Source organism: Falco rusticolus, chromosome 13 (assembly GCF_015220075.1).
Source record: "Falco rusticolus isolate bFalRus1 chromosome 13, bFalRus1.pri, whole genome shotgun sequence".
Lineage (NCBI taxonomy): Eukaryota > Metazoa > Chordata > Aves > Falconiformes > Falconidae > Falco > Falco rusticolus.
This window is the reverse complement of record NC_051199.1, coordinates 2589251-2660025: the sequence shown is the minus strand read 5'-3', so window position 1 is coordinate 2660025 and position 70775 is coordinate 2589251. Positions and strand designations below refer to the sequence as shown.

At 48.8% G+C, this 70775-nt stretch overlaps 2 protein-coding genes across 2 annotated transcripts; both read left to right on the top strand.

Moving 5' to 3' along the window:
* Positions 1-31171: 31171 nt before the first annotated feature.
* On the top strand, positions 31172-47207 carry A4GNT (alpha-1,4-N-acetylglucosaminyltransferase). Its single transcript, XM_037407540.1, is given in 5 exon segments — positions 31172-31274; positions 44032-44252; positions 45004-45038; positions 45040-45451; positions 46412-47207. Coding segments are annotated over 5 exon segments (1383 nt in total). The 3' UTR covers positions 47024-47207.
* A 1817-nt stretch (positions 47208-49024) lies between these two features.
* DZIP1L (DAZ interacting zinc finger protein 1 like) lies at positions 49025-66233 on the top strand. The gene is made up of 12 exons (XM_037407539.1): positions 49025-49255; positions 53064-53597; positions 54466-54550; positions 55453-55577; positions 55956-56117; positions 56349-56486; positions 58222-58252; positions 59074-59118; positions 59582-59718; positions 60535-60727; positions 61106-61310; positions 64069-66233. Exons 2-11 carry the CDS (start codon positions 53103-53105, stop codon positions 61288-61290), a joined length of 1596 nt encoding a protein of 531 aa, XP_037263436.1. The 5' UTR covers positions 49025-49255; positions 53064-53102; the 3' UTR covers positions 61291-61310; positions 64069-66233.
* The last annotated feature ends 4542 nt before the right edge of the window (positions 66234-70775 follow it).

The following is a 70775-nucleotide window of genomic DNA, read 5'->3' as shown; positions in this document are numbered from 1 at the left end:
GTGCTCCCCAGCCCTTCCCAAGGTGTGTCTTGTATCACACCAGGGGCTGCAGTGGCAAAATTGTGCAGTCTTATTCTGAGCACTTTGGGAGAAGTCATCTTCCCTGCCTTTCATGTTACCGGTGTAGCCTCCATTCCCTGTTTAAAAGCATCATCTTCTTGTGCTAAAAAGCATGCCTTTTTGGGAAGGTGAACAGTGTGAGGAGGAGCAATAGCACGCCAAGTGTCAGCCTTGATGTTTAAACTCAGTGACATCCAGATCTCAGGCTACAGATCCCAGCTCTGACTGCAGAAGAGGTGTGAGAAATGGTCTTGCTCACTTCCAGGATTGGAGCCGTGACCAGAACCTTCCTTGCTAATTTCCCAGGAGCTCCTTCACAAAGTCTGTTTTGATCTCCAGCCTGTGCTGCTGGAGTCGGACCCCTTTGTTCCCTCTCTGGTCAATGAAGAGAAAAGGAGTATTCTAGGGAATGACTCAGAGCTGGAGTCAGTCTGTTGTCACCACCAGCTCCGAACAAATTCTGGAAAGATTCCCCTTTGAGTCCAGGCATGAAAGGTTAAATGCCAGTTCGTAAAGGCTGAGAAAGCGTGGACAATATATTATTTCATTTTAGAGGAAATGGAGGCACCATAATTAGAGCCCTCAGTCAAGATGAGATGCTAAGACTGGCAAAGCTGACAGATGAGGCTTCTTCTGACTCCTGGATGAGACGCCAAGTGCGGGAAGGGACTCTTTGGCCACGAATGCTGGGCTCCAATTCTCCCCACCCTGCCCCAAACAGGACAGAATAAGGCCATACGGTAGATACGGTGCTCCTACTGTTCACTAAGAAAATTAGAGAGTACTGGGCTTGGCAGCCAGAGTTTCCAGAGTCTTGAAATGTCTTTTCCTTCCTGATTGTACCTAAGTACGTCTCTTCCTTGTGACAGGGAAGTACCACTGCTGAGACCTGCCACCCTCCTGGGCTTGTACCCAGATTGCCTTGCAGGAAAGAACAAACTCTTGTATGGCTAAGACAAATCAGGGGTTTGTTTTTCCAGATGCTTTTCCCTTTGCTTGTAAAGCCCACTTACATTTGGCTGGCTGTATTGCTGAGTACTTGAGTATGAGAAAGCCCTTCTTGGAGAAAATGAACCATGAAACACAGCACAGAGCTGTGGGACAGAATAACAGAAAAGAAAAGGATTACTAAACAGACAGAAATTCAGTCCAGGTATGGCTCCAGGTATTAGCAGGTGGTAGGAATGAAAGATGCAGAGATAAATGTGGTGCCTCCTGATGCATTGAGATGAAAGCACGCAGTCTGCATAGTGAAGTCCAGCATTCATGTCTGTCTGTTCTCCAGGAACTTTTGGAAGGATAGTTTTGCTTGTGTTCTGTCGAAATAGAAGCCAGACTGCATAAAAATCATTAGAAGCTGCTTTTTTTTTTATTATCTGTGATTTTTTTTTCCTCATGCTAATGGATCCCAGACCATTCTAAACCAAACAATAATAGCTGTGGGGAGAGCTGGAGGGATCTCTGCCTTTGCCAATGCTGAGCTATTGAACATCTAATCATAACCAGGAGATGGGAACCAAGCCCAGAGCCCTTCAATGTCCAGTTCTCAAGAAGAAAGAAAGAAAGAAAGAAAGAAAGAAAGAAAGAAAGAAAGAAAGAAAGAAAGAAAGAAAGAAAGAAAGAAAGAAAGAAAGAAAGAAAGAAAGAAAGAAAGAAAGAGGGGCACCCTGAGTTCTCCAAAGGCAATTTGGATCCAGCCATTTCAAACAGGACTCAAAGGGGTACACACCTGTGAGACCCCCAGAGCCCGTCCTATTGCTTATCTGGAGTAAGAAGCAAGAAAGCTATGCTGCAGCGGAGCAAAGACTCTGCAAAGTTTTCCACAGCATCCTGAGCTTCAAATGCATTGGGACCCCTGGAAAATCCTCCCTTCCTACACAAGAATAAAAGGATCACAAAGGAAGCGAGCAGAAGCTGGTTCATTCAAACAGGAGGGCATGGGTTCCCCTGCAAGCTGCCTGTGCCTCAGGATATGGTGACTGCTGAGAGTTCACTTGGACTCAAGGGCAGCGTAGACAAGCTCATAAAGGAGAAACCCACAACGAGAGAAACTACACACAGACAATGAAACCCCTGCCACTGGAGTCCGAGGGAGTGTTTGTGGGGAGTGTTACCTGGCTCAGAACTTAATTCACATTGAAATAGATCCTTTGCCAAGACTGTAATCAGACAAGGTCTGATGAGATGGTTATGCTGGTGCAGGCTTTCTCCCTCTCCCTGGTTAGTCCAGGTCCTCACAAAAAACCACTAAAACTCCTGTGGAGGTGGGTTAGGTCCTTGTTTGCCAGCCATTACCTTCACAGCTGGGCAAGACCTGCTCTCCGATGCTCAATACACCTTATCCAGGTGAATGCAAGTGGATGTAGCCTCTTATTTTCAGTACCTGGAAGGAATATTTCCACCAAGTGGTATCCCTTACAACTCATGTAACGCTGCTCACCGTGAGTACAATTCAAGCGTTCATAGCTGCATGGGGTGGAGGTCAGAGCCAGGAAGGTCACCCGATGCAAGTAGTTCAAGAAGACAAAACAAGCCTTGTCTTATGAATATGGAGCAGGGAGAAACCTGGGTGGGAACCTGGGGAACATCAAGGATTCATTGAGCGCTACACAATGGTCTTCACTCTCTGCACAAAATACAAGTAAATACTGATGATCTCAGCAGGCTGAGATCTCTTTTGGGGAGAAAAGAGCACTTAGGAAAGCCAGATTAGGTCCTCTGATAGTGAGCACTGATGCCTGGTGTCTCTGAGCGCATTTGGAGCAGGGCACCAAGAGGAGGAGAATGCCTAGGGCACACATGAGTAGTTATCTAGCTGGAGTAAAGATGAAATCTCCCATTTACTACATCTCTGGCTTCTGGTGAGCCAACTGCCCAGCATCATCCGTGTCCCTGTTTATTGACATATATTAACCTCTGGGTGAAATGATAGGCCTCAGCAACTTCACAGTGGCCTTTACACTATTTGCAGTGTCTGCTAAATACCACAGCAGATAATGGTATTTATTCAGCATGTTGCTAATGTCGGATTACAACGGGACCCCCGTCTGGAAATGGAAAGAACCCCCTGCAAGAGGCTGGCATGAATTCATTATGAATCAGTGCTGCTTGAATAAAGCATCTATGGAGAATATCTAAGCAGTGACCTTCATACAAAATGTATCACATAACACTTTCTATTAAAATAATCATAAACACAGTAAGCAGTAAACAAAACAATCAAAATGTGTCTTGAAAATAAATGCAGAGAGGAGATGGTAGATGGAAGAGGGATTAAATTTCCATTTAGGTATTACAGGCAATGAAGGTTTTTTTCTTTTTTCTTTTCAAACAATGTTTCCAAAATCAATAATGGGGGGGAGGGAAGTGGTGTGATTAGTAACATGGTGAGTAATTGCACCAGTTTGTCACCACTCGTGTTCAGTGTTAGAGCATCTATTAAGAAAGGAAGCTGTTGGAACCGGCCCCAGTCAATATTTGTCCATACCACAGAAAAAATCCTGCAGTCTGGCTAAATTCTGTATGCTTTTTGATCCGACGCTTTGCCTCTGCCAGCATCTGTCCTTCTCATCATGATTAGACCAACAGGCTTCAAGATCAAATCACCATGGTGCCAGATGACACGCGTACATGCAGAGCAAGGTGATGCTGTTCTGTGATCTACATGATGGGAAAACAGAGCTGCCAAAGGGCAGCCAAACGAAATGGCAGAGCTGAGCGTTGCACTGGACCCCTGCACCCCTGCAGGGAGTTGTGGCGGAGTCGAAGTCAAAGGAAGGGACTCTTTCTGTCTTTCTGAGATGCTACAAATGAAGTCTCACTTTAATTTTCAGATGCAAGTCTTCCTGCGTTCAGACCTGTGCTGTTAGGAGAGGTGTTGCCCTGGAGGAGAAGGCAAGCTGCCTTGTGGTTCCTTCGTGCCTCATGTGGAACTAGGAAAGCATCTACTGAAAGTCCCAGGCCGGTGGCCGCGTGCTGCTAGTTACAGCACTGTCATCAAAAACGGAGAGCTCGAGAGCATGTCTTGTGCAGGAGCAGAGGATGATGATTGCTGCCGTATCATCTAACTTACGGGTCCTGTAGGGGTCTCCTTCCCCAGCAGTAATCACCATGTGGTTTTACCAGTGCCCAGCTTGCTTTGATCTACTTAGAAGGCATTGTAGCTTGAGCACACCCGTGTTCTGGTTTTCCCTGGTTTTCCACATTTCTTCAAAATCTCCAATTTTTCCCTCTAGACCTGTTCTAGTCTTGCACACGACTGCACTCAGAATATCTTGCCTGCAGTTGCTCCAGTCACTGCTTTTCTCTTTCATACACATGTGAGCTGCCTTTGCTCTTGAGTTTGATGATATCCCCACAAGCTGGTCATCCAGCCCTTGCCAGGAGACCTGCAAAACCGTGGAAAGGAACTCAGGATTCAGAATGGACACTGTTACTGCTGTCTCAGTCCCCTCTCCCATCCTCATCCCACCAGTCTGAGTGCACCAACGTTTTCATTCTGCATCCACCTCATTTCTGTTCCTGCAGCTCCACTCTGCCTTCATGTCAGCCTTCAGCATAAACCCCAGAAACAGACTCATTTTCAGTTTGGCCCTACCTAGATTAGCCACAATCTCTAGCTACACAAGGAAAGAACAAGGAAGAACTGAGGCTCTAGAGACAGCCTTGTGTTAGAGGCTTTAATATATTCTGAAAGTTCCAGTTAAGTTTGAATTTCTCAATTTTCATTTGTTCCCCACATTTCCTGACCTCTATGTCACATCTCTCTTTGATGATCAGTCTTTCTTCTATCCTTTCTGCAGGTTCTCAACTTACTGCTAATATATTTTTAGAGGCAGTTAGTCATCCTGTCATAGCTGGAATTTTTTGCAGACATATTTTCCCTGTTAGTTGTCAAACAACTTCCAGACTGCTTCCTAACTTTCAGGCCCCCAAGTTTTCCAGCAAGTTTCTAACGAGTTCCCTGGATTTCCCCAAGTTTACCCTTGTGAATTTGAGAGAGATCTACATTTATTTCCTTCCCCTCCAATTTCACATGACCTTCTCATGGTTAGTCACCACAGTTATTTTCTATGACCAATTCATCAGCTGTAACCAAGTCTAAAATTGCAATGAATTGGTTGAATTGGATCCTAGCCAAAGAAACCTTCTCATCACCTCCGCAGTCCTCTCTACAGATCTGGGTTTGTTCTCCTGACCTCCTCTTTCCTCTGTATGCCAGAAGGTCCCAGGCTGTGCTCCATCTCTGACTGCACCCCCAGCACCTGCATCTTTCCCCCTATGAGATGCACCAGGCAACGCTGTAGCTACAAAGCAGTGCCCATCACATACCCACTAGCAGAAATGTTCACCCAGACCTTCATCGTCTTCTCTGTTCCTTACACCATCTTATCTGCTGCCATTGTGTTATCTCCTTTGCCCTTATCTGTTATAAAAATGTTAATAGTATGATCTCATCTGAGGGTTTTTTCCCTTCCTTCCTTCCTTTAGTGACAATACTCAGTGAATGAGGCAGGTTTGACATTTGCTTTTAGAGTCTCTTTTCTGTGATCCCATATCACTGAAAATCATTCACCCTAAGAAACCACTTTTTTAACTGGGTATTATCAATGAGTAACCAAAGATGCTTTCCTTCTGATCAGCACTAATGAATCTAATAGCATGCTTTTATCAGTATTCCTTCACATTATATAGTTTATTGATGTACTTTGGTGCCTATTTTCTATAATGAAAACTATGAAATTGAATATCTATCATGACTAAGTAGTGATGTAACTCGGAGCCAGCTTTAATTGTTGATTCCCTCCGTGAGAAGGTGATCTTAGAAGCTGTAACTGCAAAAAGCCATAGAGTTATTTTTTCCTAATAAATAACCCTCTCTCCCATAAAGGCAGAAAATTCAAACTGATAAAGGAAAATAAATTTTCATATACAGCATAATTAGTTCATGGGACTTCTCACCTCAGAAAGTCATTCAGCCCAAGAACACTGCAAGATTAAAGAAGCTCAGGCATTAAATGGGCAGTCAGAAGCCCACAGTTATTACAGCTATGGCTGAGAAGGGTTTGGAAGTGATACGAAGCTGCGTCTCTCAAGTCTGTTACTCTCTTCCAGACACCAGCATGAGTCATAAAGTAGAGCAGGAAAATACCTAAAGACTGAGGGTCTTGTTCCACTTTCTAAAGTATCTGTTGAGGAGGAAGGTCAATAACTAGCTGAGCATCTGAATTAACAAAGCTCGGATTCCCTGTATCTGCTGTTTAATTCCAACCCGGTGAACGTATTTCCACAGGGGAAAAAAGTCTCAGTAATTTAAGATTCCACTTCTGTTTATAATGAAATAACTTCCTTTAGTTTCTAATACAGTAAAATGAGTTTTTTAGAATTTATGAGATGAACTCAGCTTACAGTTTTAGAATAAATGCAGTAAACCAACTAGCACGTTTCAGAAAATGATGCAGTTTCATCTAAATGCTGTATTTTACATTGCTTGTGCTCTAAAGAAAGCGTTGCGGTCTTTGTAACATCTGAACTTCTTCTGTCTTCTGCGAAATTGTAACTTTTTCCTCACATTTTTCCCCCCAAAGCAGCAGGTTTTGGTGCTGAGGTTTTTAAGCAAAGAGGATGATTTTAAGGGCTAAATGAAAATGGATCAAAACATGTTTCCAGCTGAGCAGTGGGACAGGCGGGCGGGGGGCTGAGGGGTTGCAGTTGTTCACAGTCACGGCCAATGCAAAGTTGAGGGATTCAGGTGGTGGCTTGACATGTGTCCAAGCAGTTAATCCAACCCCACCCTGGCTATAAATGCACATGCCTGGCTGGGAAACCACGAGCAACTAATTTTTAAGATACTCGTGACTCTGGGGACAGGCTTTTGACCATTTGGTGTGGCTGTTCCTGCAACATCAATGGTCAGAAGGTCACCAGACAAACCAAACCGTGGCTGTCATTGAAGAGGCAGATAGTGAATAGTCTGCTCACAATGCAAGCGAGGGGACAAAACCTTCATCCCACTTTCTTCTGGGTTTCCCCCTAGTTCCTGGTATGGCTTTCAGCTCCTGTGCCTTGCTTGGCCCCGGCCTGCACTGGGGGGGCACAGGGGACCTGCCTTCTCCGGGTCAAGCCAGCAGTGCCACATCTGGCAGGTGTCACAGCTGCGACGGAGTAACCCTGACATCTAGTGGCTTCCACAGCCCAAATCCTGCACATCCCCAAGCCCAGCGGAGCGGGGCTGAGCAAGAGGCACCACAGGGCTGTCTCTGAAGGCCACCTTCCACAGATGTAGCCAACAGCCTTTCCTCAGGGCAAAGAAGACATACCGGGAAGCACCGCAGCTCTGAGGGACGTTGTTACTAATGCCATTGCTAATAAATTATTTGGTCCCTGTTGCTTTTTCAACAGGCTGTTGGGTTTTGGCTCTCTGGCTCCGATAGTCCCTGTGCCAGGGCAGGCAAGTTTGCCCAGGGAGCCCATGCTTCCCCAGGGATGCTTTTCCACAGCCTCCCTGGGAAGACAGAATGTGAGTCAATGGTTTGCACTAGACAAAGATCTGTGCAGCCTCCCGTACCTGGAAACACTCCAGTGCTGTTACAGGAGCAAGCAGGAGATGCTGAGCAGTGGGGACGCGGAGTTTTCAGTGTGACCTCTCCCCATATTAATAGGGAAGGAGAAAGAGGAACTCCGTAAATGTGAACAGAGGCCTCTGCTTCCCACTCTTGCTGCCAAGGTGGCTTTCGTAGGAGGCATTTTACAACAAAGCCTTCTCCGAACAGAAACACCCGCTGCCCGCTCACAGCAGGGAGCGACGGAGATGCAGGGAGCGATGGAGATGTGTCTTTCGGAGATGCAGGTGATCTGGCTGCCCTCTCGCAGGCGGTCAGGCAAGATGGTATCTCAGCGCGCTCTGCTTTTGGCATCCCCAACCCCGGGCTGTGCAGCCAGCTGGGTTTCCAAACCCTGCTGCCTGCCTGCTGCCACATCCCCCAGGCCCTGCCTGGGTCCTCAGGCGCCACTGCCTGCGAGCACCTCCATCTACAACAGGCTGGAAATCCTCCCCAGGCACCCCTGGGCAACAAAATAATCACAAGGGTGGAAACCACCTAGAAACAGAGGCAGTGAAAGTGGCTGGGTAGTAGGGACAGGGTTTTTTCACACCACTTCCAATGAACACAGCAACCCTGCGTTCTCTGGTAAAAAGAAATGTAGGTCCCACAGTGTCCGCTGGGTGAAGAAATTCACACAAAAGCAGGTTGAGAAGCAGAAAAAAGCAGAGAATAGTAATCACAGAAAGATTCACGTGGGCTGGTGTTCTTGTCACCCGTCCCCTGGTACCTGCACGCACTGCAGCATTGCAGGCAGGGGCCAGGGGGGAGCTGAGGGATGGCATTCACACTTTTGCAACTGTTTTTCCCTGCTGACACCAGATTTCTCAGCAATGCGGGAAAGACACAACCCCCATGTTTCAAGGCACTTTCAGCAGCTCGTACATGAGGTCCTGCCACAGTGCTGCCCACCCTGTGAGCCCTGGGTTTGGCACTGACCCTGTACCATCGGCTGGGGGGGGGCTGTCATGGTGTCGTGGTCTTTCCAAAACCCAGGCTGTGTACCCATGTGGGCCGACATGGGGCTGGAGGCCACGAAAGCAGGTGAGGCAAGGCTGGGATGGGGTGAGGTGGAGCACAGCCCTATAAGCACACCGTTACACTCATTACTCCGTCCATAAGCCCCCATGGACATCTCAGTAATTCTGAATTGCTGCCTCTGTCTCCTTGCTGCAGCTGGTGGGAGACAAGGCACCAAGCATGGGATGGAGAGATGAACCCCCGCCGCTGCGGCTTTCACAAGCAGGTTTGGGACAGTCAGACCTTGTGGGTGCATGAAATCCTGCTTTCACAGGCACCCACAGCAGTATTTCCATGGTGTTGGTTGCTCCTGCTGTGCTGAGGGCAGTGGCACTGGCCACAGAGCATGAAATCTTGGTGCACGAGGGCTTTACCAGGGGAAAAACTCTCCAAGGGAACGCAGGGAGCACAAGCGAACTTGCAATTTGCCTGTTTTGAGGACATAAGGATTAAAATGAGGATTTACTCTGAGGGATGCTGTTCTAGGAGCTTGCGCTGCCCAGCTGTCTTGTTTGCATCTGACCCTCGGCCCTGGCACGTGCAGCTCCTCCTCGCATGGCGCAGCAAGGGGACGGTGCCGCGCTGGCAGGGAATTTCTGCACCTTGTTCCCTGCACACAGAGCAAGGCTGTGCATGTCCCGGGGAGAAGGGGCAAAAGGATGGATGTGACGTAGCCAGGGGTGTGAACATGGGCTTCTGGGCAGCCAGCGCTTTGCCCCATCCCTGCTGCCCTCTCTGACAAGGTACCCAAAGAATGTCCCTGCTTCTGCAGCTGACACGAGCCATCCTCCCTCTCCTCCTGCCGCTCCCTCTCCCCGTGTGGAGGATTCACCATGATTTTCTGCTTACTTCCAGCTGTGTTTACAGTCACAGGATTTCTTACTTCTCATGAAAGTCACTCCCAGGGTGAAATTTGAGTTTGTAAATTATTAAAATGTTATCAAGAGCTTGCAGACTTGCCCATTTTTTTTTTCCTGTTGGTGAATAAGCTGATGTATAATTCAATTTTCCCCCCACAGTTTCTTCAGTAATACTTAAAAATTATACACACACACACACAGAGACAGATCCAAACCTTATTTCCATTTATTTAGAAGTCTCTTTGGGCCAGAGGCTTTATCTGCCTCTCTTTGTGCATAGTGCTGAGCAAACTTAGGGTGTTGTCATTATATGAATAATATATAATAATAATAAATTCAGAACTCTTAGTTTCTGAGTGTATCTTCATAATAAATTATTTTAAATGCTTGTTTCTGAGAAAGAAACAGCAATGAGAGCCGATACGTGGTACACAATTATTAGTGTTTGTTATTACGCAGAGCAAGAACCAATACTTCTATTTACAGTTTCCTGACAGTGTCTCCCTTACGAAAAAAGCGCCTGCTTATAATTTTGCTGGATTTTAATTCCTTGGGCTGAAACTTCCTTGGCTGAGTGCCTAGCAGGGTTCAGCTTTCCTTGAGATGTGAAGTAAGCAAAATCTTGTTTTTTCCCTCTCACATTTAAACAGTTTTACAACCTTGAGGAGTTTCCATGCTCCCAGGCAAAGAAGCCCACGCTGTTTGGCAGAGCAGCTGAGGTCACTGGTGGCCTCTTAGAAATTCACCCAAACTTAGTCCAAGCCAATAGCTCCTGAAAAAGCCCATTTACACCATTCCTGTTGCTGTATGTTGGTGACTGGAAGCTGAAACCTCAGAGGCTGGGCTCTAACCAAAGGAGAAAAGCAGTGAAGAAATGGGAAGGAGGGGGAGAGGGCAGAAGGTTAGCGGTGGGACAGGGCTGAAAATAATGCAGAGGAGGAGGTGGCTTGAGGTGGGATAGGAGCTGAGGATGCCAAAGAGCATGACTTGAGACATAGGGATGAAGCTGGGAAGGGGTGAAGGAAGATGCAAGAACCACCTTTCTTTTCTCCTTCCCTCCAGAAACCGGTCTGCAGGGAAGAAAAAAATCAAATACTGATTTCTCCGAGAGCTCTGAGGGATGCACCAGAATGAGAGCATTGCTGCTCTGTGCATTGGAAGCTGCTCTTCCCAGCCCCTGCTCAAAGGTTTGCTTAGCACACTTATGCATGACCTAAAGCATGAGTGCTAGAATTAAATAATCAGAAATAAGCAGTTTTCTGGGCTCCTTCCCTAGCCAACACGGTGAAAGAGAATCTCTTCCAAGGGGACTCATCCTACCCATTCCAGGAAGCAGTCTTCATACTTTCTAGAGGTCAACAGGCTTTTCCCCACTGGAAGTGGCCTGGTTTGGGATATTCAGCTTTTAGAGGGCTACCGCTGGTTGTGCAGGGTGAGGAGCCCCATCCCTAGCTCTGCAGTTCCAAACAGGCTCTTCTGGAGCTGTGCTTTGAACCAATTGCACTAAGATTGCAGGGGCACGAGATGTGTCAGATGCCTGGGTGGTGGAGGAAGCCCCCTTGGTTGCTCAGTGCTTGTGAAAGTCTGGGCTTTGCTTTCTCTGGCCCGTCCTTCACCCTTTATTTAATTCACCCTTCCTGTTCAACAAGTTCATTACACACTGTGTAAACCCTAACCCGAGGTGCTTTAAACAGTTACATTCTCCCAGCTCCATGATGCAGACATGCTCAAGGTGCCCTCCTGTGTGCGAGAAACCCCTCCTCGCTGGTGGCATTTCCCAGTCAGAACAGGCACGATATTTCTACCCCAAAAATCCTGTTAGCTCACCAGCTTCATGCTAAAGTAGGACCTGCCACCAAGCTTGTGCTGGGACATTTAGTGATTATCTAATCTCGTGCTGCCCAGGAAGCTGCTCTAATCCACCCACTGTGGCGGTGTAAGCTTTCGGCAGGTCGCACAGCCGAGGAAGGGGCTTTTCTCAGCATCGTGAAGGTTTTCCTGTGCCCTGGGACCCAGATCTGTGCGTCTTCCAGACGAGCCACCAAGTGTCTTGGTGGCACACGTTCGCAGAGCTGACACATATGCTCAGCTGCCCCCCTCCTGAGGCCGAAACAGCATCCTGGAGGGAAGCTGAAGCATTAGCAGAAGATTTCCCCATTACACATCTGGCAAGACTGGCGCTTTGGGAACATCAATGACATGCTTATGTGTGAATGCTACCCAGGAACACGTTTTATAGTGAAATGTAGCTTGCTAAATGCTCTCATGTGTTTGGTTTAAGAGGCTCAAAGACTGCCAGAAAGCCCACCAGCTAACGCGGGCTGTCCGTCGACACATGGCAGTGTGATGCCTGCAATGGAAAAAAAATAAATTGGGAGAGGCTTCTGTGTGGGGCTGTAATGAATGTGAAGTAAGATGCACACAGCTTTCTGAGCAAAGACCACCTGAAGAACAGCCTGTGAGGAACAACTCTCAGGTCAGCCTGACATTTGCTGCCCTGTGGGCGAGCATTTCTAACAAAAATTGGACTCCACCTCTAGAAGAGAATTCATGATGAGGAGAGGAGAGTGCTGGCAGTCTCCATCAACAGCAATGTGGACGCCGCCATTAAAGACAGGAAGTAAAGGATTATTTTTTTTTTCTTTTTCTAATGGAAACCAATCTATCAAGATGTTTCTCATGTTGCTGAAATAACAAATAGGCTTTTATTGCATCTCCCATCCTGCTTCTTGCCTTTCCCATCTCTTGTTGATGAATCTTTCAGTATATGACAGGAACTGCAAATATAGATCTGCAGCAGGCTAGGACTTGAAATCCATATTCCTAAAAAGGCATCCTTTTGACCCAAACAGGTATCTCCTCCTTGTAATAGAATGTTCTCCTGTCAGGCAGGCTTGCAAGAAGAAGGAGACAAACAACATTGATACAAGCCATTAATTGCTTTCCCATTTATGGAAGGCAAACTTGGATGCAGACTCTATCTAAGCATTTAATTACAAGCAGAAATTATTTTTCTCTACTGAACCTAGAAAAGTTAAAGCACACTGGACGCCTTTCATGCAAAGAAAGTAAATATTTTTGCAACCATGTCAAATTTTCACAGGGTTTTTTTTTTTCTTTTTTCCTTCTTTTTTTCCACTCGCTTGCTCCCTTTCTGTTTGTTAGCTTTTTGGCAGTGAGAGAAAATAATTAACCAGAACAATGTGACGCAGAGAGGCATCACAAGCACTGAAGTCATTTAGCCTAGAGAGGACAATGAGAAGTGATTTGATTGTGAGGGATATCACGAGACGTAATAAGAATATAGTGTCGTTTTCTATAAGCAACGGGGATGCTCAGCTAGAGTACAGTCCTCTGCTAAAGCAAAGCAAAGATAATATTTTTAACTCAGTGCCTGGTGCTGGCATGGCAAATGAAGAAGAAACCTAACCAGAATTCAGCACGTGCTAGGTGCAAGGGCTGCTAGCATCCTGTCAGGCTTCAGAATTGACTAATTCCTACTTCAGGTGCAAAGCTGTTATGCCGAGGCCTGTCCTTCTACTTACTCTTCAGAAAAAAAACACTGATTTATTGCTGTGGACTTGCCTCTGAGTCGTTGTGTACCGTGATATCTGCTTTCCAGATAAATGGATAAATTGGATAAATGGGGATTGGTCTTTACATGAAGAAAGACTTGTCAGTGAACATGCGTTATTGCTGTGATTAGCTCCAGGAATCCTATACATTCTTCATGCTTTTCTGGTTATGCACTTCCTCTAATTCACTCCTAAAAGCCCATCTGTTTAAACGAGCTTGCGATGCCTGCTGATCAATAGTTCACACTCCTGGGCTGCTGGTAGCGATGCCAGGGGGACAACCGTGGCGTGCCGGGGGGGCACTGGGTCGGGGGCACGGAGGGGACCCCCCACCCCGGCTAGGCAGACCAGGGGCTGCCCGGGGAAAGCAGGAGAGAGCCTGAGACAGGGCTCCTGACTTAAATCGCTACTTAGCTGGGGCTTGACCCCAAAATCTCACAAGAAATCACTGCCTGCCCACTCTGGACCTCACCGGCTCCCCGCTGCGCTGTGTTCTTGCAGGGCAGGGGAGCTTCATTAGCTTTCTCACTGAAACCCCAGGGCAATAGCCTGTGCCCTTGAGGGCAGCCTCCGTGGGGTCTGGGACCCCCAAACCTCTGCAGCGAGCAGAAAGCCTGGCCCCTGCCAGCCAAGGAGACACCCTTGAGTGCCCATTGCTGAGCGCAGACCCCAAACCCAAGGCAGCCACCACCACCCTGCTCCTGCAAAGAGGCTCTCAGGGGTGGCAGCCCCAAAAACGAAGGTCTGGAGGCCTCAGGCTGCCCTGCCTGTGACCCGCGGAGCCCAAGGGGCACGAGGAGCTGCCTGTCTGTCCGTCTTTCTGGCAGGAGCACAGCCCATGCCTTCGGGCAGCCGTAGATGATGGGTTTGCAAACTGACAGAGGAGCTGCTGCGTCTTTTTTAGTCAGTTCTCACCTTCGGTTCAGCGTGAGCCCTGGTGGAGAATCTTCTGAGATGCATGTTCCTTAATTGCCAGAGCATCTGCCTCACACCAGGAGCAGGAGGGAGCGCGATTTATTTCACAGGCTTTGGGGCCACTGTCGCGAACGTTTTGCTGCAGACAGGGAAGCTGCAGCAGCTCCGAAGCAGCTCTGCGTCCTGCCGGCAGCAGCACAGATTTCTCTCTGCAGCTGCAACAGCTTCAGCTGGGTGAGATGCACTTGGTCCCTGCACCAGCAGCCCTCGTTTGCTCCAGCTGAACCTGCAGAGCCTATAAAAAGATCAATGTTTTGTTTACTTGAGGCTTTATAGGGGCTTTTAGCATTTCAACAGCAGTTATTTGTCACAAAAGGCTGATCGGAGAGGTGGTTACTGTGTGCTGGAGGGCACAGGGCTGCTGCTGAAATGTGCAACTTCGGCGGCAGGAGAATGGGAAAGTTGGTCTCAGCTTGCCAAAGAGGCAAAAACTAGTCTAATGTGACTGCAGATCTAATGAGAACCCATTTCTTTCTCCATCCCAATTTAGGATTGCTAATACTGTGCATGTTTGCATGGACTTAATTGAATGTTTGTGCCTCTGACACTCTTTGACAAGGAATGCAGTCTGCAGAAGTTTGTTGAAGGAACGGAGCAACTTTGGAGACCCAGACCCAAAATCCAAACTTTCCTTTGAATTACAGCCTGTGCAGAATGTTTGCCTCATTTGTTAAAAGCCTGATTTATTTGCCTACTTGAGCTCATCCGTGTAAATATTTGCCCTCTCTTGTCACACTCATTAAATCCTTTGCATTTGATCTGGAGATGAGAGAAGGTGGCTCGCCACGGTGCACATGCCCATGCCGCTGCGAGCCTTTGCTGGCGCGGGAGGAGCTGGCCCAGCCTTGGTTCCCGCCGTGTTTGCTGAGCTGCTCTGCAGGTTTGCAGCTCTCGGGGACCCGTTCCCTTGTTTGCTCGATCGATTGGGTTGGTTTGGTGAAAAATCCACATTTCTCATACTGACACGGGTGTAGGCTGGGAGCATGTGTGGCCTTGTGTGAGTTCCTTGGGTTTCCAACCAAACTGTGTTACATGAGAGACTCAGGAGCCTCTTGAAGGCTCTCCAGAAGGGAAAGGTGTCAAAACCCAAGTTTAATGAAACAGGACTGGAGCCATTTCCCTCCCTGCTTTTCTGCCTCTTATGCCAGAAAGCTAGAAAGTAAGCTCAAGTACACTCGAAGGCAGAATGCTGCAAATGAAATTCAGGCCGGTATAAAGCATTCACATTTCTCTGCTGGATGGGTTTCATGTTATTCTTGTTGGGAGAGAGGAGAATGAGAATTCCTTTGGTTTTAATGTTTTATGCTTTTCCTCCTCCACTTCACATCCCTGTTTCTTCACCGAGGAACACCAAAATCGCTGGCGGGGGTGGCAGGAGTAAGTACAACATCACATCCCCCTTCTCAGAAAGCTGATGAGGGCTCAGCACCAACAGGACCAGCACGAGGGACTCTTCCAATGCAACCACAAGAGTCCCACCACGAAGAGGAGACACATGTCCCTGGTGCAGCCTGGCCCCATGGCAGGATCTTTGCAAGATGCCATCAAAACCCCAGATACCTTCCATCCCAATCAGCAGAGGCTTTGTTCTTACACCCAAATGAATTCAGACTAGATTTTCTCTCCTGGGCCACTAACACGCTCTACAAGTTGTCTATAGCAGAGTGTTCCCGAAAGTGTCATTCCTCAACCCAGATCTTTTAAAGAACCAGTCACACTTTGAAGAGGGAGCAAGTCCATTTTCCCCAGCAAAGATCTGAGGGAATACAGGATATGAGGCACTTTCTGATACCTCTGAGCTGCTGCTTGAACACCAAGTCCAGATAAGCTTGAGGAAGGCAAATTGTGGAGCTCGTCAGTAGACATTAATTCTCTCTTTAGTTCTGAAATTCCATTAGAAAATATTTTAGAGGCATTTTTCCCCCCTTACATGCAAGCTGCAACCACGGATTCCTTTCTCTGATGTAAGGTTTCACTAAGAATAATTGGCGTGCAAGAAGTTCTGCTCAGAAGACACTTTGAAGCTGAATGGCTTTTTTTTAACTTCAGCAAAACTAAAGCACAATAACAAGCCGTAACATTTGTATGTCCCATATAAAGTTTTCCGTGCATATTCATTTAGTTCTTTTACAGCTTTCTTCTCATGCCTGCCTGCGACATCATTTTCCGACAGAAGCTGTTGCACAGCAGCCCCCCAGTGCCCCCATTCCCTGACTGTCACTGGGTGCATCCGCCCAAACCAGTGGGACAAATCAGTGTTTTCTACAGAAGAAATACAGCTAATAACATTTCAGATGATGCGCTTGGTGATAACAGTGCCATTTAAAAACTGGGGATGGAAGGCACAGAAGTGCTTGAGGAAGAGAGAAAAGCTTCTTAGGCGGGTTTGCTGCTATCCTGCAGGCTTTTCATGGCTGGAAGTTAAACTGGTGCCTCCTGTTCTCCTCCCCACGACATATCTGCCGGTGCACAGGCTCGTGGTGCTGGAGGGGGTGCCTTCCTTCTCCCCAGCAGAGTGAGGAGTCACCGCCTGACTGTGTCAGCATGCCGCTCACGTAGCACACTCACCATTTGACTTTCTCCAGAGCTCTTCCCGAGCCTTCCTTCCAGCTCCGCATCACTGGCATCCGTACCTACATCCCCACCAACCCCAACACCCCCTTTCCTTCCCCAGGACAGAGCAGAAGACACCCTCTCCCACTCAGTCAGGCTGGCGCACTAAGACCAGCAGAGACCTGTCATCCCTCTTCCCCTTATTTTCTCTCTCTTTTCAAAATATTTTAGGACCTCTGCTCCCTCTTATTTATCACTGTGTTATTTGCCATCAGTACTAACTCCCTTGGGGGAGTTTTGCTTTTGATGGTGGTATAGGAGCAATTGATTTCTCACAATGGAGCTGTCTCTCTACCCACTGCTTGCACTGCATCAGGTTGAGGTGTGCCTCCTGCTTAGAAAGATGCTTCCCCTCCAAGACAGGGGGGTCCTGGAGACCCCCTCAGTTTAGAGAAAGTTTTTTCCCATAAGCTGAAATCACTTTCAGAGCCCTCTGTCCCTTCCCAGCATCCCAGCACTGCTCACAAATTCCGGAACTGCTTCTCTCCTCACTGTACAGTTTTATTGCAGCTCTTCCCAAGTAGCTGCTCAGGCACACCTGGGTTGTTAATGATCCCCATCATTAACTGCCTCAGGGCTGCTGGTGACTGAGATCCAGCTCCTTCACTACAAGCCCCAGCAGGACCTTTTTCCCCCATTCTTTCCTCTTTGTTCACAGGTACCATTTACCTTCAAGGCAAAAGGAAGCACTTTCGGTACAGACATCCAGTAAAACCGATTCCACATCGATTACCAGGAGGTAATGCAGAGCATCTTTCCTTCATGGACATCAGCTGTGGCCCTTTGGCTACAGCCCTCACAGGTGTTTGCTAACTATGTACTCCCCTTGCAGCTGATGGCCACTGGTGCACAGGTGTTGCCTTAAACTTTTGTTCTTACTGTAACTGATCCTGGTGAAAAAAAGGGTTTCTTTTGTTAGACATGTTGCCAAAACACCTCTGCAGAGACAATTTGGAAACAGCATCTTCCATGAAGGCTGCACTTAACCTGATATAATATCCTCCATTCCCCAGAGAAGTTATTTCACAGAGATGTTGCAGAGCTGGCCAGTACTGTGAGTATATGATTATTCTTCCCCTGGGTGGATAATTGTTTGGTTGTCCTCCATGTCCTGAGATTTAAGGTTTGCTGCTGACTCCAGCCGGGTTTTTCTGCTGGCTTCAGGCCAGCTCTAAAGTGAAAGGTTAAAATTGGGTGCTCCCGGGGGTCTGCTTGTGTGCAGCAGGGAGGATCCATGCTGCACTCCATGAGGATGATCTTACTCTATAAAGCATCACTGTGTAACAATTGACAGCCTTAAGTGGGCTTCACCCATTGATTATGCTCAAAATTAGTGAAAACTCTTGAAGATAATCTCTCTGTACGAGTCCTGTTCTCCTGCACCCTGGGGACAGGCAGAAATGGGAGAAGGAATCAGCAAAGAGATTCTCCAGACATGCAGGGCTGGGTTTTGAGGCTGGTCCACAGAGTCTGGTTTCAGCCATGACCTCCTGGAGCTGCTCTGGCCAGAGACAACCAGACGTTTGTCCCTCAGTCCTGTAGATCCTGCTCCTGGTGGTAAGTGGACATGGGAGCCCTGGAGCAGTAATAATCCTCACGCACTGCAGCTGTGTTCACATTGCTCTGCCAAGTCAATGCCTGGACTTTTCTGTTCCTTTTTGGTGTCCTTCTGTCACTTTTCATAGGCTTGACTTGCATCACCTCCTCTGGAGGAGGTGTACAGAGCACATTTCCCATGTTTGCTGCTGCCCCTGCAGCCGCCATGTGATGGGAGGCCCATCCTGCTTGCATTCAGAGGTCCGGTGCCTTACCTTAGCCTTTCCTACCTGCCTTGGGGGATAATCTTTAAGTGACCATTTGGGGATTGCATCCAAAAAAACCCCCTCGTTGTTATGCAGGAGCACCAGAAGTGCTTCTAGAATTAGCAGCTACTCCAGGTTGCCTTGTTCATTTTGAAATCCGCCACTTCAAAGCCCTTCAAGGGCTTGATTTGGGAAGTAAATGGGATTCAGAGCAGGTGAAACATTAAGTAATTACAAATTATTGGAACACTTCATGTTATGAAAGCCCTTCAAATAATTTTAAATTACTTTGTACTAATTGTGATCAGTGCTCCATTCATTTCCAAAGCCCTCTTCAAACAACAAGCGTGATATATTTTGGGAGTTGGAACCCAGTGCTTGGTTTAAAAAAAAAAAAAAAAAAAAAAAAACCCAGAATTTCTTTTTTGAATAATACATTTCTGAAAAAGATCTGCAAAATGCACTTACCAGTTGCATTTCACAAGTTCTTCCATGTTGCCTGGAGCAGCGTACCAAAAGCAAGTCAAGGCCAATGTGTACAGCTGATACCCCTTGAGCAGAGGATATTCCCCAATTACACCACTTAGGAGTAATTAAAAAAATGAAAGGGAGGATTAGAGTAGAGAATAAGACCAGGCAACCGTGCTCCTGGCAAGAAACACCAGGCATTACTGGAGTGTAGGAGAGTGCAACGGGCACCCTTCCCGGGCATCCTTCATCCAGGACAGCCAGGAAAAGTTTTTTCATCATCTGAGCCAGCACCAGACCACAGGCACTGATTTATTTGTGCTGGCTGACGGCCGGCTGGGCGGGAGCCCCCCGTGTGCCCAGGTGGCCAAGGCGGCCAGCAGCGGCCTGGCTCGTGTCCCAGGCCGTGTGGCCAGCAGGGCCGGGGCAGTGCCCGTCCCCCTGCGCTCGGCACCGGTGCGGCCGCCCCTGACTCCTGGGCTCAGGGTTGGGCCCCTCACGGCCAGAGGGACATGGAGGGGCTGGAGCGTGTCCGGAGACGCGAACGGGGCTGGGGAAGGGTCCAGAGCACAAGTGCTGTGAGGGGCGGCTGAGGGAGCTGGGGGGGTTCGGCCTGGGGAGGGGGAGGCTCAGGGGGCCCGTATGGCTCCCTACGGCTGCCTGAAGGGAGGCTGTAGTGCGGTGGGGTCAGGCCCTTCTCACAAGTAACAGGCAACAGGACAAGAAGAAATGGCCTCAGGTTGTGCCAGTGGAAGGTTTAGATTGGATATTAGGAAAAAATTCTTCCCTGAAAGGGCTGTCCAGCACTGGAACAGGCTGCCCGGGGAGGCGGTGGAGCCACCATCCCTGGGGATGTTTAAAAAATGTGTAGATGTGGTGCTTAAGGACATGGTTAGTGGTGGGCTTGGCAATGCTGGGTTAACGGTTGGACTCAATAATTGTAAAGGTCTTTTCCAACCAAAATGATTCTATGATTCTATTTTCTATTCTTCCTTGTCAAAAACTCGCCTCTGGGAATGGCTCTGGGCTCCCCCCCCCAGGCCTCTGCAGGTGGGGATTTTGGTGAGACACATCCATAACCCTTGCTGCTGGTAAAGGATGCTTCACATTGGCTGCAGGTCTAGGCGCCTTGGAGTTGTAAGAGTTGTAATGAGTGATTTCTCACCTGCCTGGGGTCTCCCTGTCTTACGATAGGATGAATCTTCCTTTAGGGGATGATTTTCTCACACAAACCCATCAAAATCATCCCCAGTGATACATCCAGCCAGTGGAGTACAGAAAGCTTGAGCTACATGAATGCATAGGACCCACAGCCTATGTGAAGCTGGTGTAGAAGCTGACCAGAAAAGTCGTTTAACATCCCTTTAAACTAATAATGCTAATTATTTGCACTATCCTAACTGTACAAAAGTGTGTTATGGATCACTAACAATAAGATTAAACCATCATATTTGATGAATGCTTGAGGAAATTTGTCTTTAGGTAAGTAAGGATGCAAGACAGCTCATGCAAACTCATGCCCAAAACTTTAAAAATGGTCCTGTAAAGTCATTGTTGTTTCCTTCACTGCAGGTTCAGTCATATTGAGCTTTTTTTCAAATCCATAGTGACGGTGACTACATTGGGTGGTTTTGCCTCATTACCAAACCTCAGACGGTCCGTGACAGGCCCTTCATGGCATTCTGTCCCAAAGGGACAAGCCAGGAGGTCAGTGATGCTGTGGCTTGTGCATGGGAGGTTTGATGGTCAGAAAGCACAAGGCTGCTTCATGACATTAAGGTGAGCACATTTCTCTCCACCTCAAATAAAGGAAAATCACACAGATTTTTTTAGGGTTTTGTTAGTTTTTAAGAATGAGGAGAAAAGCCTGCAAAATCCCAGTTCTTCTGGCTCCTCACACTGCCTCTCCCATCCCAGTTTCTCCTTGATGATCTTTCCAGTTCCTAGTTCTCTGGGTCTGACCGTCCACCTACATCCAGCCCCACAGTGTCATGGGGATGTTGCTCTTCACTGGAAGGCTTCGCAGTAACGAGTGCTTGCTTTCCTGTTTAGCAGCAAAGGTCTGACTCAGGCAACAGGGGTATTTATCTTCTTTTTCATGTGTTTTTTGTGGCACTGCATCAAATGGGTTACTCATGTCCTGACTTGCTCGGAGGGCCTTTGCATGAGTGAGAAAGCATCTTTCTGTGTCCACTGAAAACATTAATGGAAATCACAGTGTTATGGATCTTCCCACCCCCCTGCACCTGGAGAAACCGCCTCTCCCTCCTGCTGCTGCTCAGCTTGGTGCTTCTGCAGCTCATTATCCTCTCCTTTCCCTATGAAAATGCTGAGGGCTTATGAAGTTGATGGTTTGAAGTACTAGACCATGTCAACAGGCTCCTTAATGTCTTCTTAGGGAGGCTCAGCTCCAGGTCTTGAGCCCTTCTGTCTGCTTGTGCCTTGGCTCAAGGAGTGGGTGGGAAACCAACCCATTTGCTCCTTTTTTGAGTGAGGTCTTCAAGGCTGGAAGAGGTTCATCTTGCTGAGCTTGTCCCTGTTGCACTCGTAATGCAGCTACCCCGCCAATTACTTTTTAAAAAAAGAAAAAAACATTTAGCTGGATGTTTGTCCCATAATCGGTACCCAGAACAAGCCATACAGTGATGGCACACTAAGCTTTGCAGTTGGCAAGCATTCCTGTGGCTTCCTCACCCGTAGCTCATTGGTCCCTGCCAGCTGTAGGCAGCAGGCTCTTGTGACTAGGTAACATCTCTGACTTTGCAGAGAACCTGAAACAATGACGCTGGGATGTGAACCATCTTCATCAACCACCTGGATATATCAACACCTGGATATATTTACATGCCCCCACAAACACTCTTTTGGCAGATTAAAAGAGGTGATGTAGAGAGAGACAGGAAGAAGTAGGATGAGAGGAAGGACTGCATGTTGCTGGGCTGAGTGAAGTGGAGAGGAAAAAAAAGAAAAAAAAAAAAAAAAGAAAGGAAGAAACAGAAAGAGAGGCCCCAAAAAGCAAAACGAATGTTTCAGAGGGGAGCATATGGGTGGGCAAAGAATGACTGCACCTAAAACATCTGATCATGTCTAACAGCTGTCTTCCCATACTCCAAAACACACTTCTCCCAGTTAACATTATTTGCAACTCTGCTATGAGTTGAAGGGAGAAGACTTCATATTTATTATCACCTAAATACCTTGGTCAGAAATCCAGCTGCAGGATGGTTTTGGCCGGCCAGTTCTTCCAGGCTGGTGTGGACAGCCAGCTGCTGCCAAACCCAGTTGCCAAATCCTGCCGCCCTTCCCCTTACTGGTGGCAGTGGTTGGAGTCTCTCCTCTCCTCTAATCAGTTAGCAATTTTCACAAGGAACTTAATTATCCTGGAGACATCATCTGCACACCCAAACGCTTGTTGAAATAAGCCACAGTCTAGAAAGGGTTACGGGAGAGCTTGCCAGCCAGCATGCCGTGCCAGCCTCGCTACCTTCAGAAACCAGATTGAAAATGTGGAGGAAAAACAGCACAAAATCAAAAAACGGCTAATTTACTAATTACAATAACAATAAAATTCGGTCATTAAAAAAAGCAGTTAAAGCTGCAAACGAACAACTGCTTCAACAGTTATCCATAACAGCATTTACAAGGCCCAAGTTCTCAAAACCCATGAAAATGAATAGCTCAGGATATCATAAATTTTATACTGCTCCCATAGCAAACCTGCACACAGTATACCAGAAAATGTATATTTCATTACCCCTCAACAGCCTGAGCTCCCATGCAGACTGCAAGCATTCTTTTCAGTGTAATTTTATAATACTCACACAACTCAAAGCCTCTTTGTAAAAGAAACATAAAAATGATGCATGCGCATATTAAAGGCTCATATTTATCAGTCTCAAATGTAAGTTCACGTACATGCTTAATGTTACCATAAATCAACAGCTCTCTCCATTAAACCATATATGTAACCTTATTATCGAGAAAAGCTATTTATGAACACTAGAGCAAGTAATCCTACCATCATTTGAAAAAATATTTGTTAAAAATATTTCCTATCTGAACGCATTACTCAAAGGATACATCGTGAGAGCAAAATAAAAACAAAACCCACCACTTAAAAACACGTAAGGACTTCTGGCTCAAGGAGACGGTATTAGGAGGAAGCATTTGTTTCACGTTTAATGAAAGCAGTGCCCTTAGCTAATTGCACTCCTCAGGTGAGTGTTTGAGTCTTTGAGGATCTTCCATAAAGTTTGGACAAAAGGAAAAAACTCGTTTTGATGGTGTTTCAACCAGAACAGTAACTCCCTTTGCTTCTGTTGAAAATCAGTATTTCTTATTAAAAAAAAAAAAAAAAAAAAAAAAAAAAGAAGCACGTGAAAAAGCATGAGCTGTTGCTTCTTCATGGGGTAAAGAGGAGGCAGAAGCAGCAGCCTGTCCACCATGGGCTACCCTTTGCCACCAGGGAGCCACCTCTGCTTCTCAGGCTGGGTAAGAAGGGCTCCAGCCGTGGTGAGAAGAAGAACCACGTCTCCCTTCATTACTCTCCAGCTCCAGGCAGAGGCTGATGTGATTTTGGGGCTTGCAGGGAGGGAAGAACAGCTCCCCGCAATCTCAGCTGCAGCCTCTTGCTAATATTCTGCGACTATGTGGCTAACAGCTCATTAGTATTGAAATTGGTTCATACATAGTTCACTTGCAATTTAGGTTCCAATAAGCTTCGTATTTAGACCCTGCAATGCTACGAACTTACGCCCAGCTAAAATCTGTTACAATGCTACTGCATAGACATGCAATTTCATAGAGAGATAAGATATAGATCTGCTGTACTCTGGTGATTCTCTTTCAGAAGTGCACCTTGTCAGGCCATAATTTGATATTCTTTTACCATTTCTATAGGGGGGGAAAAGCCCTTTAATTTAAAAAAAAAAAAATCACATTTTCACCCTTTTGTTCAGTAATGACACAAATAGTAAAATGTTCAGATTACATCAGGGAATGGAAAAGCCCCATGGAGAAAAGACACTGACAAAAGCTTCATTTTCAGGTAAAATTGCATGAAGCTTGGGGCACTGCATACTCTTAGCAATGTTGGGTTTTTTTTCCCCGCCCCTGCCTTTCAGCCCCATGCATCCCTCTGAATGTTAATAGATTTTACAATGGGACGTTTAAAAGGACTGCAGAGAAATAGGGTTTTATCCTCTCTAACGTCTTCCAGAAATCTCAAAGCAATTTACAGCTGTGAATAATATACAAGTAGTTTGGTGAGAGTGGGGGCCAGCAAATCGGATGCTGACTCCAGCTGGAGCTCGCATCCTGCTATAAAATCTGTTTTAATCAGGAAGCTTTTGGTAATATATATATATATATATGTGTGTGTGTGTGTTTTATTTTTCCTAAAGCTGCTTGGTATTTTCTACTCCTGCCTTGATAACCATCAGAGAAAAAGCGCAGGGGGCAGTCCAAAGGGTGATGTCCTTAGCAGGACACCGCCAGCGAATGGCGCAGGCTGGGATTTAAGAAGTGCCAGGTGAGGTGTTGAGTGTGGGGATGCCACAGTCTGAGGACAGGCTTGGCACATCTGTGGTGCCTTGGAAGCTGGGAACGGGCTGTATGGAAGGGGTATGTGACTCTGTTGGAGTGAAGAGACAGCCAGTGGCTGGTTATAACGTCGGAAGGTGGTTTTGAAATGGCACCTGTAGGAAACAGCCCTCATGGCCATAGGGACTGGCAGGGCAGCAGCTCAAGCGGAGCATTCCCAGGTTTGTTTGCACGGTAGATGAGTGTTTTGCAGTGACACTGTGCCCCACAGCCCGTGGCCAGCCTTCAGTGCTGAAGTTCCCACGCTCACGCCCCCGGTGTATTTGCTGGGGGGGGGGGGGGGGCGGCGCATTGCAAACAAACAGCGGGCAGATGCACAGCCAGCGCAATAAGAGCCTGGGGTAAAAGAAGGGGGGGTCGGTGTGAAATCCCGAGATCAAAACGCTGGGTGTGCAGAGGGGATGGTGAGAACATGTACCGTGTACAACCCAAACATCACTTTGGTTTCATCTCCCTGGGCAGCACGTGGCAACTTGTTGTCTTGCAACAGTGAAAATCATCGTGTAGGGCCCTTCTTCTGTTTGCATGTGGCTGTCAGGCAAACTATCGGATTTTGCTTCAGATCTGTACCTTTTCCAGGAGTTTTCATCTGCCACCAGATGGCATGGGGACCATGGAGCAGAGGAGTGTGGTCCTGCTCATGGAGGCAAAGTAGCCAGGAGCTATTTGATGCGTTTCCAAGGCCACTGCGCTGGTTTGGGTTTGGACTGCAGGGAATTTCGGTCCTGGCTTGTCAGGAGACTTCTGGCCCCTTGTGTCAGACTGCATCGGTTGGGATCACCCTGAGATGGGGATGTCTCGGACTCAAATAGAAGAACTATGCCAGGATGCCAAGAAATGAGTCTGCACTTGCAGGCAGTTCCTTGAGGGGCACCACTATTGCTCTCCCAACCCAATGGGACCTCTGGTAGCCCAAGCACAGCTCCTTTCAGGAAGGTGATGCCCACTACCACCACCCCACAAGCAGCACCCTATACCCAAGAAGGGCCCACAAGGGATATGGTCAGGGAGCAAGAGCCTCTTGACTGTTGTTAGCTCCAGCAACTTTGCATGCACAAACCCTCCTGAACCTGTTCACCCTATTCCAATGCAGGGCCTAGCTCTAATTAGGCTTTATGAGACCAAGAGGTCATTAGCCTGTCCCACCTGGACAGAAGAACAGCCCAGGTTATCTAAGCAGTATCCACCTGCACCGGAGATATTGCAGTGCTGGGAGCTCTGTGTTATAAACAGCTTCTTTTTCTTCCCCATCTAGAGCTCATGATTTAAACCTTATCAATGCTGCTAAACTTTTTAATGTATATCAATTGGGTAAAGTTCACAAACAAAGCAGGAATCGATTGGTGGAATAATAAAGTATTGATCACGTTGACTCTAACCGATGAACCTTCAAATCAATAATGAACACAGATCACATTCCCGTAGCACATTCAGTTACTGTTCACTTGGTGGCACACTCCGTGGGATAGCAGGTGGGAAAGGAAAAGCATTTCATAGCTCCACGTGTCTTGCAAAGCACTGCAGCAGGCACTGCTTAATGAATATGTTTCTCTAGGCACCAAGCACTTCTCAGATGGGCTCTCCATTTCTGTCATCACCCTCTTAGCCTTTTCTAAGCCTGCTTCTGGCTGGAGTTTCTCTCTGAAATGCTGACAGGGAGGAATACTCTGTTGCAGTTGCCTGTGCAGTGTATGAGTATTTGCCTACCTCTACCAGGAGTCCCTCAGCTGACATGTTTCAGGGCTGCGTGTATGGTTTCATGGCAGAGTCACCTGAAGGGTTTGCCACCTAGACTGAAAACCTGGTCTTTTGCTTGTCAGGTTCTGGGTTTAAAGCATAAAGTTTTCTGGGGCGTTCCCAAGACGAGAGGGGCATTGGTATCAGTACTACTTTTGATTGCAACAGTATTGATTGCACCAGTATTAACAGGCATGAGAACAACAGTGTATAAACTGGACTTGGACAGGTTTAAGATAGGAATGCGAAGAAGGTTCCTAATCATGAGGCTCCTGAGGCTTCACGTGAGCCCTTCTGGAGAGAGAAACCTCTTACTTTGGGTGTGGGTACAGCACAGCAGCGTCCTGCCCGTGCTGGGCTGCACTAAAGCCCACCAAAAGTCAGCTGTGCTTGGGAGGTACAGAGGAACCGTATTCCCTTCAGTCCTTGCCATGCCACAGCCCATACCGTCCAGCCAGTGCAGCAAGGCCAGACCGGCTCACAGCCAACCCCTAAAGTACGTCAAACTGCAGTTTCCACCACCCGTGGCTTGATGCTGGAGGTTTTACGCCTTATGCTCCCTGCAGTCTTTGACGTGCCAGTGCAGGGGTGCTGGGGGTGGGGAGTGGGGGGTCCACCCCAGCTGGCGTCTCACCCACCGCTGCGGGACTCTGCAGAGAAGGAGGGGCACGTTTCTCTCTGCCCTCCATTGCTCCCCACAAAAATCATGAGCTATTTCGTTTTCACACATCAGAGAAGAAAGCTGCCCACCCTGCCTGGTCCAGGCAGGGCTGTGATACCAAATCGTTCTTTTTAGAAGAGCATTTACTGTTTCCAAAGGTTTAAGAGAGCAGGAGGTAGCTCATTCGGTTATTCACTTGGACTCGGAGCTGTTACACACAGATCTTAATGGATAGTATTGATTGAAAGAAACAAAGCAGCAGTTTTCTTTCTTTCTATCAAGGGACTTCTAGGCTAAGATGAGGAGAGTTTGCTGGCTTACACTCTTAATGACAAAATACCGTATTACAAGGTCCCCAGAAGTCTCTCAGGATAGCACAGCAGTGAGAGAAAGAAATGTGCAAGGTGTTAATAGGATAACAAATTAATAGAGAATAGGATTAGCAAGGGACACAGGCTGGTACCAGGGCTCCCGAGGTCTCTGGTGTTAAGGTTTAATCCATTCTTGGCACGTCATCCTCACTGACAGATGAACACAATGGGAACCCACCTGATTCCTGGTGCCACTGGGATCCCCAGTGGCAGCTGGGACAGCGACGGCATTGTGAGCAGCCAAAAGACAATTTTAGGGGAAATCAGCGCCTGCAGTACCTGGAAAGCCAGTGTCATTCTGTCATGTAGCATCTGAAAACTGTGATGAAGCAGCAGGCTTGGAAACAGTTTTAAAATCATTACCTGACTCTCAGTTGTCCCATGCAATTTTCCCATCCATCTGCCAGTCATTTTGAAAGGTCGAGAGCAAGGACGTGCAAGTCTGGGGACCTGAGACTCAATGCTGCATCTAAATCTGGTTTGCTGCCATCCACAGGTGGGTGGCCCTGGCCACCAAGGCTCCCTGAGCAGACCCTCCCCACCTGGACAACTGCCTGGGCATGCCAGGGTTGGCCGTCAGCCATCAGCCACTGCAGAGGTGGCAGTTGAACCCAAACACGTTGCCATCGCCACCTTCCTCACCAAAAGACTCTGAGTCCCACCTCCAGCTTCAGGCTTCTGGACTTGGCAGAGGTTAGTTTTACCAACGGAACAGCCCGTGGCCTTTCTCGTTGCTGCTGAGGCCACCGGGAAGGCGATGCAAGCTGTGATGTCTGTGCTGCCTGTTGTAGTTCAGATTTCCAACCACTCCAGCCAGCCTCCCCTAGGCAGCTTTTCACACCTCAGCCCTCGGCTCCAGCCACCTTGGGTGCCTTTGGCAGTTCTCCTGCCTCTCATAAAATATCGATCTCGGGCTTTTAAATGAGTGAGAGACACCATCCACAAGCTGTTCTGTCCCTACAGGCTTGAAGACAAAAACAAAAGAGCTTTCACACCTACTCTGCTCTTGACAGTGAGGGATGGGTCACAGAATGGGACCTTTCATTGCCTTTAACGATGATGCTGATTTTGGATGGGCCCTGAAGGTCACTGAAGTTTTGGAGAGATAAGTGCCCCCCCAGCCCCCTTGGCAGTGCTGCTCGGTTGTGAGTACAATGCTCTGCAATACTTCATCCAGCGCTGCAACACCTCCTTGACAATATTCTGCCTCTCCATGACTTTGATGAGTCACTTATCATCTCTGCTTTTTTTTTTTTTTTTTAAGGGCCCCCTGTCTTTCCTAGATCATGTTAACAAGACAGCTATGGAGAACAGTGGCCCTAGGGGTCTTCATTAGTTCCTCCCAGATTTATGTTCCTTGCCAGTTTAATACAGTGTTTTGGGCATGGCTGCACAATGGTGGGGTCACAGTGAGTTTCCAGAGGTCAAGACCTTGATCCTTTTATTTATAGCTAAATGCGAAGGGAAGCTCTGCAACTGTTCGGCTGTTGCAGGGCTCCAGTAGGAAAATGCAGACAAGAGCGGGGGATACCTGCACAACCACATCTGGGATCTAGACACTGCTCTCAGGTGTCGTAGGATGGAGCTCCAAAAGATTTACAAAGCCAGCGTTTGCTTCTACAGGAAAATGTGTAGAAGGTGGAGGCCAAATAGACTCATATTGCTCAAGGGTGTGAGATCCATGTGGCTTTTCAGGTGGATCCCAGGAAGGGAGCCCCACTTCCTTGTACCCCTTAGAAACACAGATCCTGCAAAAGTTTTACCTCCACCATGCTTTGGAGGTGAACACACAAGGGAACTCGCACTCAGACTCACATTCAGTCCTCCCAGAAGACAGGTGAGCTGGAGACCTGAGCATGGTCTCCAGCCCAGCCATCCTACACCTTCAAGCATTGCCCTGCAAAGCAGGCTGCCACGATAACTTTGTTCTCTTCTCACTGTTTTATTTCCCAGCACAGGCAGCTTTGCACAGCTCATTTTATCCCCATCCCCATACACACTTGCAAGCGTCCCCTTGGTGCCTCACATCACCTCCCCTGGTACAGCTGACCCCATCTCCATGGGGGACCCTCCAGCATCATCCTTTTTTTTTTTTTCTTTTCCCCTCCAGATGCTTTCACTGCTGCTGACAGTAAATTGGCTCTTGGATAACAATGGAAATGCTACCACCTTCAGGCTTGCCCCACACCTTTCCTCTCCCATCACGGCCAGGGAAGCTCACACACCACGGGCACCCTCAGTACCAGGTCTACTGATGAGGCCAAAGGCTAATGAGCAGGTTACCAGAAAAAGCCCCTCCCCCTCATCAAACACGCAGCTAGGAAAAATAATCACGGCTGTATTCAGATAAATACGTTTTGATTTACACCACTGGGTCCACACTAATTCGGAGCAGCTAAGGCCAGGCTTGTGTAAGACTACTATAAAAAGAGATTCTGCCTACCAGCCCTTCCTCTCTTACAGCTCCAACCCATAATTTAGTAAGTGATAGGTGACCTAAAGGAATTCCTGGGTAGCTGTAAAACATGAGGGAGAAAGAAACAATCTTATTGTGTAGGCTACCACTGGTGAAGAAGTGATTGCACTGGTGCTGAAAAAAGGTAAGAAAGTAACAATAATAACGCATGAACATCAACATTCAGGAGGCACCATAATGGCTAATGGCTGAATGAAGGTTACAGTGGGCTGCTAATGTCGACATTTCTCCGAAACAGCATCCTTTGGCAAATTCAGTACTTAAACTCCCCCTGAACACTTATTAAAACTGACAAAATTGTTGCAGGTTTGAGGAATAATGAGCTCCTCCAAGCTTTTTTCAAAGAATTAAAGAAAATCATGAGTCCTGTCCTCGGATAAATCTGTGGCAGCACAGGTGAAACTCAGCATCAGCTGTTTTCCTATTAGATGTCTCCAGAAGCCTCTTGTTTGCTTGGTATCCTCTGCTTTACTTTAGATTAAAACATTTCCAGTACACAGAAAGGGCCGGAATGGGGTGTATACGTAGCTCAGCCCAGACGGAGCAACCCACTGCTGCCTTAACTAGTGAATTCATAAAGATTTAATGTACCTTCCATACCTTCCCATTTGAGAAAGGAGCTGGAGTGATCAGATGTGATGTGTGGGGAGAAGCAGCAGCCCAAAGCATTTCTGTGGCCCTCTCCAATTTCTTGTTTAATATTAATGGGAGCGTTTTATGCTTATGTAAGTTAGATACATGCCAAAGAAATTTGAATCAAGGTCTTAATACTTAACGCAAACATATTCCCTGCTGTTTTGCAAGGTTTAAAAAGGTGATCAAGACTTATTAGGATTAAGGGCTCATTTCAGCTGAATTGATCAGATGGCATTTGGGTGTAATTTAAGCTAAAAATACAGGGAAGGGATAAGCAGATTTTATTTCTATATAAAATTGTCTCCTCCTCTCCCTCTTTCTCTGCCATGCACACATGCGTACAAGTTTGCACTTACCCTGAGCAACATTGCCTGGGTTTGGGCTGTTTTTTTGGGTTTTTTTACACTGGGAAAGGTTATTTGGACTGGATCTGCAGTGAAGATAGCAATGCCTTGTTTCTCATCCTGACGTATTCAAACGTGTTCCCTTCCCCTGTCACCTGTGCCTTTTCAGTCTCACGACATGAGGGCTGATTGTCCGGAGCCACATTGCTTGAGCCACGCAGGGACTGATTTAGCTTCCACCATCATCGTCGTTTCACAGTTGCAATCACTGATATTTCTTGGAGTACATACCGAAATGTGTTCAGACAGTGAGAACTAGAGCCGGAACAGGAGGAGAGGGATGCTCTTTGGTGGAACAACATTGCCATCTCATGGTGCAGGTGCATCCCTACAAAGTCTGCAGTGATGCTCCCGTTCACAGCATCCAAGGTCGCAAGCTTCGAGCGCACGTGAGTCACGCTGCAGAAAATCCAGGTAAGTAAGCAAACTTCACAAGTCTGCTCCCAGCCTTAGAGGTGGAGGGACTTTACCAGGATCAGTCTCAAGACAGGCGTTTTGGATGCCCACCAGCAACCTCTCGCTGGTCCCCCTGTGACAGTCCTGCTGCTGTCTCTGTGCCAGCCCCTGCTCTCTCCACTTCAGAGTTCTTCTGTTAATTCTCATTTTCTCAGGCTTCACTAATAATTTCCCATGCGGCACCATATCAAATGCTTTATTGAACTCCAGATAGATTAGATCTACCAAATTTCCCTTGTCTGGAAAACCAATTATCTTATCAAAGGAAGATGTCAGCGCAGTCTGGCACAAACTGCCTTTGGTAAACCTGTGTTGCACTTTATCTCATTTTTCTCAGTGCCTTTAATTAATGTTTCCTTCAGAATTTGTCCTACAATCTCATGTATAACTAAAAGTGGGTTAACACATCCATAGCTGGCTAGCTCATGCTTTTCATTTTCCTTATCTTCCCTTACTTTCCTCATAATCCACTTGCTTGTAGGGGTTGTCAGTGCCATTTGACCTGCAAAAGTCATTAGAAATCTCTGCTCTCCCCTCTGCACATCATGTGCCACTTTTCCCCAAATGGGATGAAGAATTCCCCAAGCCCTCGGGCTTCATCTGGGTCCCCTCCAGGGTCCTGCTTTCAATGCAGATGTGGCAGCTTTCACTCCCCACCTCTTTCTCCAGGTAACTGTCTGCCTTCACTTTCCCATCCACATCACCTTTACCATCAAAACCTAATTATCTGTTTAATTTGGAAGGAATGTTTTGATTACTTTTTAGCTTGGTCTTGCTTTTGCTGGCTAGCTGCCCCCCTTTCTGCCTACATTGATGTATTTCACTAAGGAAACTTTCAATGATCTTCTTTTCCCATTGCATGTGCATGGTCATGCTCAGTCTCTAGCGTTCCCCTGACTTTGAAGGTGTACCTTTCTGTTGTCCTGATGTCTTTGTCCATCCCTGCCATCTCTCCATCCACTCTCTCTAATTTGGAGCTCATAGACTGGTTTGAGTTGGAAGAGACCTTTACAGGTCATCTAGTCCAACACCCCTGCGATAAGCAGGGACATCTTCAACTGGACCAGGTTGCTCAGAGCCCCATCCAACCTGATTTTGAATGTTTCCAAGTATGGGGCATCTACCATCCCTCTGGGCAACCTCTTCCAGTGTTTCACCAGCACCATTGTAAAAAAAATCTTTTCCTTATATCTAGCCTGATTCTGCCCTCTTTCAGTTTAAAACCATTACCCTTTGTCCTATCACTATAGGCCCAATTAAAAAGTCTGTCCCCATCTTTCTTATAAACTCCCTTTAAGATCTGGAGCCTATGTCGGTCTCCCATATGAGCACAAATTTCCAAAGAGTGGGAGCAGAAGACAAGGGATGGCCGCAAATTGTCCATGCAGGATAGATCTTCGTGCTCAGAGACACCTCTGCAACTTCCAAGTAATTGCAAAAATTGTTCTTACCTTTGGGAGAGAAGAGGTCCTCCTCTAAACGCGCCAGTGCAGTGTTGCTCATGGGAAGGTCTCATACCATCTCTGATGTCATGGACACACAAGTGGTCAGCAGAGCTGAAAGCAAGTTCCTTGTGTATTTTAGCCACCAAAATGTAATTCTGATTTTTCTTATCAGATCATGACATGCCATGACTGAAATGAAGGTAACATGGAAGTGAATGGCTTCTCCACACTGTTGCAACAGACCAAGTGTCTGTAACTTGCAGAATTATTCCATATTATTGCAGAGGGAAATCCTGAATTCTGCACAGAGATATGCTGAGTTTATTACAGTGTGGCAGTGGAGTGAGCTGTTGTCACACTGGGGCTGTAAGTTTAAATTTTGCTTAATATTTTTAATAGATGTCCCCTCCAGCTATCAATGGGTTCTTGCTCAGGTAGGCTGGGGAACTGAAGATGCTCACAGTGATCATCTTTGCCATTGTGCATGCCTAAAAAGCCCTGCAAAGTGCAGCCTTCCCAGCAGTCTGCTAGTTTTGTTTTGGCAGATGCTCAACCAAATGTTGCCTTTTGGCACGGTGGGATCCCAACTTTTTTAAATCCATCCTGTTGGACTCATGTCAAAATATGCTGACAGATAGATTGGGACTCTTGGAAATTCTTGTGTTTTTCTAGTTTTCTATATCAGAGTGCTGTGGCAGCTCTCTGGATGAGAGCACCATGATCACATGAGAAGGGAGGTCAGGACGGCGCTGGGGCTTGCTGATCACAATGGGGGAGAAATAACTGGGGTGAAGAAGGACTCATTACTTCCACCACAAACCTTCCTGTGATGGCAGGGGAGACTGGGCCATGCCAGCACAGTCACTGGAGTGCCTCCCAGACAGCTCTGCAGCCCCTTCTGCCTTTTTTCCATTCCCCAGGCTGTCAACTCGCTGGAGGAAAGCCATCTATCACAGCTCATCCAGTCAATCCACTCGTTACCTAGATGTAGCTTACAAGTGCACAATTTATGGTCAGTTGGTCCCTCTCTCCTGCTCTTTGTCAACACACGGCATTTTGTGGACAAGCTGGTGAGAATAAAGGCTGCGCTAGGGAACGTGCCCAGGCGCAGGGAAAGACCAGCCTCCAAAGTACACAAGCCAAGGAGGCACACGGGGGCCATGGGAACAAACGGGCTCGCAGGTGCGGATAAGGGCTTGGAAGCAAGCAGCCTTGCCGTCCCCCTTCGCAATCTTCAGATCAGGAAGTCATTGTGCTGAGATTTGTTTTCCTTTCCTTCCTCTGTACATAGGATAAAGCAGGCAGAAAGCGTGAAGCTGTTATTAGAGGCAGCACTCCAAGAAATCAAGAAAAATTTCACAGAAGCATGAGTCATGCCCCAAACTAAATATACCTGAAAAAAACTGGTAGTGTTATACACAACCTTATAATGACTTTATTCCTGTGGTGATCGTTGCTGCTGTTCTGGTTAATACCTTTCTCACTTCAAAAAACCTAACACAACCCTGTAGCAACATCTACAGAAATATTATTTGCTTGTATTATTCTTTAGGTGGTTCCTGTGCTGGAGGCAGTAAGTAGTTACAATCACTCAGTACATAATAGAGAAATTCATTCCAATAACAACAACAACAACAACATTTATTATTTTTGAAATATGAATCTGATGAATTCATGAATATAGAAAGCTCTTGTTGCTGGCTTTTCACAAAACGGTAATAAAATCAAGCATGATTCTTTGATAGACTTTTTTCTGTAGGTTTCTAATGCACTTACTCCAGACGTGCACCCATCACTGCTTAGCGCCGAACTGCTTGCCCTGCTCTGTGTCTGGATCCACATTCTCGCAATGACAACATGGGACCAGGCGTGCCTGCTCGCCCCGGGGTGCAGGCAGCGTTTTCCCTCTGGTGTTACCCAGGGGATGGCATCAGCTGCTCCGTCCCCATTGAGCAGGGCACAGGGAGGGCAGGGATCAAGGTGGGGCAGACCAGCCCGCTCAGGGCACTGTGCTAACAGAGCATTTACAAATGTTTGTCGTGTTACAAAAATGCTTTTTCTTAGAGGCGAAGCAACCACTTGTCTGGAGTTTTACCATTTTTCAGTGTTTCTCTTCTTGAGGGGCTGGGAGCTGTGTGGGGTCCAGCAAAGCCAGGCTTGCAGCAGTGGGTCAGACCTGGGTGGATTTGCTCTGGATCACCCTGCTCACGTGTGAACAGCCCGCAGACCGGTGATGGGCTCTCCTTTGAGGCGCGGGTTTGCCTTGCAGGGACTGAATCCTGGTGGCTGAAATATAATCTGTGGCATGTAAACTGGTAGCTTACACTGGCTCTGGTCAGAGGAAACAGAGCTGTTCCTAGGAGGAGGAGACTTTTAGAAAATGGTTTTGGCAAGTGAGGCTGCCGAGGTCTAATGGTATTTGCACTCTGATATACCAGCACAAAAAGCCTTCATGAGCTAAAGGCAGATTTAGCAGCACTCCCAGTTAGCCATCTCCCTCTGTACTATACTGACAACAGCAACTCTTCAGTTAACAACCCCTTGTAAAAAAATGAAGGCTGTCCAATGCAGAAACACTTAAAATCAGTTAGTTCCCCGAAGTCCTGATATGACGATGTGTAAATTAATATCACAAAAGCTCACTAAATTAAACCAGAGGAAGGCTATAATACTGCATGTGTGTTTGCAGGGAGTGATGGTATCACAGGCTGAGAAGCTGCAAAAAGCTTCAAGTAAAATTAGGCATATAAAAGTAAACTCTTCTCATATTGCAGATATGGTGGCTGCCTTTTCAGTCCTTAAACATGCTTTATCTCTAAAGCTGTTACGGACGTTGCAAGTGTTAGAAACACAAACATGGAAGCCTGTTGTGGTTTAACCTCAGCTGGCAACTCAGCCCCACAGAGATGCTTGTTCACACACCCCCGCTTGGATGGGGGAGAGAATTGAAGGAGTAAAAATGAGAAAACCCGTGGGCTCAGATAAAGATAGTTTAATAGGTAAAGCAAAAGCCACACACGCAAGCAAAGCAAAACAAGGAATTCGTTGCCCACTTCCCATGGGCAGGCAGGTGCTCAGCCATCGCCAGCAGGGCTCCGTCACGCGTCATGGTTTCGTGGGAAGACAAACGCCATCACTCTGAACGTCCCCCCTTCCTTCTTCTTCTCCCAGCTTTATATGCTGAGCATGGCATCGTATGGTATGGGGTACCCCTCGGGTCAGCGGGGCTCAGCTGTCCCAGCTGTGTCCTCTCCCAGCTGCCCCAGCCTGCTCGCTGTGGGGTGGTGTGAGGGGCAGAAGCCTTGGCTCTGTGCAAGCACTGCTTATCAAGAATAAGAACATCCCTGGCTGATAAACACTGTTTTCAGCACAAATCCAAACCGTAGCCCCATACCAGCTACTATGAAGAAATTTAACTGTATCCCAGCACAAACCAGCACAAAACCTTTAAGCACAAGTATATTGTTTTGCAATTGCTTGTAATTTGGCACAATTCAGCTCCTTGCTCTCCTTCCTCTGACATTTTTTCCTCCATCCATTAGTGCCTATGGCCCTGCCTTCCTCTGAATTGACTGACAAGCTTGCCTTTGAGAGATGTGGCTCTGGGTCCCCATACCACAAAGTGATATGAGCTTCACTTCTTTTCTGTCAGTATGCATGTAAGATGTAAGCGGTTTGCTGTTTCCCAAGCAACAACTATTGATTTTTTGTAAATAATTAAGAAAGCATTGTTTTATAACTTCCCCGTTGCTCAAAAGGATCAGACGAGTTTTCTACCATATCAACTTAATTCTAAAACAGACATAAGCTATCAGTAAATACCAAAAGCTATACATGCTGGCAGTTAACAAGAGCAAGTAGGATGCCTAAAGGGATTAGTCTATGAAGGGAGCAAGTCCAGGCACGTTTCTTGCCATATTTGTAAACGTTCAGGCTGCTCTTCCAGAGCTCTTATTCAAAACTGAGCACCATGGGTACAGGAACGGTTTGCTCACCTTGTCTTGGTTCTTACAAGGCCATAGCTGGCTACTGCATCCAGCTTTGGGCCCCCAGGATAAGAAAGACAATGGAAAACTAGGAAAGGTATAGTGGTGGGCCACCAGGATGGTTATGGAAGGCCACCAAGAAGGTTACAGAGGATGTACAAGGAGAGGCCAAGGGAGCTACATGTGCTCAACCCAGAACAGAGGTCAAGGGGGTCTAGCTGCTGTCTCTCCCTATTTAAGAGTTTCTAGGGAAGGCTGAGCCAAACCGTTCTTGGAAGTGCACAGCAAAACCGTGAAAGGTGATGGTGAAAGGCAGGGCTGAGCACAGGGCAATGACCACAGCTCCTGAACGACGGGCACCTGGGTTTAATTGCTGTAACTTCTTGAGATGGTTGTCCGATGGGCTGAAACTTCCTAGAAAGAGGTCTTTGGAGTTCCTTTGGCAAACAACATCAGTTGGGTCATTTGGGACAAATGTCTGTTTTTCAGAAGGGAGATAAGGGAAGTGAGAGCAGGTGATAAGCCCCAAGGAACTTATCTAACCCCTGTGCTTGGCGGTGGTCACAGGCACAGACCTGAGCCGACCTTTGGTAAGGTTTAGAAAATGAGATGGTTTTTGATACTATTTAATAACCTGGTTTAGGTGATGCTGAGAGTATGTACAGAAATATAATAATGTGTTCTCCTTCTAGGTGAACACCAGTGCCTTCACGGCGTGCTTGCCTTCATGGCTTCTCTTCTGAATCGGTGAGAAATCATCCTTTTGAATGTTACTGGGGCCAAATCCAGACCAGCAACTGCTTGGGCTCATGGAGAGCAGTGCTCCACCTTTGCTGGAGTATCCTCAAGCAGCCACGTCAATGCACTTCCATTTCTGGAGGAGATCTCCAGAGCAGGTATGTTCATCCTTTCACGGAGCAAAACTGAAGCAGATTCCCAAGCTCAGGAATAAAATGAACCTCATCTCTGAGTGGAGCAAGGGTGATTTTGTAGGATTACTGTCTCTCAGGTTATTCAGGATAAAGAGAAATCTCCACAGGGTCTCTGCTATGGAGAAGATGAAGGCTTGGGTGGGCTCTAGAGCAGAAAGCCAGGCTGTCCCAGTAAGCACTGTTCCTGCTCCAGAGTGTCAGGCAAAACAGTTGGACATTTGCAGCCCAAACCACTGGATGTGCCACTGGAAGTGGCTGACATTGCATGTGAACCAAACCTGAGCAGGCAGACCATAGGCCAGAGCTGGTGCAACATTTTCCCTGCAGCCGTGATGAGTCTTCTGTGGTATACAAGGCTGAAATGTCCCTCTGCACTTGTTCGATGTGCAGCAGTGTGGACAGGTGATGGGAAAACATGACTTTGTCACTAGTCACCTTGCTAGGAACTGGGGCCTCACTCTGCTGCAAATTGCTTACGTGACACAGGGGTGTGATTTTTGCCTCCCTTGGCCATGCCACCAAGCCCTTGGGGATGCAGAGGCACCTGGCACAGGCTCTGCCTGCAGACTCCCATTTTTCTGGCTTCCCATGCAGCAAAGCAGAAGATGGCAATGCAGAACAGCACCAGGATTTTGGCTCCTTCCTGTATTTATTTTTTTTTGGGGGGGTGGTGGTGGTGTGTGAAGCACACAGCCATCTCTGTCCAAGTAACCTGAAGTGCCCCATTCACCAGCACAGCCCCCAGTTCCACACAGACCAAGCTCACCAGTGCGTGTGAGCCTGCTTGTCATCCCCCCGCTGCCTTTTTCAGCAGGTGTTTGGGGACCCAGACTCGCTGGGTTGGCAGGGCACTGGCGAGGCCATGGCAGTGGCATCTGCGCATCGTGCCATAGAGCAGGAGCATGAGGCAGAGTCCTGGTGAGATGCTGGCAGCCCACAGCATCCGGGTCGGGGGCTGGGAGGGTATAAAGAGGTTTGCCTCAGTTCATCTGACATATTAAGCGAAAGGATGAGTCCAGCCCTCAAAAGCATGTTTCTGAGGCAAAGATGCTCATTTGGGAGATCAGAGCCCAGCCAAACCCTGGAGCTCTTCCTGTAGAGGTGCAGGGGTAGACAGAAGAATCCCCTAAGATAAATAACCCCATTTCTGCCTTCAAGTGAATGCTCCCCACAGCAGCCAGGGCTGCGGGCAGCCTGTATTCATGCACAGCCCTCTCACTTTCTGCCGCACATTGAGCCTGTGCATTTTGGCTCACAGTTTCATCTCCCCTGTATGCTGGTGGTAAGGCTGCTCCAGGCTGTAACTTTACACAGCCCCTTCTGCAAGAATGAGTTGCATTGAAAATTCTCCTGACTCCAGGACAGGGGCGTCAATAGCACATCAAGGCAATGGGGGGAGCTGGGGCAGGAGAGGGATGTGCGAGACAAAAGCTAGGCTGAAACTTTTAATAACATCTGCCAGCTGCTCCTGTATGATCCCCTGTATCAATGAATCCTCTAGGCTTAGCAGACACTATGTACGTGCACTAGGAAGGCATGGATGGATGGACGGATGGACAGATGGACAGATGGATGGATGGATGGATGGATGGATGGATGGATGAATGGACGGATGGATGGATGGATGGATGGATGGATGGATGGACGGACGGATAGATGGACGGATGGATGGATGGAAAGACGTGTTCATTCCTGGAGGAGGTCCCAGCTTTGGAGCTGGACACTGGCCATCCTATTTCCTTGCAGGTCAGACTGCAAACAATGGACTTGAGCGAGTGTTTGCCACAGGAGAGCGTTTCTCAGAGAGGTGTGTCAGGGCATGGGGGCTCCTCACTTACATCATTGCCCAAGGGACGTGTTTGGAATTGCAGCCCTCCTGGTGCGTTCACCCAGGGCGCTATCTGCTGATTAAGCTGACTATCTCGATAGCTTTCCGTGGGGACTGTTTGCTCTGCCTGGCTGTGGCAACTTTAGCTGCTCTTGCATCCTCCGCCAGCTCTATGCAGCAGGAAACACGTCCACAGGAGTGCAAACAGCCAGGGGCAAGTCCTTTGCACCCTGCCACAGGGCACAGCAGGAGCCCGAGCTGGCAAGGAGCAAACGGGCACTGCCATATTCAGTGGCTAAGAGCAAGCAGGCTGGCTTTTTGGTGCCATCACAAGCTGCGGGGAGGATGAGCTGAGCGCTTTTTGGTGGCTTTTAAGTACTAAGTGGCTGCTGTTAGTGGAGAGAAGTGTTTTTCTGAGGGGCAAATGAGTGTTTTTGCCATGCTTGCATGTGCACAACATGTGGGGCTGCCAGCACTCGTCGGTTGGATGGTAAATCTGGATATATAGCCTTGCCAAAAATCAGGAGAAGGGAAAAAGAGCAGGAGGGAAGCTGCAAAGAGCCTGATTGCTATGGGTGACTGGGAGCCAAGGGCTGCATCTGGTCTTCTCCTCGCAGAGGCTGAGCAGCACTCATCCAGCACAGGTCAGGGTTGCAGGAGGGATATGCTGGGGAGTTCTCTGCAGCACTATAGCTCCACCTCTCCCTTACAAATCCTGCTATCCCAGCACAGGATGGGCACAGAAGTTCATACCCCTTAGACCCCAGGGCCAGGAAAGCTCTGGGGGATCCTTCCAACCTTAGGTGGGTCATCCCAATCCTGGGGGCACCTGATGGTGCTCCTGTACCCCTCAAGGCATCCGCCTGTGGACAGGTTGTAGGGACAAGCAGAGCCTCTGACGGATCAGCAAACCTCCCCACCTGCCTGATCTCTAATGAGGAGCTGGGCAGGCATCTGAGCTTGTCAGGCAGCCAGTTCAGGATGTGTTGTGTTATTTGGGATGTGTTTGTGTAGGAGGCCCTGTTGTTGCCTTCCTTGAAAGTATTCAGAGCATCAGTGCCACCCCAGCAAAGTCGTTTGTTGCTGTAAGGCAGAGAACGGTAGTTTCCATAAGCACAGTTCTAGATACAAAGAGAAAAGGCTTAATATGCTGCAAACCACCCCAAAAAGGTGATATCAGTCTGCCTTTTGGCACCCACTTTGCTCAGTTCTACCTGTCTCTTGTGACCCTGGCAGAGCGGTGCAGCTCACATTTGGCTGCCCAAAGGACCTCGCACTGCGTGCTCCTGTGTGCCTGCACCTTTGGAAACGCAGCCCTAGCTCCTTGCTCAGCCTTATCTCAGCGCAACAAGAATGCAAACACCAGAGCTGGTGGAGAGTGAGCCATGAGGCTGCTCCAAGCCCCAGCAGAAGATAGTGGAGAGGCAGCGCAGCTCCGCTGGCACAGGCAAGGGGCTCTCCACCGGCTGTGGATACCTTCCAGCGTGGTTCGGCTTGGCTTTGCTTCCCAACAGATTGCACGCTTTCCCTGCTTTTTACAGCCAAGAGGTCAGTTTTGCTTTATCTTTAAAAATGTCAGGTTGTAGAATCAGAAAGTGGATGAGAAGCCATGTGGTAAGAAGCCACTTCTTTGTATGTGTTGCTGGAGGTCGGAATGGCTGCATTAATTACAGTCTGCAATGAATACTATATATTCTTCTACAGGCTTTCCATTTGAAAGAGGTTTCCAAATGTGCCTGGTGTTAAATCTGTAAGGAAGTTGGCTTTGAAGTGCACGCACGTGCGCTAACTTGATTGGAGTTGTAATTTACTCGACCAGATTCTGTAAAGACGTCAAAATAAATCAGCGTAGGTTCAAGCGATGCTGCATGTGTTACAAACAGGGACTGCCTTGGGGTTATTCCCTGCCAGTCATCCAGTTGGATGGGTGCAGACCCAAAGGCAAACCCCACCAGTTCTTGGAGGAAAGCCGCAGTGCTGGGGATTGGCAAGAGGATGGGAGTCTCTCTTATGAATCCCAAGGGATGCCCAGGAGCCATGGGAATGAGGTTTCAGTGACAGTGGAGTTTGGTGTTGCCATAGGACTCTGATCTGTGCATTATTTACCAGTGGTGCGTAAACTGTAGTTCTTGTTGCAGGTGACTGGCTTCAGGTAGTCTAAAACTCAAATCAAATTTAAACTGAAGGGCTGTGCAAACTAAAAGCTGCAGGTGCTGTTATTTTTTTATTTAAAAAAAAATCCTTTGGGCAAATGAGGAGGAGACTTAGTCTCCGTGCAAGGTGAAGCCATGTCCCGAGTCCCTGTGAGTCGAAGACCCCGGGGGGGCATCCCTTTGGCTGGGCTGCTGCAGGGACCCCAGCATCTGCGGGGCCAGGCTGTGAGGTGCTGGGGGTGCGTGTGGCTGGAAGCGCCCCGGCGGGCTGATTTACTCCTTTCAGTGGCATTTACTGAAAAATCCTGCTGTACCTTCCTGCTGCACGTGTCTCACAGACACCTCGGAGGAATTATCACACAGCAGTAACAGCACTGTAGTGTGCTGACATTCGTAGTAATCTCTCTTGTAGTCTCCCACCCGTTTTCATCCTGCACTTGAAATACTGAAATTGCCCCGAGAAAAGAAATATCTTTACAAGATGGGCCATCAAGCCAGCATGCCGTCTGCTGCATCCAGAAAAGCAACCCACTCAGCAGGGTAATCTATTCAATGGCTGGGATTTATTTTTAACATTCAGTTCTGCAGTCCTTTTAACTTGAGCAGGGAAGTGAACATTTTGATAACAGCAGCCTCCAGGTCAAATGTGATGAGAATTCATAACTCGCCACATAGGGGTTTTGGAAAACCAACCAAGCAAAACAATTTCCCAGAATGAGACGATGAAGATTCGTGTTCCTCTTCACAATGTCGTACACAGAGCCAGTATCTGTTGGAGTGTCTACTTATTCTCTCCCCACAATTTGCAAATAAAATGCCTCCCAGACTATTTTAAATTTGAACAACTATTGAGAGCACGGCTTTGCTAGGCTGCTCATAAAGACCTGAGACGTCGGATCTTTAGGCCATCAAAGAAGAAATATTAATCCGGTAATGGGAATGTCCTGATGGTCCCATTTCTAATCAAAGCAAAGCCTGGGTTTTCTGCTTCAAGCAAACATTGCCAAGAGAGTGGCATCAAGATTTAAGAATTGCAAAGAAGGGAGAGAGGGAGCTCCCATCCCTGGACTGCACCGGAGCAGCAGCACAGAATCAGCAGCAATTTAGGTCAGAGCTGGGACTGGGGGGGGGAAAAATAAGTCTGATAATCTGGCCAAGGACTGGCGAGGGAGCTGCTGGGGGGCAAGTTTTCCTTTCTGTTTTATTTTCAAATGGCTGGAGTAAGTCGGAAGCATGTGTCTGAGAAAGAGGCAGCAGGGGAACATGGAAGGAAATTTTGTAGTTCAGGTAATGGAGTTTATTTTAATCTCTCTGCTGCTGGTGTTTCCTGAGGCTTGTCATGCTGGGCTCAGCAGAAGGCATTCATGCTGCACCTGAACGTCGCGGGGGCTGCGGCACTCTGCAGCATCGGCTGCCTTGTCGGCAGGCTGGGGGACAGGTCATTTCCAAACTCCTTCTATTTGCTCTTTGTTCCCCATCTTCTGTCCAAATCCGATATCCGCAGGGAGGGCCCTGCACAGGGTGCTGCCTCTCACAGCGGGGGCTCCTCTGCAGAGTGCTGGGGCAAGGAGAGAAAGTGGGAAAATGACAGGAAAAACAGTAATACTAACACAGCAGCATCCCCTCCTCTGTAGGCTGCTTTGTCCAGCAGATCGTACCCACAGCCACACTGGTGCCCGGTGGCTGTAGCACTGTCACCTGATTCACCCTGGCATCTTCTCCCATGCTGTTGTGGGGACCCAGGGGGCAATGAGAAACTGTGCAGTAGCAACGGCAAAGAAGAAAATCTGCTATGCAGCATGGAAAGCTGTGCTGATGGGAACAGTCATTGCTTTAATATTTAATTTGATGAGATCTAGCTCCAAGAAATGGTTCAGGAGCTGCCACAGCTTCAAGCACGTGCTCAGCGCTTGCAGGGGAATTTCCACGGGGTTTGCTGTGCTGCAGACTTATCTATATTCTGGCTGGGTGACATGGTAATGCATCTCATTAATTATCTGAGCACACAGAGCTGTGTTTCCTCCCATTCCCTTTAATTAAACAAGCTTTAAACACTTCCAGGGGTCACCTGGACATTTGGTTGTCATTCAGAGTGTCTCCCCTCTGTTGGACCCTAGCTCATGATCTCTGCAGAGCAAATGTGGGCTGCTCAGAGGCAGCCGGGTGGCGTTTCAGGAGGGAATTTCCTTGCGTCAGGAGTCTGTCAAACAGTGCAATGCTGATAAGATTCAATCCTGCCTCTCACTGGCAGGAACTCTCCAGTGCTGTACAGGCTTGTGTTGAGGTGAGACCAGGAACGAGGAGCTAGGCCAGGCTGATGTAGGCATGAGATGGGTCTCACCTAAAACCTCTCCCTTTTTTGTCCTTTTAGGTGGATCCCATTGGCCCAAAACTGTTTCTGAGACTGAGATTCAGCTTGCAGCAGAGCCAGTTTTCCTCCGTGTACCAGTCTCCTGCCTTCAGAAATCCCTTTGCATGCTCTAGACATTTTGGGTGTCTTCACTGGGGAGCTGGGCTTTAAGGGAGCATGATTGCCACCATGACGGCAAACAAGCAAGATAGAAATGTGGATTTGTCAGAACTATAATCCAGGTACGTCCTAGTTCCTTGCTTGTACAAAACCATCTGCTTTCTATCCTTGCATCTGCCTCTCTCTGGGTCTTCTGCAGCCCCATCCCTTTAGGGAGTCCCTCATGGCCTTCAGGGTTGAAGTGTGAGCAGAAGGGTCAGACTGGGAAAAAGACTTTGGTGCCTATGTGCCAATGTTTTAGCTTTGGCCAACACATCCCAAACTGTAATCATGATGTTCCCTTCACTGACACTTACAGTCCCCTTGGTCACCTAATTCCACTGCACATTTTGCTCCTCTGATCCCCTGGACTTCTCCTGCAAGTAGACGAGCAGTTGGCATGATGCTGCAGGGATTGGGAAGTCTGCTACACCAGCCTGCCCCAGGGATGGGCTTGAGGGTCCTTGCCTTGGCATGGGGTGAGGTGATCCTTCTCACCTTGCTCTCCCTGCTCTCTTCCTTCGTCCTTCCCTCTCTGCCAACCCAATGACTGCATAGCTGTGCCATGAGACATAGCTGCATGTCCCTCCTCCAAGACTTCTCCTGGCCCTCCCTGCCTGGCTGGGGGTGAGGAGGTGGGACCCCAGCACTTCACCCCACAGGGCAGAGCCCTCTGTACTGTGAGGCATCTCACCACACTTGTCCTTGGGAAAAGGCATGAGCTTCACCAAACTGCCTTCATGCTACGCTGTCCAAAGCCATGTCCTACCATTTCCCGGTCCTGCTAAGTAATAACACTGGCATGTATTTTTGCTGTTCCTTGTCTCTCCTTAGCATCCATGTCTGAGGCATGACCCCAAAGGCCAGGGAAGCAAGAATGTTGAAGAAAATGCAGATATGCCTCTGCTTCTTCTTTATCTCGGGCATTTTGTACGAGATCTCACTGCTGTCCAGCTGGTCCTTCTCCCCTATGCCTATGTCCAAGCACTTCTTGACACCTGAGCAGGTCTTGAACCTCGGCAAAAGCATCATTTTTCTGGAGACGACAGAGCGCCTGGAGCCACCCCCACTGGTGTCCTGCTCCGTGGAGTCTGCCGCCAGGATTTATGAGGACCGGCCCATCATCCTTTTCATGAAGGGACTTGCAAACGACACAGCACTGGACTTCAATTCCAGCTATGCAGCCTTCTCGCTTTTGTCTTCTATGAAGAATGTCTTCATTTTTCCTCTCCAGATGGAAGCTGTCTTTCAGGAGACCCCTCTGTTCCAGTGGTACAACGAGGTAATCATTATAATAGGGCGAAAAATCGGGAAATGGGAAAATAGTTATAAATAGAGGGGGGAAGAGTCTGAAGTAAGCTTAGAATGAAAGGAGGAATGCAGGACTGACTATGCAAAATCAGTCACTTTTATTTTTTAGTTCAGAATAGATGAATTTTGGCCATATTTTGCAGTGTGGTCGTCTATCTGTTTGTTGAACACATTTATCAGCATTTTTCCTCCTATCTGGAGAATCAGATTTTTTGGCAAACAAAACGTTGGTAAAAATAGATTGCATACGTGTTTTGATAAAACATCACTTAATAATCTTTCTCAACAGAAGCTGGCTGAACAAAATGTGCTGCCTGAGTGCTTGTCAATGCTGCCATGCACTGACAGAGCCCCTAGTAGATATGAAGTGGGAGAGATTTCAGTTTTTGTAATAGCAATGTGCAAAACTAAGGTGGGACCTTGTGAGCTCCACCCTGGAAAGAAGTTCCTGGCAAACAGCTTGTGAAGTAGCTTTTGTCAAATTAATTTGGCTCCATCTCTGTGCAGGGCAGGCATTTTTCTTCCAAATTCTTGCTTCTCCCTGCAAAAACTTACTCCAAATACCAACAGTTCAAATGAAAACTCTCCAGCCTGTTTCAGAGAGCTCGGAGTGATCAAGGAGTGTGTTAAGTTGGTTGTGTCCGACAGAAATAGCAGGCAATGATTCATGGTATCATTGATTTAACATTGTAGGTTCCATCAAAACACCTGTGAAATGTTCCTGCACTCATTTGTATTAACGAAGCATTGCTCTGCACTGCTCCCTTATCTTGCTCCAATAAAATTCAATAGCTGGAGGGAGGAAGAAAAGGCGGTCAGTGACATTTGCAGGTGTGCAGGTGCAGTTTTATGGTGCCATTTGCAGCCCAATGGATGGATGTGGTCCGTTCTCTGCCGGTGGCATCACTGTCTCACCTTTCTGACTCTGCAGGTGGTCCCGGAGCAGGAGAAGAACTGGGTCCATGTCAGCTCTGACGCAAGCAGACTGGCGCTCATTTGGAAGTATGGAGGTATCTACATGGACACCGATGTCATCTCCATCAGGCCCATCCCTGAGGAAAGCTTCCTAGCAGCACAGAAGTCACGGTTCTCCAGCAACGGGATCTTTGGCTTCCCAGCCCACCACAAATTTATTTGGGACTGCATGGAGAACTTTGTTCTCAAGTACAATGGGTACATCTGGGGGAACCAGGGGCCCTTTTTAATGACAAGGATGCTCAAAACCATCTGCAATCTCACAGATTTCAAAGGCAGCGAGGACCACAGCTGCCAGAATATTTCCTTCCTCAATCCCCAGCGTTTCTACCCCATACCATACCCAGCCTGGGGCCGGTACTATGAGGTGTGGGACAAAAGCCCCAATTTCAACCACTCCTATGCGCTGCACTTGTGGAACTTCATGAACCGCAACCGGAAAACTGTGGTCGCGGGCAGCAACACGCTGGCTGAAAAACTGTACAAAACCTACTGCCCCACCACCTACAAGGACCTGATCCAAAATGCAAAGCTGAAAGATTTCACATACTCTGAGGACGCTGCATGACATGGTGTAAGGAGGAGGGGGGTGATCTTTCCAGCCCTCCCCGTCCTGGGGCCAAAACACAATCACCACTCGTGTCAGCAGCTGGCTTTGTAGGAGAAAGACAGACCTTTTGATAACCACCATCCCTACTCCTTTGGGAGGATAAGAGGCTTGTGCAACACTGTGGTGGCTGTCCATCGGGTGTAGCCTCCCACGACGCTAAGGACACCTTTGCCTCAGTTCTGTTTCCTTATAGCTGCTCCTGAACCAAACCTTCCTGCATCAAATGGACTTACAGGCTTTACTAGGGAGCTTTTCCAAGGGAAAAGTTCCTAAAGAGATGTGGGGCCTCCTGGGGGGAATTTTGTCTCTGCACCTCTTGGCGCTATTGGCAGCTACCCGTGCCAGAAGAGTTGCAAACAAAATGGGCTTTGGACAGTGTTGAAGCCTCTGAGGCAAGTGTAATGCGAATGTACAGCAAAGGATGGATGACAGTAATTGCTAATGAAAAGAAGCCCAAACTGTCTCTTTATTAATCTGTGTTTTTCTCACACAAACTTTACACCCTACGTTTTTGAGAGGGACCTTACCTGTGCAAGGGAAAATAAAACGCTTAATAAACCACCACTCCTCTGAGCTTGCTTGCTTTCCCCTGTGCGCCTCTGGAAAATGAGTTACATTTTTCAAATGTTTGTGCTCACGCACCTTTACATTGGCTTCTCCTCGGAAGGGACCGCACTGTGCCACCCCCTGCGGTCGGCTCTGGCTGCAGAGTCACATCTGCCCCTGGGAAGGAGATGCTGAGGCACCGAGAAAGGATAAGGATGGCTCTGCTGGGCTCCCAAATCCCTTCGAAATAGATGGAGTTCAGCTGCTGATATGGAGAAATACTGTGAAATGGGGACAATGGACATCGATTGTGATTGTATATGTCTGCTCAAGGAATGTGGGTATGGTGACTGGTCATGGGTGTGGTGTATGGTCACATAGTCACACAGCTTTGAGGAGACACCTACCCTTCTTCCTCTAACAACGGGGCTATTTATAAAAGGATGAGAAAAGGATGAGAGACATTCCAATGTTATCTAGAGGAAGGGAGTGCTAAGTCTTCTTGCTGGAGAAGATCAGATGGTCACAAGGACATTTATCACCTACAAACCTGCAAGACCACCACATTCCAGGCAAAGGACTGACAAGCTAATTAACATAGGAAGCGAGAGTAAGCGGGTTTAGGTAACGAATATGTATAGGCGTTAATTGAATATTCATTTGTTTTATTGTATAAATGTGAGATGGTTCGTCACTTCGGTCATGCACGCTTGTGGAGGAGCGATCCCCCGTGCATCTGCGCGCAATAAACATACCTACTTTATAACTTTCGAGTTATAGAGTCTAATTCCGTATGCCACTGCCCTGGAAATGAGGTGCCGCAGCTCTGTCCAGCCGTGTGAAAATCCCTGTTTAACCCCAACAGGTTTTTCTCCGGAAAGCAACACATCCCCTTGCATTTACCTTTTTCCCAGGGTAATGCCAATCCACCCAACCCCCCTGAAAAGAAGCCCAGCTTGCAAATCTTAATTTTAAGTCTGTCCAAACAGCTGTTTTTAACTTGGGAGCAGAAAGGCAGGGGTGGATCAGTGGCCCGTAATCGAATGTTTGCCCTCTGCCCACGCTATCTTCTGTAAACACAGCAGCTAATGAGCATGCTGTAATCAGCAGCCCCGTTTCTGCGGCTAGAAATAGCAGCAGGATTAATCGGGAGAAGAAAGCCCACTGCACGCAGGCTTTACGTGGGCTTTGTGCTGTGTTCAGACGTGGGGGTCGTGTCTCCTTCCGCCCCCCCCCCTCCCCCCCCCCCCGTAACTGGGCACTGCGGCTTCTCAGAGGAGCAACGTGGGGTGGGGGAGTGTTTTGCTGTTCCCTTCCCTCGCGTGAGGCTCTCACAGCTCAGCCCAGGGCCGTCAGGTTCACGCCCCAGTGCCATCCACACTGGTTTAGGTTGGCTGGTTGGCTCCCTGCTGCGTTCCAGCGCGTTTCGCCTGCCTGTGGTTTTTCCTCCATGACTTTGACTTTCCTGGGCTGAGGGGATGCAGGGAGGAGCGTAGGGTTACAGCCCAGAAAGTCCTCCCCGCTTCCCCCACGGCTTCAGGCAGCCCCCAGCTGTTCCCAGCTGCCTCCCACCGCCCACGTTCACCGATCAGCTCCCATCCTCATCCTGTCCCACCTCTTCAGTTTATCTGTCTCTGCCAACAAGTGAGTATTTGCCTTTTTCTCTGGCTCGGCTCTCCCGGCTCCCCTCTCCGGGCAGTGGCTGTGTCCGTGGAAGGGAGGGACGGGGCAGGGGGACGGGCAGAGACTTGACCCGCTCCAGCTGCCTTTGCAGATGAGCTCAGGCAAGAAACATTTCCGAGGCTTTGCCGTGTTATGTAGCAGCAGTGCTGCAGATGGAGTCCAACCCTGCCTCACTTCTCTCTCCTGCCTGCCTGCACCATCAGGACTTCTAGCAAAGTAGGGCTGATAGCAGCAAGCACAGCCAGCCTCGCCAAAGGTCTCACGCGGGGAGGGGGGTTCTCCTGTGCCCACCCCATGTGAGTGAGTCCCAGAACCTTATGTATGGGCAAGAGGAGAGAAGCTGAGAAAGCGAGGGAGGTGATGGCTGCTTTTGGGAAGGGTCCGGAGGAGGTGGGGAAGCTGCTCGAGCAGTTGGTGAGCAGAGTTCCTGACACCTCTCAGCTTCATGATAAGGCATCTCCCACAGCTTGCAGGCTCCCAGGTTGGCAGGGAGCAGAGGGACGCTGGCACCTGAGGCAGCCTTAGACTTTGCAGGGAGCAAAGAAGCCCTTGAAGAGTTCAGGAAAGTGAGGAGGGCCCCAGAGTGACAGTGGGAAAGGGTGAAAGAGAAGGAAAGGAGGAGAAATTTCCCTGCCAAAGGCTCAGGGTTGCAGAGAAGAGGACTGTGCAACAGCCTGGCCCAGCAGCCATGCCCTGGGACAGCAAAGACACTGTCTTCCAGACTGGAAAATGAAAGCCCATCACACTTCCCGGGACCCAGCTCTACTAATACTTTGGTGGAAATGGGTTTTGCACAGTGGAGTGGAAATGCTGCAGGTGACCACCTTCAGCAATAAGCTCTGCTGAGTGATGCTAGCTGCTACCTCTGTAATGGACCCGCACCCATCGAGGCCGATGTCTTCATTGCCCAGCGGTCCATATCTCAGCCCTAGTGCAGGAATACCAACATTTCCCTTGTGGGTGATGAAGACAGCTTTTGCCAGCAGCTCCATCACACCGGCTGACATTGCATTACATTACGGCATGGAAGCCAAAATACTTTTACTGCTTTACACCAACTGAGGACCTGTCCTGGGCAAATACAAGTAGGAAGTAAAGAGAAGAAATAAACCCTCAGAGCTGGACTCCCAGAGTTTTGCCATGCCAGCATCCCACTGAAGCCATGCTTGCACTGTCTGAGACCTTATACATAGCATTTTGTGAGAAACAGAGAGGACAACCCAGCAGGCTGCAGCACCCACAGGCACTCCTGAAGCAGGCGATGGCGCAATCGCAGCCGTGCTGCTAAGCAGCAGGTCGGCACCGACGGCCGGATGAAGCACAGCTGGCTTTGGTGCATGAAGACTTTGTTAATATTAACGAGGTTATGCAACACAGCCTACCCCTGGGGTATGTAGTAGATTGTTAAGGGATTTTTAATTCGTGGTCCTGCAAACCCTTCCTCTTTAGGAATGATTAATGTATGCAACAAAACCTCACAGGCAGGGACCATGCACCATTACCCAACAGGTCTATATAATATGCAGCTATGAGTCAGGGCTGTAGCTACACCTGTATATACACAGGCATGTATAGATATATATATATCCATATCCATATATATGTACACCACATTTTGCCTGATGCAGTGAATTGGATTATTTGACACTGCAGCGCTGCTAACAGTATAAATATCACAGCAGTAACAACAATAATGATCTTTGTTGGCCATACAAGCCTGCAAGGGAAGGGGCTTGCTGACCCAATTATCTTTAGGTAGGCACCAAAAATGAAAAGAATGAGCAAACCCCAGAGGGAAACAAGGGTTAACTACAGCACGCTGATCCACAGCTGTTCCCGAGGCTTTGGTGCCTTGTCTGCAGCAGCGTGCGACGGCTTCCCAGGTTAGCTACAGCCCTGAATCAAGGCTTTACTGTCTCCTGCCATACTGAGGAAGGGAAGTAAGCAAGAGAAGGGTGAGAAAGAAGAGAGGGTCAGGTAAAATTGGTGTAGAGCTAAAAAGTGCTTAAAAGAGCCACCCAGCTTGATCCAAAGTGGTTCAGAGCAGTCATTGACCCCTAGTATTTACTTGCAACAGGGAAAGACCCCGGTGGGAGATGTGACTACAGGCAAAAAGCTATTTAGGTGCCTAATGAGCTGACTGAGCAGACTAGAGCAAGACAGAGATGTGAAGGGGCTTACTCAGGGCAGGAGGAGACCCTCTGTCTCTGAGCGCAAGAGAGGATTTTGCAGAGTTTGCAATAGGTTTGAATGCTGCTGAGCTGGACCAAGTGCAAACCAGCCTTGCGAGGGCACGGGAAGCACTGTGCAGACGAAGCAATCCTGGCAGTGAAAGTAGTGGGAACCCAGGGTAGGGGTAGAAAACCAGTCCCGTGAGATGGAAAATGTTCGTGGGCTTGCAGACGTCACCGGCTGCAGTATCAGCGTTAACGGACTCCACCCTGTGCAACCCCACGTAACACCTGGGAAACCCTGTGGTTGCTCCAGCAACAGAAAAAACAAGAGAACAGGATCGTTTCATCCCAGCACACATGCAGGCACCATGAAAAGCGTCCCTGCTAGGCACTTGGTTGGAAAACCCTGCGTGCAGGGCTGGCTCAGCCTGGCAGCCCCTTGCCCTTGCTCTGCCCTGCCCGTACCACTGTCACCCCGTGTGCCAGGTAGGGCTGAGCCTTGGAGAAACACAAGTGGGAGCCTTGGAGGCTCCAGGGCACCCACTTGTGAACAACATTTTGAAGACTGAAATTAGGGCCACAAACCTGATTTGGGCACTGTTTCTGCTGCAGACAGGCAGTGATAATCACTGCCCCCTCTTCCTCTGAGTTAGCAGAGGAAAGCGTAGGAAAGCTTGGCTTTCTTGCACCATGCAGGCAGTTATTCAGCGGTTCCCTGGGTTGCCTGACCGTGTTTGTCCTCGTCTTGGGAGCACAGAAGTAGGTGCAGGCTGTGCAGGAGGCACAGGTGTGTGCCAGGCACCGGGCTGGCTCGGACTCACGTTACACAGCACACCCAGCAACACACCAACACACCAAAAACACACCAACATCTCTCCGCCTGCTCTGCTCCGTATCCCGGGGCCCTCAGCCTGTGGGGGGGCCCGATCTGCATCCAGAAAAATGGTAAGTGGCCTTTCAGCAAAGAGCATTTTCAAAAAATTAAGTATCTTAAAGGTGGCAGGTGGGTGTAGCAGAGAGGCAGCAGCAAATCCCTAGCTAGGGACTAAGAACAGTATAATTTATTTCACAGATCTAAAACTATGCATTTTAACTATTTTTGTTTAATTTAGGACACAGCTAGGAAAACAAGCAAACTACTTTGGAAGTGCTCTAGGTTTAGATCAGAGCAGGGAACCGTGGAAGGCAGCGGACTGCTGTGGTATTAAAGCCTGTCCAGTGTTCCCTGCGTCTTGTTCCCCAAACAGGCCAGTTCTGTTCCCCTAAACCACGCACACTCAGCGGGGATTTACAGGTCCATTCAGAATGGGCCATTGCAAAGGGTTCCAATGCAACACTTTTAGACGTCTCCCTTACTGAAAACAGATGGTGAACGAACTGGCAGATTTTTTTGTAAATTTTTTTTTTCCCCCAGAATTTGCTATCTACTGCAGCAGTTCTGGATGGGGAGGGAAAAGGGAAGGTTTTTTGCTGCCACATAAGCTCAGCTCTGTCCCACTGCTCAGTGCCCACAGTGTGTGGGGGCTTGCAGGGGCGGCAGTGGAGCTGGAGGGTGGCTGTGGGGTCAGCCCTAACACATCCCTTTTGCCTTTCAGCACTTTTCTGCAGACTTTTACCACTCACTGCACCAGCCCATGCCTGGGGCTACAGGGATACTGGGGGCATCCCCAGGACTCACCATCCCGGTGGACATTCCCCCCTTCCACTTCCAGCCCCGCCGGGTCAGTGTTGACTGGCGTCGCTTCAGTGCCATCGACGTGGAGCAGGTGGCCCGGGAGGTGGACGTGGCCACACTCCAGGAGCACATCTCTGGCGTCACCTTCTGCAACCTGGATGGGGAGCGGTGCCCCCACTGCGGGCAGCCGGCGGACCCCGTCCTGCTGAAGGTCCTCAGGATGGCCCAGCTGAGCATCGAGTACCTGCTGCACTGCCAGGAGTGCCTCGGGACCAGCCTGGCCATGCACACCCGGTGCCTGCGAGATGCCCACGCCGAGCTGGCTTGCATCCAACAGCAGGCAGCAGAGCAGGCAGCGCAGCTCCGGGGTGCAAAGGAGGAGAGCAGGAGGTGGAAGAAGCTCATTGCCATGCAGCAGCTCTTCCTGCAAGCTGGCCCCAACACCCATTGCAAGGTGCGTGACGGGAAGGTGTAAGGGGTGTAAAGAGCATCCCCATGCAGGACGCTCTTTGTTGCATGCTGCCTTTGAAGCCCGCAATGCTTACATCTTGGCCCTAGAAAAGGTGCTGGCCAGCCCTGCTGCTTTCCCTTGCACTGGTTCATCACCTTCATGGAGATTCCAAGTCCTTGCCAGCCCAGAGGGAAGCTCCCTTTTTTGGGACATGCCAACTACAGGTAGAGCTGCACAGAGTGTGGGAGAGGGGGTCTGTAAAAGGCCTTCTGGGGAGATCTCAGGAGATCCCTGTGTTCTGGGGCATATCTTATGCCAGGGAGACTTTAAGCATCCTCCAGACCAGTGAAAGATTTCTGGATGCTCCTGGATTTGGTGGTGATTTTGCTTTTTCCCCCGACCGAGCTTTTCCCACCCTTTCAGCAGGAAGCCTGCTGGATGTGCCTTTTTCATCTGCTTTTTCCCCATCACCAAATTAACCTACTAACTTACTCCTGGAAAGTAAAAGCCAACCAAACCAGATGATTTAGATTCATTCAGCCCAGTCATCCCTGCAAGCGTAGGACCCCATTATAACCAAGACCTCACTGGTGCTTTGCTTCCCTTATTGCACTGCTCTGTTGGGGAAGGCAGCATTTTTTTCCCCAACCAGTATCCTTGCACCACCTTGGCTTCTGCCTTCTTCTTTGGTTTCAGACAGAAGAAACTCCCAATGCCCTCCGTCTACGCGCTGCCAACACAACAGCCATCTCTCTTGAGGTCTCTCCTTTTGCTTTAAAGCAGCAAAGCTTTGCCTGCCTTGCAGGGGGCACGGGGGGGTGCCCCTTTCTGCAGATCCCAGTCCCTACGCTGACTTTTCCCTCCTCTCCAGTGCCACCTCTGCGGTAAAGCCTTCATGAACAACTCCTTCCTGCAAGCCCACGTGCAGCGCCGGCACGCAGAGGCCACCGAGGCGGGTGAGCACTGGGACAACTTCTCCCTCCACTTCCCCAGGCAGGTTTTCCTCCATTCGATGTAGATGTCGGAAACCAGAGTGACCATAGGAGGTTAAAGACAACTTCCTGTAACTTCTTTTCTTCTTCTGCATTTCTGTGAATACTGACTGAAGGCTTTCTGCTTGCTGCCTTTCCCTCCAGCACAGGTAGGACACGCAGTCGAATACAAGACTGCATGTGCCTTTACAGCTCACCTCTGTGCCTCAGTTTCCCTAGGGATCTTCTCCACCCAAAGATTCCACAGGACTGTGGGGATGGAGCTATGCTGGGGAGTCTCGGAGAGTGTTTTACTGGAGTGGGAGAGGGGTTCACCTTCCCCATGCCCCTTTTTTGTCAAGGAATTTATGTTTCTTTGCAAAGCACTTTGGAAGCTGCAGGTGTGACGTGCTGTGTGAAAGCCACAGAGCCTCGTTACAGCTTCACTTGCACCTGCCACTTGAACTTGGCACATAAAAAAGCTGCTTTTGCTGTTGCTGGCAGGCTGGAACCCCAGCCCAGGGCTGATGCAATGCGACAGGTTGAGCTTTGCTCCAAAGGCACCTTCCCCAGTGCAGCCTGAAACACCCAAGCAGTGCTCTTTGGCTGCTGGAGAGAACAAGCCCGATGCAAAGTTATGCTGCCTCATGAGCCACGAATCTCTCCAAGTCTGCAAAAATAATAAATAAATATCAGAAGCCACGTGGCCACATCTGTCATGTTTTTTCCTGCAGCTCAGCTACCTGCTTCTTCACTTTGAGCCCCTACAGGGGTTTTGGTCAATGCTTTATTAGGCTTTTCCACCCAGCCCAAAGCAAAATCCCAGTAGGAGCTGGCAGATCGCACCCTTGCTCACAGACCACCTCTTGTTTCCCTGAGCTTTGCAGAGAGGCAAAAGATGAAGCAGATGGAGCAAATGGAGGACAAGGTAGAGGAGCTGAAGGCGAAACTGCGGGAGACGCAGCAACAGCTGGAAGCAGAGAGGGAAGCGGAGAAGCTGCGCAGGGAGCAGGTACAGGGTGAGGGCACAACTACCCATTTGTAAAAAAAATGAGGGAGGAGGAGTGATGAAATGCAGAAAGTTTTTGAAGCACAAGTGGAAAAGGCATTGAAAAATATTTCATGGTGGGGCTTGCATCTCTTTGGAAGATTTGCCCCCAGAAATTCCCATGGTAAATGTCACATGGAAATAAGGATTCTATAAGCATGCCTGCCTGAGAGGCTGTGCTGCCTCAGCCTCCCCACAGTGTGCAGGCAGGCTCTGAGCAGTGACGGGTGTAACGAGAGCATTGGTGCTTATGCCACCAGTGCCAGGGCAGAAGGCCCAGCCTTTGGTACTTCTGCTCTGCAGCCAAGACAGCTCCTGCCTCCATTTTTCCACTCCCTTTAGGAAGCAGAGAGAGCTCGCCAGCAACAAGAGGAGGGCAGGAGAGATTTGGAAAGATGGAAAGAGGAGGAGAGGATGAAGATGCATGAAGAGATAGATGGCCTGAGGCAGATCTTCCTCGAAGCGTTCAAGGATGTGGCGAGCAGAAGCAGTGCCATGGAGGCGGTGAGCAAGCACCCCACATGCTCCTCAAAGCAGGGAAGGGGATGTCCAAGCTTGCTGCTTCACCTGGTCCAGGTGGCATCACAGGTTCACAGCTCAAAGAGGCCATGCCTTTGCTCCTGGGGGCACACAAGTATTTTGGGGTTGGAAGCAGTGGCTGGTGAAGGTTGGGCTCCCCAGGAGGAAAGCAGGACCTCCTGTGGGCCACACAGCTCCTTCCTTTCCCCACTCCAGAAACTGCAGGAGCTTCAGGCCAGAGACGCAGCAAAGTCCAGCTTGGGGACCCTGCAGGATGATGACACTGAGGAGGCACGGTGGCAGGCACCAAGCCGGGCAGAGCAGCAGGGCAAGCAAGAGTGGATGACAGCGCAGGTGAGCAGTGTGGTACCCATGTCCTTACCCCTACTGCGCATCCCAGGAGGTGCATTTGGATGGAGATGCACTCACATCCATGCACCTCTGCCTGCATCTGCTTTGTGGATGTCTGGTCTCAGCTCAGGTTCTGCTCAGGGCTCTTGCTGGTGTAGAGCGCTGACAGCCTGAGTCCAGAAATGGGACCTGGAGGGTGGTGGAGGGCATGTCATGGTCCTGCTTACTTCAGGGAAACTCAATTCACCAGAGCACTGCAGAAGCTCACCATATGGAAAAGCACTTAAATAAACAAAAGAAGTTTATTTACCTGTGCATCAGCCTCCTTCTCAACATCTAGAAACATCTGAAGAAGGCTATACCATGCATGGTACCTCTGAGCATAGAGTTGGGAACAGCACTGGAATTACAGTGCCAACCATACTTCTGGACCCAAAGAGAAGGTTAATTTCTCTGAACACAGATGAGATCAGGTGCCCATACCCACAAGAAGCCCACAGCCTGAGGAAGGAAACGCGTATGTGTTTAATTTGGCAGAGGGCAGAGCAGAGGCAGGAGCTGAAGAACCTAAGGAGGGACAACCAGGCACAGGAGGTCCAGGTAGGTGCTAGATGTCCTTGGCAGCTAACAGGCACCTCACCCAGAAAAGGGCTTGTTTCCTTTACGGTCTTTTCAGAAGAATCAGGGATGCCCTCTCTGCAGATCAGCCCAGCAAGTGGTAGGTGGAAAGAGCGGGCCTACACACTTCAAATCAACCTTGGCCTGACTTCAAAGCCTCAGGCAACAGAGTATAGTTATCACATTATCAAGGGGAAAGAATAAAAAGAATGCAGCAACCAAAGCTGTGTCCTATCACAGCTGACAAGCAGACATGAGCTTCCCACCGGCAGCCTTTGAAGCTGGCCATATATCTTCTGCAAGGCCAGATCTGCCTTTTGGAGGCCATCTCAATAACAAATAAAAATCCAGAGAGCTGTCCTTGCTGGTGAAGGGAAGAGGTGGTTCCAAACACCTTTTCACCACGTTCAAGTCTTCTTGTTTTGTTTTTACCCCTTGCAATTGAAGAAAGAGAAGAGGACATTCTGTGCCACCCCATCTCAGGACCAGTGGGCAGTTATGGACCATGCACATCAGCAGGTACCATGCCCTCAGCACCTGTCTTGGGGAGCAGCTCAAGGTCACAGAGTCCCAGGAGAAGAAAGCAAGTGATATTAAAAAAATAAAAAGGAGGCCTTGGTTCATCAAGAGGGTTTAAGCAGATGTTTAACTCTAAGCAGCCTTAAAATATTTGCTGAATTAAGGCTAAGCTTAAAATCAAGCCCATTCTGTAATGCTTTGCTACATTTGGCTCTTTTTCGCTCTCATTAAACATGAAGCACTACATGAATATCATTGGCAGGAATCATGCCCACTGGGGTGTAGATCACCAGAGCAACACTTTGCATTACAGTTTGGAGCATCTTTCACTTGTTGTCAGATCCATAAATAGCCCGTGGGGTATAACAGGATGTGCTAGTGATCGTGTTATGGAAAGCCCCTAAGCTGACCCCTCACAGGTATGGGCTGCTTAAGGGAAAGAGCTCTTGGGGAGTGTATGTGCCCACTTTAGGCTCTTGCTATTTTCTGCTCCTTTTTTGAATTGCATTTAATAATAACACTCTGCAGGCAGAGGAAAAATAACCCAAAATTATAGATAAAGAAATGATCTTTGAATGATGCCCCATCTATTTCTTTACAGATCAAGCTGCTCTCTGCAAGCAAACCTGAAGGTAATGATCACATTTTTAAAGCGATTCAATTCGCATCTAGATAAATTTTTCATGGCTAACAGGCCTTCAGACCACAAGGCCTTCTCTTTCTCCCTCTACAAAAGCGTGGAATCCTCTCCAGGGAGCTGGTCGTATGTCCTCTCACACAAAGCTGTGGAGCGGACACCTTCCAGTCCCTCAACGGTCTGCTGCAACAGCACAGACCGCTGCTCTGGTCGCTGGCACAAAACTAACTGGTCTCTTGGGTGGGTTTTGCATTGTAGCCATACCCCAAAGGAATGAGATTTCAATCAAGCACTCACAGCAAACGGATGACCTTGCCTCCTCCGAAATGATGCCAGTGGTTATTTGCATAAAAATAAGGAGCTGAGGCATGCTGCGGTTTCTTCTTTACAGTCTGGGTTTTCTATAATCAGGTGCCAGGGAAAGAAAATGGGGACTTCTCAGCTCCCTAATGCCTGCGGTGCAGCTGCAGACCTGGCCAGGGGCTGCTGCTCAGAAAACACAAAAAGGCCATAAAGCAGCGATGTCTGTTAGTAAATACCCAAGGGGAGCACTGCTGACCCCAGCCCTGAGGGGCAGCAGGGCACTGATTGCCCACTGACATCCTCCAGCCGGTGGCTTTGGTGCACAAGTGCCCCAGGGTTTCCCTCGGGATGTTCTCCAAGGTCTGGTGCCACACCTGGGCCAGCCTTGGATCCCCAAAGGGACAGGTGTGTCCATACTTTCCGTATAGGAAAAGCAGGTGGTGATCAGTGCTTGCTTCTGTGCTGGGGCCCTGGCCCCTCTTCGACCCTCACAGGCTCCTTTCTTCCCTGCAGTGACCCAGGAGGTGACCGAAGTGGTGGCTGATGAAGAGTCATCAGGTGAGTACCAGAGCTGGGACCATCCCTGTCCCCAGAGCACCAGGGTGAAGCTGTCATTTGCCTTGGAGTGTTGTGTGGTGAGGACGAGGGGGTGCTGGCCGGAGCTGCCGGTGATGAGGTGGTGGGCTGGGGGCAGAGGGGGTGACCTTGCCGGTCTCCTCCTGGCTGTGCAGAGTACGACAGCCCCATGACCAGCCCTGATGCCAGCACTTCACCTGGGAAAGCTGTCCCAGGCAGCTGCTGGGCTGTGGGTGGGATTTCGAAAAAGTTGTGGGCAGGAATTAATCAAATTAGAGGAGGAAGGTGCCCTTTCGTAGAGGGATATTGTCTGCTGAGGGCAATCAGTTGCTTGCTCTGGGTTCGGTGGGACCCATGTCCTCAAGGAGGAGAAGGGCCCCAGCAGCCCCCTCCCCAGGGCACACCAACATCACTGCACTGGTGCCAGCACCCACCTTTACTCCAGACAGGAAGGAGGCCACGCTGGGTGGGAAGCAGAGGCTGCTGGAGGCCCTGCAGAGAAACCCAAACCTCCTGAAGCAGTTTCGCCCTATCCTGGAGGAAGTGCTGGAGGAAAAGCTGGAGAGCATGGGTGTCAAGCGGGTAAGTGTCTTTACAGTGCATTTGCAATGCCAGCCCTGGGCTGGTGCAGGGACACAAAGACTGCTCTGGACCGATTTCTTTTTGTTTGTTTGTTTTTGTGGAGGGAGCAATCAAAACATTAACAGGCAATAAAAAAAATCACCATCTGGAGCAATCACACTCTGAGAGACAAATGGGAAGGTGGAGGCAAAATCACACAGTAGCACAGGGAATAAATTGCCGTGCTCCCATCTCTGAGGTTGGTCATTAGTATATCTCCAGCAAATCTCTTTCTCACAAGCAGCCTTTCATATGCTAAATTATCCAGGGCTCACTCTCTTCTCGGGAAGGAGGGCACAGCCACCCCTGTCACGGGGATTTCAAGGGGACTTTCACTGTCCAAGTCCTTTTCATGCCAAGCATATTAAATAGTACCGCCTGCAAGCCTTCCCGAGCTCCCGGCAATGCAATACCACCACCTAGCACCTTGCAGAGCTGATGCAAAGGCAGGCAGTGGGCACAGCTGCCGGAGCCCGCCTTGCTCCATCCACCCGTGTTTCTGAGCAAGGCAGCATTTCTGGTTTGGGTCCCGAAAGCACAAAGAGAAAACAGTGACTGAACGACTTCTCATGTGGTTGCTTCCCGGAGGTGCAAATGTGGGCTGTTTGCATGGGATACACTGTGCTGGGGAAACGATGGGTGTCGGGGCTTGGTGTCCAGGCAGGGCTTGGAGCTTGCAGGATGCACTTGAGTACCAGTAGTACTGCCAAGGGCTTGTTTCACCACCCGGTGCTGTGGGAGGACAATGTCAGGCTCCTCAGCTGCCCTCTGCTTTAGGTTGCAAAAGGAATCTCCACTCGGACCTACAAAAAGCTCCAGGCTCTGGTCAGGCTTCAGCAGCAACAGAAGGCTGAGAAATTTCCCAGTTTCCTACCCCTGAGGGACGAGTTGGTTCAAGCAGTGATGGGGAAAGTCAGGAGATGCAAGAAGCCCAGCAGTGCTTTGCCTCGACAGCTCTCCATCATCCCAGGTGAATGACCTCCTGTCCTTTCTGCATACTGTCCGTAGGGACCTGTTGCCACCCACTGATGGCCACAGGATGCTGTCCCCTTACCCAGTGGGGCAACAAGGCAGAGGAAGGGGCACTTAGAGTGATGCAGGTCTCTGCAATTGCTCTCTGCATACTGACCTCATGTGGGTTGGCCTGACATGTTCAAGAATAAACATCAGCTGTTCCCCAAAGCCCCAGCAGAGTGAAATACAGATTTGCAAGAACTGCCAAATCTGTTTTTCCACCTTTTTCTATACAACCCCATGTCAGGTGGGGTGCGTGGCTCCCCCAAGGGCAACCCACAGGACTACCAGGAGGTGGGTGGTGATTCTCCTTGTTCTCCATTTTGCTTTCCAGCTCGCAACCTGAAGAGCCCCAGGTCACTTCATGGGTCACAGCCCATGGCGATACCAGCTGCAGCAGAGCCTGGAGCCTTGGTGATCCCCCAGCCTACTCCTCAGATCAGGACCTGCTCTACCCACAGCCCCCCAAGGACTCCCTGGGGCACCCTGCGGACCTCCAAAGCCAGCAGCCCCCATTGACGACTTGTCCCACAGTGGAGGTGAGTCCCATCACCTCCTTTCATCTGCAGGCAGGTGGGCAATGCCCAAGAGCCTCAGCCACAAGCTGGCCCCAAGCATGCTGAGTGCTGCCCAAACACCAGCACCTTTGGAAACTGCCGAGTGGTGGGTAATGTGGCACCCCAGAGGGGTTTGTTTGGAAAAGGGGGTTTCTGGGGTCCCCCTGCCCATATGGGTGACCCAAACAACTCAGCAAAGTCAGACCTGAGGGCTGCTACCCACCATGTGGTTGCTGGAGACAAACACAGGGCAGTTCCCACTGGTGTTCGGCTCCTTCTTTCCCTCCCAGAACCTCTGCAAGGGGATGAAGGAGTTCTCCTGGGGTTTTGGAACAGAAGTAGTAAAGATGTAAAATGAAAGCTTGTGGAAACTGTGCAGACCATGCAGAGAAGAGACAACGTAGAGAGGGTGTGAGGCGGCAGCAGAGAAGAAAAAAAGCTCATCTGTGACGGAGAGCAGGTTGAGGAAAGGAGTTACTTGTTTGCTCCAGGAGCAAGAGAAAGCCAGGTCCAGTTATGGGTGTGAAACACAGCCAAGGTATGGATATGAGTATCTGTTGGACATGCTAGCAGCAAGGTGTTTGCTCTTGGTGGGTGTGATAGACCTGTCCATGTCCATGGGGAACATGGGACTTCACCATGGGCTGCCCTGCTCAGGGCTGGATCGCAGCCCAGAGTGTTGCAAGGCTTCCCTGCATCTACTTCAGGAGTGGGGAAAGGGACACCAAAGCAGCCCCACGCCTGACCCAGCTCTGTGCACCAGCTCAGAAGTGGTGCTGGGAGGGAAGCAGCCTCCCCTGTTCCCCGTGAGGCTCAGCCCTAAGCAAGAGCCAGCGCTCTCCACAGGGGTGCTGGGGGATGAGACTGGCTCCCACGGGTCAGACCCGCTTCAGGTACTGCCTGTTCTTGAGGGGGTGGGGATGGTCCTGGTTAGCACCGTCAGCATCGCTTTGTCACCTTCTTCCTGGGGCTGAAGTGGGACGTGTCTTATCCCACTGCCCCCCATACCCAGCCAGGCAATGGGGCACTGGTGGCTTTATCCCTTGGCAACTTGTGTGCCTGACCCTGCCAGGGTATTTTCCTAGGGTGCAATAAATCCTGCAGCCCTCTTTTTGTGCAGAGGGAAAGAAGACAGTCTAGAGGATGCAGCGGACCCCACAGGACCCAAAGGGCTGTCAAACACAAGGAGAAAAGCTTGTTTTTACTTTTGGCTATGTGCTGTAAAGCCCAATGTGTCCAGGCATGATGTAGGAATTGCCCCATGGCCCCTCTGAGAGGTGGGGGAAAGCAGGAGGCATTTCTTACCTATGCATTAGTTGCAGACAGCAGCAGGTACTACATGTGGCTGTGGTGTGTCCCAGGCCAAAAATGAGGCGTTGGTGCTGTGTCATACACCGCTAGCCTGGGCTGCGTGTGTAGATGGAGATTTCCTCCAGCATCCTTGCATACACCGGAGTGTTATCCACCCAGTGCTTGCTCAGGGAGGGAAACCCCGGTGGTACATCCTATGCACAAAACGTTTGCTTGCTGAAACAGCTCTGTTGGGATGGGTCCAGAGAGTGCTAGTGAATTTAAGCTGTTAAGAAACCAGCTTGCCCTAGAGTGCCTGGAGTTCTCCTCCCTTCCCAGCCAGCTGAGCCATCACCGTGCCTTGGAGCTCCCTGCTAAACCTGCTCTGCCCTGCTCAGGGACAGCCACATCCATGATGGTGAGGCTCCTGAAGAGACACCTGGGTGTAGCGGCACAGAGACATCCCCACCCCCCCCAAGCCCCAGCAGGCTGAAACAGTTCCCAGCTGTGAGCTCAGCATCACCCAAACCCAGCACCCCACCAAGAAACTCCACGTATCTTGTGCAGATGGCCACAGGGGTGTTTTCTGACATAATTTCTATTTCAGAAAAAAAGGCATCTCATACCCACTTCTCAGCTCCCACCCATCAGTAGTGCACACAGGGCACTGTGCACAGGGAGTTCAAACCTCCAGCAGCGGAGACTTGGCCCTTGGCCCCTTCACCCACTTGCAGCCATCTGTCCTTCCCGTGATGTTTGTCCGTTCCCTCTCTTTGGGGTGGGGTGGGGGTGGGTGGTGGGGGTGGAAATCAGTATTCATGCAATTGGGTTCGAAACAATAAGAGCCAGAGAATCAAATTGAGAAAAGGTCTCTGGAACAAATCCAGAGATAATTGGAGTGATGCAATGGCAAAATTATTAAATTACTAAAATGGGACTTAAACATAACCTCAATTTATGAGGGAGAGCTGATGTAATTAAAGTGGTGGCAGTGTTAGAATCAAATTGCTTTTTCAGAGAAAAAAAAAATTAAAAAGATTTTACCCAAGGAAGGCCTAGCACAAATACTGGGATTTTTTTTTTTCTTTATTGCCGTGATAATGAAATTCTAGGCCTTCAACTGGTAAAGTATTTTTTTAAAAAAAAAGCAACAAACACATACACAAAAGAAAAAAACCCAACAAAACAAAACAACAAAACCCAAACCAAAAAAACAGCAGTGAAAAAAGCATGAGGTTTATGGGCTGACTGCAAGCCACAGAAATAGAGACAGGGTCTCCTGTGTGATGCCCTGATGCAGCCCTGTTTGACCCTCCTTGCCCTGATTTTTGCGTCATCCTGCTGGAGAAGAAATCCCTGTGGATTTGTAGCAGGGGGGGCACAGGGTCCAAATGTGGGGTGTGGGTCTAGCCCCGCTGCTCCCCCTCAGCCTCTCTGTGCTCCTCTCCAGTTGGCAGGTGACAGCAGTGACCTGCAGACCAGCTCCCTGGCGGACCTGGCGGAGCCACCACTGATGCTCAGGAACCACCTCTGTTCCCAGGGCCCCGGGGAGCCAGGATGCAAGGGGACACGCGGTGGTGACAGGGAAGTGACAGCCCTCTGCCAGCAGCCACTGGATGGTGCCACAAGACCAGAAACGGGCAGCAGCCTCTCTGATCCTCGCCAGGCTGCTCCTGGGCTCCAGCCACCCCTCTTTTGGGGAAGACCCCAATATTGGAGCTCTCCCAGACAGCACAGGGGGGGTGGGTCCTCCCTGGCCAGCCACTGTGGATCGCACCAAGGAGGATAAATGCTGTGTGGTCGCCAAAGCAGTGATTTCTGCTCTGCCATCATCACGCACACAAGCAGTAACACAGCGTGGGACGGTGCCAGGAGCTTTTGGAGACCCAGCAGTGCTCCCTGGGCTTCGCATCCGACAGGCTGGGAGCAGCCCCCTGCACCGGGCACAGCCTGGCACTCCGTGTGGGGCTTTCGTGCTTTAAACAGTCCAAAACACAGTCAGGAAGCGAAGAAAGCAGCTTTCCTCCTCTTTGCCAGCACTCCCAAGGGCGATGGAAAAGGTCTCATTTTCTGCTCTAGGAGGAACATGGCCTGCGGGCGCTTTGGACAGCATAAGAAGCCAGAGCTGCTGTCTCCTTCCTCCCTTCCTTCTCGGACTGGTGGGAACTCCAACGCAAAGGATGATTTTTTTTGCACTGTAAACGTGGCCATATAAACCAGACTCCACTGATAATGCTCATAAATTAAGTCCATCTTCCTAATTCTCTCTGTATTTTGTACATTTGTGGCAGTGCATTTATGATCTCAATCCCTCAAAAGTATAAAATTTTGGAAGATGCATCAGGAAAAACAGGCATTGCTCCATTTCTCTTCTCTTTTCCACCGCACTCCACCTCCGGTTCAGACTTCTGCCATTCCCTATTTCTAACACTTGCACGTGGGTTTAATGCTAGGGAGCAGAAAGACCAGCTAGGGTTGAGCAGAACGGGGTGATTTAATTTAATTTCACTGAACAGAAAAAATGCCTTCCAGGTAACTGCTCACAAACACGCAGGACCCCCATCCCCCCGATTCCACAAATCCCCATGGCCCTGGTACGTGCACATTCAGCTGTGTGCTCTTACCCACCCGTACGGCTGTAGCTGCCTACCTTGAAAAGGATTTCTTCTATTTTGATCATTCGAGTTTAAGAAATATACCTGGCTTGTGTTATTCATTGCTTACAGTGCTATTGCCAGATGTGTTACATCGTGCTTAATTTAACAGCTTTTGTTCTTTTTGGTGAGTGTCGACCTTAACAAACACCGGTTTTGATAAATAAGGGAGGGGTGTTTTCCCCCCTTTCAGAACACTGGTATTGGTAACCAAGAGAAAGAGATGAGCTTCTTGACTGTAAAAAATTACCAGTGGAGGTCGCATGCTCGTGGGAGAGGGGTGATAGGAAACCTGCCTGGACTCATGCACCTCTGCCCTCGCCGCCTGCGTGCAGCAGCCCTGGGCTGGGCGCTGGTGCTGACACGGCCCAAGATCAATGGGGAAATATGTTTCTGCCCAAAAGAGCAAACAGGTAGGAAAAGGGCAGAAAGCAGAGCTGTTTCGCCGTGACTACGTGGCAAGCTCAGTGCCAAAGCAGGCGCCCTGCCCAGCGCTAAAGTCTACATCACACCCATTCTGCCGACTGCTGACCAAACCCTGCCAGACCCAGCTCTGGCTGCTCCTGCACGTATTCACCTGCCGACAAGTGCAAGAATCACTCTTACATTCATTTTGTCGTGTTTTCATGCCTGAGGTGCTTTTGAGCCATTGTGGTGAGCTTCACAAACTCAACACCAAGTCCAGGTGGTACCAGGAGGGTGGGGTGAAAACTTCCCCTAAGTTTGGGAAACTCCAAAAACAGCTGAGAGCCTTGTGCTAAGAGAAACATGGCACTCATACCGTGACAAACAAAGAATGGAGATACAAGCAAAGCATTTTTATTTCAGAGTGGACATTTTGAGCCAGCATTTGCCATGGGAAGTTGTTCTCTGTGTGCTGTGAGCTGCAGCGAGCCACATGGCAGAGGATGCATGGTGGGCATGGAAGAGCCATGAAGATTCACCTTGGGTTATCACAGGTGATGAGCTGGAGGGGAGGGGAGGAGCGGAAAGAAGCAACTCCAATGATACCAGCTCCATCAGGGTGTTGCCCAGAAAAGAAATTTTGCTCAGTTTTTTTTCCCTTGTTGTTTTATAGATTTCTTCCCTAGATAAAGCAACTGCTTGTATACCCCTTGTTAGAGTACTGTCCTTTTCTTGATGACACCAAATTGGGCCACATTGCAGGGAACGTGGCATGAGCCCAGTGCCCATTGGCACTGCCACATGCTCATGCCATGCTGCATGATGCTAAAGAAGTGAAGAGCAGCAGGGATGCTCCCCAATCAGGTGGATCACTGCAGCCAGGGAAATGCAAAACAAAGCAAACCAAACTAAACCCAGCAGAAAACACACAGTGGAAAAGAAAACCAGGAGTGCAAGTGGGGACTCTCACTCACAGCTGAGTTTAGATAGGCAGGCAGATGTCCTGACATTTTCTTTGCACAAAGATTTCTTTGTGACTGTATTAAGGAAAAAAATATGGCTTCTCCTGCAGGAGAACAACAATGGAACAAGAGCTGCCTCCAAAATTCACTTCCCTCACTCTGTAAAGAAACAATGCTGCAACGCCACGGGACAGCGTGACTTTGTTAGCAGTGAAAGCAATGGGGAGGCTGCCACAGGTAGAGCTGGCACCCTGCCCTCCTGCTGCCAGCGCTTCTTGGAGCCTGACACCACATCTCCTCCCTCTCAAGCCTTCACACCTGCTGCCCAAGTCAAATCCTGCCCACTGGCATGCTGTGGCTGTGCACCGCCAGCCTGCTGCTTGCTACTGGGTGGTGAGCAGGCTGGGTGCATGGGCTGGAGCACGCATGCCCATCCGTGCTGCTTAACACCCAGAGGTTTTTCCTGAAAAGCTAAAAAAATACCCCTGAAGTTTTGTTAAATGATGGAAGATGCAACCCAGTAGCCATATTTTTTCCCAGGCAAGGTTTTTACCTGTCCTCCAGTGCAGGCAGCCCAGTCCTCACCCCTCTGCCCTGACCTACGTCCCCTGCCCGGGCACGTAACCTCATCCCTCCCATACCCAAACTGCTCTGTTTAAATTCTTAGAGGTTTTTATTTTCCTCCTCCTAATTTTTCAGCCTTGTCTGTAGTTCAGCACAGCAGGGAGGGTTTTCCATGGTCTTCAATTGATGACAACCCCTTTCTCCGACCAGAAGTGACTCCTTTGGCTTTGTCCTCTCCGGAGTTTCCAGGAACAGTAGAACTAGCCAGCAAGATATAGAACTAGCCGATTTAATGAAGGAAACCCCACGTAAATCAGGGTTTCCCTCTGGAAAAGGGACCTTTGCATTTCTATGACATATTGAAGTGTTTGTAAAACAAACACCATCCCAGCTGATGCCTGCACAACCAGCCTCCAGCTTGCAGTACTGTAACAGAGCCGGACACCCGTGGGGCACAGCCATGACCCCCTTCCCCTGGGGACTAAGCAGCACAACTACACTGAAATCGTTGGCCAGTCTCTTGCCTAGGTTTCAATGTCATTGGAGTCTCATGCTTTTCAAAAGAATATTTTGTTTTGTTTTGTTTTTCTCAATTACATCTGTCTTCCTGGGGCTCTAGTTATTGATAATACTTTAATAAAGCACAAATAAGCTTGGGACAATTAGTAGATATTCAAACCACAGCACTAACAACCTCTGAAGCAGCGCATCTCTCCCAAATAATACCAAGCTGAAAAAAAAATAAAGGAAAAGAAAAATCCTATCAAATTTATTCAGCTGGAATATCTCACCCAGAGAGCTATTCTCCCATAATATTTGGGGCAAGCACAGTGTCATAAATCTTAGTGCTATTAATCCATAGACTCATTCATCTCTGTTCAGCTATATAAAAGCAATAACCTTGTCACTATAGGAAGGAAGATTGGGCTTTTAATTGCATATAGATTTCAGGAGAGTTCTTATCTCATAGTCCAATTTGTAGCTTCAGATATGCGTCTTTGCTTCCCTTGGTCAAAGTCCATGCAAATCTGCTGTGCTCCCACATACTTATAAATGTTACAGAAGCTCGGAAAGAACCTATATAGAGCTCTTCTGACAGATAATACACACAGCCTTTTCAGCATTTGCTTTATTAGACAAGTCTATATTTAATTAGCTCCCCTGAAACGGGATATGCATTTTTCAGATGAAATTGATGGAAACAAAACCATTGCTGAGTGCAGGCACACATACACCCACACACATCACCCATCACGGTTTCCCTGACTCATCTCCCTTGGCCCTGTCAGTGCTACCAAAGGCATCCGTTGCCCTGCAATTTATTGTCAATAAAGGCAAAATAATCAGCAAGGTGAGGGTCTTCCCTCCCTTACCAGTAACAACGGCAGGAGGAAGCACTGGATTTATTCATGAAGCCAAGAGATCTGCAGTATCTATCTGGGTTCCAGTTATTTCCAGGCTTTACTCAGCCAATGACTTCCAGAGGCACAAACCTCCTCGTTGCTGTGCAATTGGTGAAACCAGCAAGCCCAGTTCAGCCCAGCAAATATTTAACTGCTCCTCCCAGACTGCAGCCAGGCAGCAAGGCAGGATGGTGATGGCTTTGCTCCACATGCCTCGGTGCACACTGTACCCTTCGCGCGTTTCTGCCTGTGGGGTGACCAGGCGACAGCAGCGTGTTGCTCCTTCGAGAAGCTCAGTTACCCATGCGGTGCTGATTTGCACAGTCTAAATTCACCCCCTTTAGGGTAAATAGCCTCCTGACAGTGCTGGGGGACCCAGACGCAGCATGAGGTGCAGAGGCTGTGTTTTGGGTGGGTGGCCCCAGGGTGCTCCCCAGACAGCATATGGAGCGGGTGTCCCCACTCCCCACACAGCTGGAGCTTAGCACCACGGGCTGTGGATGTGGCACGGGGTTTTGTGTCCTTTGTGTGTGGGCATTGGGACATAAGGGCACTGGGACACAATGAGCTGCCACCAAGGTAATGCTGGGTCATACTGGGGTGGCTTTTGGATCTTGCTTTTTTCTCAAAGTCCAAGAAGTAATGAGGGTATCCTCACTTCTTTTAGTCCGCAGGGCCGCAGAGGAAAGCCTGGAAATAGAAACTTTGTTCTCAGTAAAGACCCAGAGCTTTCCCTAAGCAGGTGGTTTCAGCTGCAGGGCTTTCGGGAGACAGATCAGTTCAGCTGAAAAGGAGATATTTGGGTCCATGTCCCAAGACAGGGAAAGACCAAGTGCTTTCTGCAGCAGGAACTGCAGCTCCATGGCTGCGGATGCTGGTTCTCCCATGGTGTCCTTCCCCTGATGCTCACCGTTCGCAGTGGTGCCCACCACAAGATAAGGTTGACTATGGCCAGAAGCAGAGGGGAGCAGCTGTAATGTCAGGTGGTGTTACACCTCAAACAGGCTCATAAATAAATGATTCTCTGCTTTGGAATTTGATTTTTTTTCAGTAAAGTTCACGGCATTAAAATTTTTCATCCTGCAAGTTTTCGGCCAAGGTAAGGAAATGAAAACTGATGTTGGAAGATTAGAAATCTACTGAGGGCAGGAATTCCCGGATACAGCTCTGTCTCAGCTCTCCATAATGCTCCTGCCTGCAATCTTGTCATCTACACGCTTGCACACATCAACATGAAACTGAGAGATAGCTGGCTCGGTGAGTTTGTCAGAGTATTTGTGTTGCATAAAAATAAAATGTAACTTTCAAAGGGGCTTCCTTGTGATTTTATGTGTGTGTTCTAATTTGTTCTAATGCAGTCAGAAACTTGTATTTCAATTTTTTCTGAGTGTTTTTTCTGTATTTTTTATTGCCCTGTGTACCTTTACCTAACCACCACTTCACACATTTCCTATCTAAATTAAACATTCCCCTGCTTTTCAGCCCCTTTCCAGTGGAGGCTGGCAGGAGTGAGAGCATACCAGCAATTTTTCTGCCCTCCTAAGAGCAATGAAGTACTCAGAAGTGTTTAACTGCTCCCTTGAAAGTCGAGCAGGTGCTGGGCTGACCAAACTGGCCTCAAACGCAGGAAGAGCCACACATTCGCTGAACTGTACTCCGCAGCAAGCCCGTGGTCCCTGCAAGGACCTCTGATATCATTGTGTCAGTGAGTTGGGGTCCCCTGATGCTTATTCATCTGCTTTCCCAATATTTCCTCTCAGCATATAACTATATCTTACAAAGGAAAAAACAAAGCCTCCGCTTTTATTTCTTCCCCTCAAACACACATACTTGTCCATACTGCTCCCAAGAACCCGCAGAACCCAAAGCTGGGGTGAGTTTAGCTGAGCAGGGAAGTTGGTAGCTGCTGTTCGTGGTAAGAAGAAAACAAGTAAAAACAGTGATTTTGGTCTTATCGATGTTTTAATATTAATGTAAAAAAAAGATAACCAACAAAATAAACAAAAATATAAAGCCAGCATGCAAAAAAGGCAGAAAAGTGAAGTCTACACTGAGAGACGGGAACAAAACCATTCTGTAGAATATCAATATTTTTTAAATAGGACAGGATTTACCTCTGCAAAACTAAATTGTTCTCCTTTAAAAATAGATCCATAAATCAAGTCCTTT

Bases quoted from the DNA above. Each gene is read 5' to 3' on its own strand.
- DZIP1L (XM_037407539.1), top strand. From the start codon at position 53,103: ATGCCTGGGGCTACAGGGATACTGGGGGCATCCCCAGGACTCACCATC. The intron at 56,487-58,221 runs GTGAGCAGTGTG...ATTTCTTTACAG, and splicing joins AAGAGTGGATGACAGCGCAG to ATCAAGCTGCTCTCTGCAAG. The intron at 58,253-59,073 runs GTAATGATCACA...TCTTCCCTGCAG, and splicing joins CTCTGCAAGCAAACCTGAAG to TGACCCAGGAGGTGACCGAA.